Source organism: Neltuma alba, unplaced genomic scaffold, assembly GCF_004799145.2.
Source record: "Neltuma alba isolate B1F8T4 unplaced genomic scaffold, ASM479914v2 tig00010789_pilon, whole genome shotgun sequence".
Classification (NCBI taxonomy): domain Eukaryota; kingdom Viridiplantae; phylum Streptophyta; class Magnoliopsida; order Fabales; family Fabaceae; genus Neltuma; species Neltuma alba.
Window position 1 is genome coordinate 60,320 of NW_021635606.1, and position 72,089 is coordinate 132,408.

At 32.7% G+C, this 72,089-nt stretch overlaps 5 protein-coding genes, 1 long non-coding RNA gene and 1 pseudogene across 8 annotated transcripts; 5 read left to right on the plus strand and 2 right to left on the minus strand.

Annotated features, from left to right (window-relative positions):
- The first annotated feature begins 1,506 nt into the window (after window positions 1–1,506).
- Window positions 1,507–5,742, plus strand: LOC114759106 (transcription initiation factor TFIID subunit 9-like). Of its 3 annotated transcripts, none has more exons than XM_028948197.1 (4): window positions 1,507–1,634; window positions 3,341–3,624; window positions 4,867–5,146; window positions 5,322–5,742. In XM_028948197.1, exons 2-3 carry the CDS (start codon window positions 3,367–3,369, stop codon window positions 5,134–5,136), a joined length of 528 nt encoding a protein of 175 aa, XP_028804030.1. In that variant the 5' UTR covers window positions 1,507–1,634; window positions 3,341–3,366; the 3' UTR covers window positions 5,137–5,146; window positions 5,322–5,742. The 3 variants fall into 3 exon arrangements, with proteins under 3 accessions (XP_028804030.1, XP_028804032.1, XP_028804031.1); XM_028948199.1 differs by lacking the exon at window positions 1,507–1,634 and adding an exon at window positions 1,822–1,918; XM_028948198.1 differs by lacking the exon at window positions 1,507–1,634 and adding an exon at window positions 1,826–1,935.
- Window positions 5,743–10,731: 4,989 nt separating this feature from the next.
- LOC114759114 (pentatricopeptide repeat-containing protein At2g36730-like) lies at window positions 10,732–12,354 on the minus strand. The gene has a single exon (XM_028948204.1). The coding sequence runs from the start codon at window positions 12,250–12,252 to the stop codon at window positions 10,732–10,734; it is 1,521 nt and encodes a 506-aa protein (XP_028804037.1). The 5' UTR covers window positions 12,253–12,354.
- A 16,070-nt stretch (window positions 12,355–28,424) lies between these two features.
- LOC114759112 (glycosyltransferase BC10-like) lies at window positions 28,425–32,071 on the plus strand (annotated as a pseudogene).
- A 771-nt stretch (window positions 32,072–32,842) lies between these two features.
- On the minus strand, window positions 32,843–45,820 carry LOC114759115 (uncharacterized). Its single transcript, XM_028948205.1, has 15 exons — window positions 45,703–45,820; window positions 42,159–42,217; window positions 40,595–40,714; window positions 39,342–39,389; window positions 39,128–39,229; window positions 38,083–38,166; window positions 37,614–37,732; window positions 37,432–37,533; window positions 35,859–35,975; window positions 34,586–34,651; window positions 34,291–34,357; window positions 33,930–33,983; window positions 33,611–33,700; window positions 33,237–33,266; window positions 32,843–33,146 (listed from the first exon to the last, which is right to left on the minus strand). Exons 1-15 carry the CDS (start codon window positions 45,818–45,820, stop codon window positions 33,027–33,029), a joined length of 1,296 nt encoding a protein of 431 aa, XP_028804038.1. The 3' UTR covers window positions 32,843–33,026.
- An 8,785-nt stretch (window positions 45,821–54,605) lies between these two features.
- On the plus strand, window positions 54,606–56,289 carry LOC114759111 (uncharacterized). The gene is made up of 3 exons (XR_003741880.1): window positions 54,606–54,673; window positions 54,823–55,097; window positions 56,240–56,289. It is a non-coding gene; the product is annotated as an uncharacterized LOC114759111 (long non-coding RNA).
- An 85-nt stretch (window positions 56,290–56,374) lies between these two features.
- LOC114759116 (uncharacterized) lies at window positions 56,375–57,691 on the plus strand. The gene is made up of 6 exons (XM_028948206.1): window positions 56,375–56,456; window positions 56,582–56,675; window positions 56,979–57,068; window positions 57,171–57,269; window positions 57,365–57,514; window positions 57,599–57,691. The coding sequence occupies exons 3-6, from the start codon at window positions 57,060–57,062 to the stop codon at window positions 57,689–57,691; spliced, it is 351 nt and encodes a 116-aa protein (XP_028804039.1). The 5' UTR covers window positions 56,375–56,456; window positions 56,582–56,675; window positions 56,979–57,059.
- Window positions 57,692–58,570: 879 nt separating this feature from the next.
- On the plus strand, window positions 58,571–60,952 carry LOC114759117 (probable disease resistance protein At4g27220). Its single transcript, XM_028948207.1, has one exon. It carries the CDS (start codon window positions 58,571–58,573, stop codon window positions 60,950–60,952), a length of 2,382 nt encoding a protein of 793 aa, XP_028804040.1.
- The last annotated feature ends 11,137 nt before the right edge of the window (window positions 60,953–72,089 follow it).

The following is a 72,089-nucleotide window of genomic DNA, read 5'->3' on the forward strand; positions in this document are numbered from 1 at the left end:
AGATATAGACAAGGAAAAAAATCAAACTAAACTAGCCAGTTGGTCTGATTTAAGTGATGGCTCAATCTTAAACAAAATCGACATCAACCCAGTCAAATTGAGGGTGAATCGGTAAAAATTGCTATGATCACCGGCCTAGACGATTATGTTGTTATTGGTTCTATTTTTCCTCATTCAACTTTTAATATCTTAGTCATTATATATTTGAATAAATTTTAATGATAATTTTGGTATCAATAGTTATTAATTTTAGTTATTGATGAATCATAAAGATTAAAATTCTCAATGCTATTGTATTTTGTTATTGTTACAATCAAATTATTGTTATATTTTTTTGTATTTTGTTATTAGTCATTATTAATGTTGCTATATTTTGTTATTTTTAATTAAATTATATTATTCTAATATGATTGGTTTGACCCTTATCTGACCCACTAAACATTGAACCACTATTTCAACTGATTTCATGTTTGGTCCCTTTTTTTTTTCCTTATCATATAGACATTGTTGGCGTCCACCTCACCACAAACGGAGATGACAAAATCATGAGTAAGGACGTTGCAGGAGAAGAAGGTCGCTGACGAAATAGGAAGTGAGAAAGATGATGATGTTGTCGACTGACAATGGTTGCTAGTGGAGATGAAGGACAACGAAGAAGACCATAGATAGAGTATGGCATTAAGCAAATTTTAGGAAGATATTTTAGTTAGTAACTTTCTAATCCTAGGACTAAAATTACAACACCAAAGGAGAGGGCGGCATTGGTGAATCCCATGAGTATGACATTGGGCAATCCCAAGCAATGACAAATATCTCACACCACCAGGCGTTTCAAATTGAATCATTCCCTAACTCAATACCAATTTCAACCCCTCAGTGTCATGTACCAAATAGAACCTTAGAATTAGAAAGAATGTGCTATGTAAACCTTAATGCAAAAGTCATTATGTCATATGTGGGCTCACAAGGTTTGTGGAAATTGTGGTGTTGGCTTGTGGGCTCACAAGGTTTGATTATTATAGGTCTAGAGTTGAGATAATCATGATTTAGTTTCCTCTTATTCTTGTATGTCATATGTTTATGAGTTATTTTCATATTATGAATTATTGGGTTCATATTCCCAGCTCACCCATGCTCATTCTCTAAATGATGTGTTTGGAATGCATCTTCTTGTTTTTCTCTTCTTCTTCTTTTTTTTTTTTTTGAATTTTATATTTCCTATCATTATTTTATTTTATTTTTTCTTGTCTATTTGGGTTATGTTGTATTCATTATCCAATTATTTTTTAATTTCTTTTAGTAGTACTCAACATCATAAATTAATTAAATTTTTGATGCATCTAACACTTTAAATTATTTTTTCAGTATTACTTATTATCTTAAAATAATTTTTAATGCATTCAAAGTAATTTAAAATATTTTTTAAATAGTGTTTAATATCCCCAACTAATTTAACATACAAGGATTACTAGAAAGATATTTCAAGGGACCGGAACCCAAGTCCCTTTGTAGCCCCAACGAAACGCTCTCGTCTGGTCGGAGGAGATTCATTTCGTGTCCGGCATTCCGCACTTGTCCGGCTTGCCGTCAGACGCCGTCCACCGTTGTCAGCCCTTCGTCTAGTAGTGAAAAAGGTACGAACGAACCCTTGGGCTCTGTCTGCTCCCGAATTCCAGTGAGATTGATTTGTTCAATCTGGCTTTGAAGCGAGATTTGAATTTGTTCCCCACGTCATTTGTTTATTCTCAACCCTGCCTCGGACGCCGGCTCACCATTCATTGTTGCTTTGTTTTAAATTTTTTCATTTTAGTTAATTGGAAGAGCACAAATTGCAAGTATTTTCATTGTCATTCTTCAGTGGCTTGGAGGATTTGCCCGAATCGATTGGCTTACGAAGGCTTCTCCGTTAATGTATCTGGTATCAAAATTAAAAGGGTATCATATGAACTATGCATGTTTCGTAGATTTCAGTGAGTGTAATATAGGTCCGCCTATGGTTGTTCATGTGGATTTTTTCTTAAAGTCATTTGTTGCTTTAACTCCATGCTGCCGTGGCCTGCTGTGTCATTGCTATCGTTAACATAATTTTGCTTATAGCTGTTGATTGTTCTATGCAGACCTTGAGTTTGATAGGAGGAAACTTATGGCTGTCAGTTTTATCCGTGGGAATGGACTGTGGTATCCTTTGAAAGAACAGCGTTATCATATGCATGTATCTCGGAATTTGGCGTGTTCATTTGTTGTTTTGAAATAAAAAGAAAAGGAGAATTTGTCACTACTGCTATAGATCCCCCCCTTCTTCTATAGTGTCTGCCTTCTTTGCATTACTTTTACTTGCTTTATAAATTACAATTCAATGCTGAAGAGTGTGCTTTCTTGCATTAATAAAAAAAAAAAAAAGAATAGAATCATTTAGATTAGTGGATTTTTTGTGTCAGTATATTTAATATTTAATTTACATGAAATTATTATGATGCAACTTCTGTGTTATTTGGCGTATGCTTTCCATGGTCTTCAGTTTAATTTCGAGTATAAATTGTTCTGATAAAGCTTTGCTGTTGTATCGGTTTATGAAGCATGGTTTTTAGCTAATTTTGAGTATATAAATGGTAAAGCTTGCCACTGGCTCTGATGATTTTAGTATGATATATCCTTCTTATCTAGCTACCTTCAACCATAGATTCTGGTGATAAAACTCGCTGATAGCTCTGTTGTTTTTAGCGTGATCTTGCCTTGTTTTTTGAGTTTAATCGAATATAACATCTGGTCATAAAGCTTCTCTCTGTCTCTGACACCTTTACTGGGATGGTGTAACCTTTTTCCCTGCCTTAACTGAATATGAATTTGGGTGATAAAGTTCAGTGAGGCTGTTATTGCTTGAGTTTCATGATCTGGATTTATTTTTTCGACATAACTGAGTATAAATTCTGCTTGTTGGTTTTGGTTTCATCCCAGTTTGTACATCAAGTTGGGTCGAGTGAATGTCATCTCATTGTCATTTGAGTTCAAGGATTTTTTATGCTGGGTCATAAATTTTCTATTTAAAGAGGATGAAGCAATTGTGATACTCTGTTGAATCTAAAATTTGATTACAATTCAGGAAATCCTGCTTTGGTATACAGGCATTTCAGGAATTTTTTTTATTTTTTTTTCGGGGGCATTGTCATCATCTTTGTTGGAAGGCCTTGATCTTTAAGAAACTCTTGTATGTGTCAGATGCATATGTTACTTTCTATAAAATTCTTGCTATTTTTCTGATTTTATGGTTTGGCTGAGTTGTAAGATTGGACTTGGTAAGTCATCCTGTTATATGTATTGATTTGGATTTGCTCTGTTTCAGGAACAATCAAATTACTTGTTGAGATTATGGCGGATAAAGATGAGGATTTGCCCAGGGATGCGAAAATTGTGAAGTCCCTCTTGAAATCAATGGGAGTGGAGGACTATGAACCTCGTGTCATACACAAGTTTCTGGAGTTGTGGTATCGCTACGTTGTTGAAGTATTGACGGATGCCCAAGTATATTCTGAGCATGCTAGCAAATCTGCAATTGATTGTGATGATGTTAAGCTTGCTATTCAGTCAAAGGTTAACTTTAGCTTCTCTCAGCCACCACCTAGAGAGGTAATTCTGCATTTATAAATGTTGTGCTTTTTTAAGTTATCATCAAAAGTAAAATTGTGTCTATGCTCTTACTTAGTGCCTGTTTGGGAAGCTAGTTTATAATACTTTTGCTCTTTATGAGACAAAACTTTTTTTTTTTAACATATTTACGTTGTATAGTGCAAAATTACTTAAAATAAGCTAAACCAAACACCCCGGTTCATTTGGATAAGGAACAACAGAAAAGAAGAGGATTTTTCTGGAAATCTTCCCCTTGTTTTGGAAATTGGAATTTCATTGTGTCCTTCCTTCCCCATGGAAGTACAAGATGAGATGCATTCCTTTGTTGTCGTTCAATGCTAGTTTTTGAAGTTTGCAGTGCAGGTGCTAAGCAAGTGTGCGCTATTGACGAACGTAGTTGGTGGTTTTTTTGTTTTTCCCAGCTTTTTTTTTGGGGGGGGGGGTGAGGTGATGACTGCTATAAGCAAGTAACGTGGAAGCTGTGTCTTCCTCTTTTTGAAATAGTCACATTGGTAACTGATTGCTAGATTAATTTGCTGATTCACTTTCTAGTCAATAAAATAAAACAAAATATTTTTGTACAGTCTGCTGATGTTGGACTCAGAATCATACCGCTCCACAGATAAAGCATTTTTGCTTCTTCACTGAGCTTGAAAAGGAATTTTTTTAATAGAAGAATTTACCCGGTTTTAGAAAATCTTGCCTATGAATATGATATTTGGTCTTTTCCCTCTTTCCTTGATCGGCAACCTTTCAGATTGGATTGTACCTAGCTAGCTGAAACATCTACTGACCAAACTTTCTGTTATTAATTGCCTGGGCATGGCTGATTTGCTGTTGGTCGGAACCCTGTCCATGGGGCATGAAGCTAGAGTTGTTGCAGAAGCTCGTGTAATAATTTTATTAGAGTACTTGATAGTAACCGCCAATTCAGGTTGATATGAGTGGCAGAGGCTCGCATCCATTTAACAAATCGTTAGGGATTTGATTACCAATTCGTGTTTGAAGCATATTTAGTTGGGAAGAGTCTACTTTCTGCCTTGGTGCCTAAAGTGAGATTAGTCTCTACTGTTAAAGAGATTAGTCTCTACTGTTAAAAGAGTATTTCTGGTCTCACCAAAAAAATATTTGATAGTAAATATGTCATGAACTTCCACTTGTTCTATCATGCATTATATTCAAGCGGCAATTTTTTCCCCTTGCCAAAAGGATAAAATATTTGATGAGGTTACTTCTTAATAGGTGCTTCTGGAGTTGGCACGTAGCCGCAACAAGATACCGTTACCGAAATCAATAGCGGGTCCTGGCATTTCTCTCCCTCCTGATAAGGATACACTAATCAGTCCTAACTACCAACTGGCAATTCCAAACAAAAGGCCTCCCCAACCAATGGAGGAAACCGAGGATGAAGAAGCTGCTGATCCCAACCCCTCTCAGGAAGACAAGACAGATATGCAGCAAAATCCTCAACAAAGGGTGTCCTTTCCCATCGGCAAACGCCCTAAAACCTAACTCTTTCATGGTGAGTCCGATTCAGACACTTGCAAGTAACTCCATCCTTTGCAATCCAATTAACCATATCATCGTTTTGACCTGTAAAGAGGATTGTGGCTTCTTCGGTACTAAATATGTATAATTATTGTAGTTACGAAATGCTATGACTTGTGGTTTTGTAATATTAATTTTCATATATGTAGTGCGGACGGAGACTAGAAGATGGGAAGATTGAAAAATGTACGTGTTTGCACAAATTGTCAAGTAGGTCCTGACATCCCGGTGGCAAATGAGTTGAAGCTCAGATATGAATTTTGCGCTCATCTTAGTGTAACTTCAGATGAGAGTGAAAAAATTATGCTTCTTTTATGTTATGTACTTATTAGAACAAAAATATTTAAAATGTTAACTTAAAAAAGTGCGCAATGGATGGAGTGAAGAATTGCAACAAATTCCATGGAATTGAAGTTTGACCCATGTTTACCTTTTACGTTGTGAGGCTCATAATGCCATTGGGGAAGACAACCATGGACAAGCCAAGATAAAGATTTCTAGATTCTCATTTGTGTTTTGGAGCTTTGTATCAAACCACTCAATAAAAACTTCCATATTTTCTTGATCTTAATTATAAGTTAAAACAAGCTAAATTTAAAGTGCAAGTAATGCGTATTTTTCAATCGTGCCCTTCAACTAAAATTTGATGAGTAGTTGGAACTGTTGCAAGAAAACGACGATCACTGCCAGTTAGGGCATTTTAAGAAAAACAATTCAATTCCACACATAATGAAGAGGAATAGCAAACTTTCTTAGATATTGTGAAGCATTTGTTTTTTAAAATATAATTGAGACTGGAAGGAGTATTTTCAGAGTAAGAATTCTGTATTTTGCCAAAATGATATTGCTAGTGCTACTAAACGAGTTGGAGGAAACCCAATATGAATCAATGATACTGGTTTTAAATATAAGAATCATTTTGTAGTATAAATTTACACGACAAAATGAGTCTTATATTTAGGACCAGGGGGAATATTATACAAATCAGACTGGCTTAGAAAATGGACAGTATCAGTCAATTCACTATTCAATGAACAGTAATTTGCTTGGACAAATAGTGTCAGCGTTTTGAGCTGCATGTAATTTAATTCTTTGCTGTATTTAATCAAAGCTGACATCCAAAGATTTGATTATTGACAAAGCACAATAGTGTCATACGATTTATGTAGTCAACATGACTTTGTAAAATAAGGCTTATTGTTATTATATTGATTGTTTTTGGCCCATCAACTTATTGATATATTGATATTTTTAACACTCATAAAAATCATGTTTTGAAATACAATGATTACATGTCTGTCTTGATGCAATCGTGCCCATCACCCAGTGTGGAAATTGTGCGGCAGAAAATACAATTTCAGTTTGAAGCATCTTCCAAAGATTTTGACCCTCTAATTGAGATTACTAGAATAAAAATTGAACAATTTATATAGAATCAAATATTAGAAACAGCAATGGTCATTTCGGTCAAAGACACGACTGAATACCTGGTAATGAAAATACAAGATTTTTTTATTGGGTTAAACAGCAGTTTTGCCTCAGAAGTTTTCAAAAAGAAGCTGTGGGTACCGAAATTTTTTTTTGGTGCACCTTTGCTGCGTAAGTATTAAAAACATAGAAATTGTGCCTGTGTCCTGACAGACTCAAATGGTCAACGTTAATTAACTGAGTTGAAAAAGCATTTTTGCCTTGTAATAGGGTGTGTTTGGGTGACACCCCAAACCATGGTTTGGGGAATAATCTACCCAAACACCCCCTCCAAAAACCAAAACCATGGTTTTAGATCAAAACCATGGTTTTGAAAAAAGCAAAATTTTTTTGCTTTTGGAGAAAAAAGAGAGAGTGTGAGGGCCTATATGATATGTATCTTGTTATTTTTTTTATAAACATATTTTTTTATAAATATATTTAATCTTATATTTTATAAATATATATACACATTAATTATTTATTAATTATATTATCTTATGTATTATTAATTATATTGGTAAAAAACATATTATTAACAATTTTATTCATTCAAATTAAAATATATCATAAAATCTATTTTTTCTATAATTATCATATTAACTTATATCTTTTTTTTAGTAATTTGTATATATAAAAAGTGTTTCTGATAACAACTATCCAAACACTCTCACTTCTCAGAATTATTTTTTTACAAAATCTATTTTTCACAAAATCTATTTTCCCCAGAATCTATTCTCCAGAATCACTTTACGGTTTAGTTTCATCCAAATACACCCTAAGTTTTCAAAAAAGAGCCGTGAGTATCCAGAATTTATTTGGGTATAATTTTATCCCGAAAGTAGTAAAAAACATAGCAATTTCACCCTATCCTAAATTGTCACTTGACTCTGATATAATATATCAATCCATAGGTTATCTAAATTAGTTTGAGAAAAAAATGATAAATATAAGAAGCAAAATAGACTAAAATATTATATTTAGGACCAAAGCTAATTCTCAATTAGCTCTTATATTACAAATAAAAAGTATTCATGTATATTTTCATTTATTTTTTATCATAGATATAACATATTTTGTGTTGATATATTCTCTTACCAGTTTTTAGTACCTTTTATCAACCGAAGGGTTAAAGATATTTCTAGTTAGATTTGATTTGTTCTTTTTTTCTAGTTGAATGTTCATGGATGTTGATAATGAAGGGGAAAGCTTTATTTTTTCCAGACTAATTTTTTCACCTTCTAATGGTTTTCGGGCATACCTGAAATTTGGTCACAATCAGGAACTTGGATATTCAGTCTTACACAGCAAATACACAGTGGGAGAAAGAGACAGAGGAAGCAAGCGAAGTAGAGGCCAAAACCCGGTTCCCAAAAAATTTTCTTCGTGGTTTTTAACTCCCACCCACGATCAGGGAAAACTACCTTCACTCACATACAGTTATTGCAACCGTTCCCGCTCCCTTTTGTGCAATTTAAATGTAAAAAGTGAAAACTACAATTCCCGACCTGGATGTATTGTAATTTACACTAGAACTCCAAAAAATAAATGGGTTTGGGTCCAATCCACCAAAAGTGGACTGGCCCATTTTCCCACACCTTCATATTCGATAATTGTTAATATGGCTTTATCATTATTTTTGTGATTGTTCATGTTTTCATGAACACCAATGATGACGATGATAAAAGGGAAAGAGATTTCTTTTGTTTTTTTTTCTTTTTCCAGTGTGATGATGATGTGGCGTCTTAGGATAAGATAATATATCAACATAAAATATAAAAAAAATTATAAGCAATAATTTTTTAATAAATTATTTACTTGAGTGATCATTTCAAAAGCTCCATGCAACATGTAAAATAAACATATGTCTAGTTTTTATATAAAAAAATAAAATTGATCCATGATAATTGATAAAAAGTTAATAAAAATATAGATTAATACTTTTTATTCTTAATATAATAGTTAGTTGAGAGGCAGATTTAATCCTAAATATAAGATTTTAATTCACTTTGCTTCTCGTGTTTATCATTTTCTCTTGAACTAATTCAGGTAACTTACAAATTGATATATTATATAAGAGTCAAGTGAGAATTTAGGGTAGAGTGAAATTGCTACTTTTTTATTACTTCCGGGGCAAAATTGTAAGAAAAAAACTTCTAAATACCTACAGCTCCTTTTTAAAAACTTCCATGCAAAAATGTTATTTTAACTCGATCAACGATCTATTAAGATAAGGCAAAAATTGCTACATTTTTAGTACTTTCGGGACAAAATTGCACCCAAAAAGATTTTGGGATACCCACAACTATTTGTTGAAAACTTTCAAGGCAAAAATGTTGTTTAACCTTTTTTTATTTTTAGAAGAGATCTCACAGTTACACTTACATATTGCTTAAAGGAAGAGATAGCATGTTTTAGATTTACAACAATTATGGAAAATAATAAAAATAAACAAATTGATATATTATATAAGAGTCAAGTGAGAATTTAGGGTAGAGTGAAATTGTTACTTTTTTATTACTTCCAGGACAAATTTGTAAGAAAAAAACTTCCAAATACCCCAACTCCTTGTTAAAAACTTCCGTGCAAACATGTTGTTTTAACTCGGTCAACGGTCTATTAAGATAAGGCAAAATTGTTACGTTTTTAGTACTTTCGGGGACAAAATTGCACCCAAAAAGATTTTGGGATACCCACAGCTATTTTTTGAAAACTTTCAGGGCAAAAATGTTGTTTAACCCTTTTTTATTTTTAGAAGAGATCTCACAGTTACACTTACATATTGCTTAGAGGAAGAGATAGCATGTTTTAGATTTACAACAATTATGGAAAACAATAAAAATAAACAACATAAGGTGTTTTTATACCTACACAGAAGCAGTTGCAAACAATATCTGATCAAATCTATGGCATGCAGAACATAGTAAGTAATATATCGGTCCTGTAATAATCACACTTTGCAAATGGAAACAGCTTTGATTCATGGAAGTGCAAATATTGACCTGCCCATATACCATTCAAATGAACATGAACTTTTACTCTACACAGAAGTGTTATGTCTTTCTCTACCCATGTGAAACCAGCAGGCACTTTCTATTCTTTTTCTAACATACAAGGGCAAGCCGAGCCTTGAGAAATAAAACAGACTAGATCTAGTATATAGTCAACTAACAAAAATTGCCCAGTTCGCTTTCTAGTTGCAAGCCATACGCTCGTCATCCAAAAACAAAGGCAAGCACCTAGACGGCACACTGTGCACTAACTGTGTTACAAAAGAAGTATGGCCCTCTGTTGCCATGAAATGTGCACATTTGATGTGTTCTCTTCCTGGATAAAAGAAAAGAACTTCCCAATCTGCATATATGAGTTCCCTTGTATCAATTAGGACTTGTCTCAATGGGTGATCTATTGCATTGTCTCGCATCAACAGGTTAAACCCCTCAAGAGAGTCAGTGTAGATGTGAACTCGCACTTCCTATTCTGTTTAGCAGACTCGTATATATAAAACAAATGATTCAAAAAAAACAACTGACCTCATTAAAGCATTGTAAATATGGACAAATAAGGACTATAATTCACCAACTCGCCTTTGCGCATGCTTTAACTTGGTTGCTAACAGGATATGAAACCTTCTTATGCATCAGTGAAGGGAGACATGAGATCTGAGTAGATTTTGAATTTCAAATTTGAGCGGTTATAGGTATGAAGCATTATGTAACTCCTTCCATTCCGTTGCAACACCACAGTTCACCTCTGCATTTATTTTGTCTGGCATGTGAGGGATGACACGAGAAAAGGAACATCTTTGACAGCCTTCGTGGATGAGATGTCTCACTACAAAGCCATATGCCAGAGCCGAGTGACACGAAGTCCAATAATTGTTTCTCCAACAGTGAAATGTGACAGCCAAATATGAGCCATTTTTGAGCTGGCTAAAGTGGAAGACTAATTTCACAACAGAAACAGATCAGGGGTTTCAAAGCAAACTAGCCAAGGGATCCCCCGGGAAGGGGGGGGGGGGGGAGTTAGCCATTTCCAATGAAAAGTATAATAGATAAACATCAATGTTGTATTAATCAAAAGTTATTGCTACTACAAATAATTAATCATCTTTAAATGCAGATTCAATCCATCTAATAAGAGATACACAATCATCAATTCAGGTTGAGAATCATATCCTGAGAAGAAAGTATACATGGACCCACCTAACTCAACACAACTCTCTCCGGCCATCTTCTTTAGTCCCCTATCTTTCATAGCCTTCCTAGCATTTGCTGCATTCTCCCACATCCCTATTTCAGCATACATGTTTGCAACAATAACAAAATTCCCTCCCCTTCTAGGCTCCAACTGAAGCAACCTCTTCCTCACCTTATGCCCTATACCAGTATGGTCATTAACGTCATGAACGGTGCATGCACTAAGCAAAGTTCGCCATACAATTGCATCTGGCACAATAGGCATGCCCTTTATGAAGTCGTAAGCTTCTTTGAGATAGCCAGCACGACACAAGATATCAACCATAGCTCCATAATGGATCATCATGGGTTTGATCCCATGAACTTGTTCCATATCCCGGAAGTATTGGTACCCTTCATTTACCATCCCAGCATGACTACAAGCACATAGAACCCCAAGATAAGTTACATAATTTGGAGTTATGGTAGGATAGTCATTTATTTTGGGGAAAAGTGCAAGGGCTTCCTTGGCAAACCCATGTAGGGCTAGTCCAAGAATCATTGCACTCCATGTCCACACATTTCTCTCTTCCATTCTATGAAATACAAATTTGGCATAACCTACAGCTCCAGACTTTGCGTACATGTCAACGAGAGCAGTACCTAACTGACAATTGAGCACCATCCCTCTCACTATTACTTGGGAATGCACCCATCGCCCAAGGCTCAAGTTTCCTAACTCAGCACACGCAGAAAGCATGACAACCATGGTGGTTTCGTCCGATTCAAACCCACAATCTCTCATTGTCACAAAATACCCAACTCCATCTTTGAACCAAAGGTTCTCAACACAAGCATCTATAACCGAATTCCATGAAACAACAGTTCTCTCAGACATTTCATCAAATACTTGTTTAGCGTCCAATATTTTCTTACAAGAAGCATAGAAATTGATTAAAGTATTTTGAACGTAAACATCAGAATCCAAACCACACTTGACAACTTCTGCCTGCACTTGCCTTCCTTCTCCAAGTGCTACTACCATAGCGCAAGACTTGAAAAGGAAGGGGAATGTAAGCTTAGTGCGTGAAACTCCTCGATTCCGCATTTCATGGAATACCCAAATGGACTCAATAGGGGAATGGCTCGAGGCATAGCCCCTAAGGAGCATATTCCAGGCAACGGGTGGTGGGTTGGGAGAGTAGCAGACAAGTGTTCGTGCATAGTTCAAGTTTTTGAAGGAAGACAACGCATAAAAATAAACGAGCTTTCTAAGCAGAAAAGGATCTTGGGAAAGACCAAAAACTTGTAATTGAGCTTGGATTTGAGAGAGTTGTTTAGTGGAAGCACATAGGTTCAGTAGAGAGAGACATTGGTGCTTCTTAGAGAGGAAGTTTGAGTTGGGGTTCGGGAGCTTTGGAGAGAGTCGAATCATGCATAGGCTTTCTAAAAGCAACTTTCAGAAAATATTTATCATTGGTCTAAGGAACTGGCAATCTGATTCAGAAGAAATAATCGCCCCTGTACAAATCCAAAAACTAAACGCACAATGACCCAAAGGGCATTCTCATCAGGCGAGACGTACATAAGTTATACATAGAGGCAGCTGCGATTGACGAAGGGATGTGCACAAACCCATCCAAGAGTTAGCAGAAAGAAAGCTGCTTCTACCCTAAACGACGTCATTTCAAATAATCAATCTTATCCGTCCATTTTCTCACTCAATCTCGATCGTCCATTTGATAACAGTGGTAAAATGAATCAATTTATGTTGAATCCAGTAATTAGCCATGATTTTTTTTTTGTTTCTGTGTATATAGACGCAACACACAATTCCAACACGGGTTGTCCAAATGCATTGTTAATTTCATTCTAGCTATTTGTAAGAAAATTCATTTGTTATTAAAATGAAATAAAGAAAATAGTTGTGTGGATGGAAGTTTAGATAATATTTTAGAAGAAATCATTTCTGCCCACCCATGTATGTTGCTTGTTGAAGCTTTTTTAATGTATTGTTTTATCTAGATTTTAATAAAATTGTTTTTTATCCAAAAATAATAATAAAAGATCAGGAAATAATCAATCATTTTATAATCAATTTATACTGGTTATATACATTCCAATTTTGCAAGAGGTCTTTACCATGACTACAAATTTGCCTTCAACATGAATCAAACTAGTTTCTTTATCTAAAACATGTATACATTGAGACATTCTTTTTATTTTTTAATTGTAGGCATCACTTGATTGTGACATCCTTTGCTTGAAGCATTAGATTTTAGCCAAACATATAATGATAGTAACTGTAAAGAATAATGATAATCATTAATCAGAGAAAAAAAAATCAGTCACTTTTATTTTTTTTTTTTTTTAACACAGTTGTCTTATATCAAAATAGACGATGACAATTTTAAGACTCTTGCCACATTCTGTTGGCACTATGTGACAAATACAGGTTCAAGGATATTTTTAGATCCTCTTTCATGAAGATCCTCTTGCATAAATTCTCCATTTCAGCTTATGTTATCTAGCTCATTTCTGCAGCATATAGCTTATGATGGGCTGCTCTCTTTTTGGTCATGCAAACTTATCATTTTGTTCTTCTGGGACTCTCATGTCTTCTCAACTTATGTGCTCCAAGTAGGCTCTATTTTTTATGAAGATTGCTCATCATTCTGTCATAAAACAAAGTTAAAAACAGTCACCTAACAAGTCATGTCATTTGGTATGTACCAATTTTTCTTATAGCATTTTTATACTAACAAGTAGGGGTGTTTAATTTGTCCCATTTCAGTCGTCTCGTCTCAGTCCCAGTGAATTTGAGATGGGATGGGACAAAAAAAATTTTTAGGATGGGACAAGTACGAGACGGGAGGGACGGGATGAGACGCAAGACGAGGTTGTCCTGTTCCGTCCCATCTTGGGGTTTTTTTTTTAAAAATTATTTATTAATAATTATTATTAGATTATTCAATTTACTTATTGATAATAATTATTATTTTTATAGTGTTTTTTATTTCTTAAATTGTAGTATTATCTTAACAAAATTTCTTTCCTCAATAAAATAATTCATAAAGCCATTATATAGTGTTTCTTTTACGGTATTTTTTTTTTACAGTATTGTTTTTTACACTTTTTTTATACTATATAATTGAGTTTTATACATAATATTTTTTTATAATGTTTTTATCTTTATAAGCCCAATAAAAAAATAAGCATTATAACATAAAAAAATTGTATGCAAAAAATTATAGTTTTTTTTAAAAAAAAAAAGAGTGAAAGACGGGACAGGACATAGACGAAAATCCTTTCCTGTCCCTGTTCACCGAGATAGGACTAGGACAAGCCTGTTTTGATTCCGTCCCATCTCACAAACCCCTACTAACAAAAAATATAGCATATCCTCTCTCTTTTTATTTTAATAGCATTATTTAATTCTCAGTAAATAGCAGATCCTTAAGACACTGGAATCTCGTGACTAAGAAAAGATAAATAAGAAGGATAAAGAAATTTATTCATTTATTCACATTGAAATCAGCTCTTGCGTAGAAAGATATGGTACAAGAAGATTAATACAAAAGGTCGATTAAATAAATAAGAATTTTTTGCTGTAATGACAGTGAGTCGAGGTAGATTTACTTTACAGCATGCATCCTCATCACGCTCCCACCATACTTGATTGCTTCTTCATTTGCCTCACAAAATTCAACCCCAGAAAAATCATCAGATTTATCAGCAATCTGTTGGAGATTTAAGGGGAAAACAAAAGCATATATGAAATAAACAGCATTTTTTTTAATAACAACAGATTCCTATAAACTAGTTCAAATAGTTCAGAATAGATGGCAATCACTCGCGGTGCCCATTTTACCATCTGAAACACCAAATTACAAAATTTACATTTCAGTCCCAAACCAACTGCAACGAGGTGGCTTAATCAAGCTTCTGACGTATTAGGGAGAGTAGAAGAACAAGAGGGAGAACAGAGGAAAACAGAGAGAAGACTGAATAGTGCACTTCCTTATGAGGTAATCAATAACATACAATAGGATATCCTTGTAGTCTATTTATAATACCATAGGCCTACCTATTATTCTATTCTAACTAACTTGACAGAAATACAGCGGAATCTCCATCCTAAATGACTAACGGCTAGTAACCGTTTCTTTTAAATCTAATACTACCTCCAGTCCTTAATATAAGACCCTATTTGACTTTTATTTTGGTCCTAAATATAAGACCCCAATCCATTTTGTCTCTCATATTTATACGTTTTTTTTTCCATAATAACCCTTCTAACAATGATACTTCTAGTCAATACACTTGATTAGTAAGGATATTTTAGGAAAGACAACACTTATTTAAAACAAATAACTAACTCAACTTACTTCTTTAATCTCCTCAAATTAGTCAACTGGCTCTTATAATTAGGACCGGAGGTAGTATTTTAACTTTATTGCAACTACACATCGGAGTCCAAAAAAAAAAATTGCAATTACACATCAGCTTCTTTGCCCTGTTAGATATGTTTATGACGGAAGGATTGCCTATGCACACAAAATCTCGGCCTTCGACACTGGATTCAACAGATTCCAATGGGGAGCGGCGGGAATTTGCGGTCATAGAAGCCTAAACCTTGGAAATTTGGTGTGGTTGAGAAATGTGATTAGTGGGCTCATAGGATACATAAAAAATTAGTTTAGAATATTGAATAGTGCTGAAAAACAATTTAAGATGGTAGAGGAAGAAAAATTAAGTAATTTAGGATATTGATTACTATTTAAAAAAATAATTATTAGACCAACTCAAGTCAAATAAAAATTAATAAAAAAGAAAAAAAATATTTAAAAAAAAAGTTCCATGGCCCATCCCCCAAATGTTGCCGTTTGGGAATGAGCATTCCCTACTTATCGGATTTGACATAATTAATAATATGAAATTGATGATGGATTACATATATTAAGTTGTTTCTATTTATTATGTCAAATTCTCCAATCACATATGATTATGTGTTTTATTTTTAAAATGTTAACATTTAATATTATTTAATTATAAATCTACATGAAATAAAAAAAGACCTTTTTTAAATAAAAAGATGATTTATTAAAACTAAGTAAACGGACACACAAACTTGTGGACCCCTTTATATAGCAAAGTCTGATAATAAAAAAATTGGGAGCCCACCTCAAAACTAAAAAGGAGGAAAATAAAAATACTAGAAAGAGACAGAGAAGAGCTTGGGACAGCATATAACTCGGACCATAATACGCCAAGGTAGGAGGCAAACACGAGCAGAGGATGCACGAAGGTCACTGGCAAACCATCTCAAACGATCATATAGGCCCTGAGAACCCCGAAGAATGATGATCCAATCCAGCAACAAGAGCGAGACTCCGGAGTTGGAAAGATGGTATCATGACCATAGAAAACCAGTGATGCGACCACCTTTGCAGAAGCACGATCCGAGAGCAATCCAAGAACTAAAAGCTAAAGGAGTCAGTTATGGGCGAATCAAACATTGAGGGATCAAGTTACTGAGTTATAGTTAAAAATTTAAATTATAATGGTGTTAGGGTGTTTGGCAATATAGAAAAAAGTGATTCTAAGTCTCAAACCATGGTTTGGGCCAACTGACATCCAAACACTTTTTTCCCCCTCCAAAACCTTAGTTTGAGTCAAAACCAAGGTTTTGCCTACTGAAACCTTGGCTTGAGAAGCCAGAATTTTTTGCTTTTAAAAGTGAACTAGTAGTTGTTGCAGTAATAATTATTCTTGTCAGAAGTTACCAACAGTGTATTTGACAAAAACATTCATGACAATTGTCACAAGCTTCGCTTGTTCTCCCATTCCTTCGTAGTCGCTCTTTTTGAAAATCTTTTTTCTAAAAATATATTTTATTATTTTATAAATACATATACACATTAATTATTTATTATTTATATTATTTATATATTATTTATTATGTTGGAAAAATATATAGTATTAACAAATTTATTACTTCAAATAAACATATATTATAAAATATATCTTTTATATAATTATCATATAAACTTATATCTTTTTTAGTAATTTCTATATATAAAAAGTGCTTCTGACAATAACTATTCAAATACTTTCACTTTATCAGAATTACTTTTTCACAAAATTTATTCTAAAAAATAACCTTTTTTCTCAAAATTTATTCTCCAAACCATAGTTTGGTTTTATCCAAACACTCCATTAATAGTTGAAGAACTAAGAGATTAATTTGTCCATAAACTTATTTAGAACATATCGTGTGTGTATATATATATATATAGCAAATATTTCTTATTTTAAAAGATATCCTGATTGGTATAATCATGAACTTGCATTTAAAAGTGTGTATATATATATATATAGCAAATATTTCTTATTTTAAAAGATATCCTGATTGGTATAATCATGAACTTGCATTTAAAAGTATTTAGGAATTGTTTTTACTAAAAGGTGTGTTTGGATGAAACCAAACCATGGTTTGAAAAAGTGATTCTGAAGAATAGATTCTAGAAAGAATAGATTCTGAAAAGAATAGATTTTATGAAAAGTGATTTTGAGAAGTGAAAATGTTTGGGTTTGGATAGTTGTTATCAGAAACATTTTTTTATATATACAAATTACTAAAAAAAAGACATAAGTTAATATGATAATTACAGAAAAAATAGATTTTATGATATATTTTAATTTGAAGGAATAAAATTGTTAATAATATATTTTTTATTAACATAATTAATAATACATAAGATAATATAATTAATAATTAATTAATATGTATATATATTTATAAAATATAAGATTAAATATGTTTATAAAAAAATAACAAGATACATATCCTATAGGCTCTCATATTCACCCTTTTTCTCCAAAAGCAAAAATTTTTTGCTTTTTCCAAACCATAGTTTTGGTTTTTGAGTGGGTGTTTGGGTGATTTATTCCCCAAACCATGATTTGGGTCCCCAAAGTGAGAAGATGAACATATCTCCTTTTTTTTTTAATGTCTACTATTAACACATGTGATATTCACTTTGTTTAATAAATTGTATTAATTATGTGTTGACTTGTTGATATTTTTATTTTAATATTTATGTATGAAATCAATAAAGAATTTATTTAAAACATATTATTTTTTTTCCAACTATTCAGAACATATCATAAATATATATAGAAAATATTTTTTATTTTATTTTTAAATTCTTATCTTCGGTCTGGGCTTTCTACATATTTTTCTTGTTTTCTCTGTAAAGAAAATCCCATCATTCAGATGTTTTGCCTCTGTTTGCTAACCTAATCTTGTATGTCACCTTATTTCTCACATATATTCCAAAGTATTTGTAAATGAAAATAAATGCTATTCTTCAGCGAGATTTTAAAACTTATAAAGGCCAAATCACCTTCATTTTAAAAGTTTGGGAATTATTTTCTTATCATATCAATAACGGAGTCACCGCGCCCTGCAAAGCTGAAGGGAAAGCTGACGCCAAGTTGGGGAGCATCAGAAGAGGAGGTGAACTGGCATAGGATTTTTAGGAGAGAGGAGAGAGCAATGTCATGTAAGTTGGACACAAATCTTTACCTCATAAGATGATTTATAGATAATAACATAAAAAAATTAAAAGTTGAGGCACCGAGTAATAACCGATTCAAAACTTGTGAAACTAAATTATAAATTCGTTAAAAATTATAGGATTAAAATATTAATTTTCTTTAAATTTATATAATAATAAGTAAAATATTCATACCTAACAATAGCATCTATAACAAATAATCGCGAGAGTTTGTTGATAAATTGAAGGTTTTTTTTTAATTTTAAATTCTTTACTTTTACCAGTTTTCAAATTTTAGATTTCAAGTTTTTTCCTCAAATTTTAAATCCATCCGGAAAAAAATAACCCCACAGACAAAACTTTAATTTCTAAAATATATTTATAAAATTAATTCATAAAAATACAGTTATAAAAATAAGGAACAAAAAACTGAACCGAATACTAAACTGGTTGAGGTAGTGATTCAAAGATTAATAAGTCAAATCAAAGTCAAATCAGAATCAAACCGGTTACATTAAAATAGTAAAATTTAATTAAAAATAACAAAATATGACAACATTAATAATCAATAGTAACAAAATATCAAAAATACAACAATAATTTAATTGTAACATTAACAAAATATAATAACAGTGAAAATTTTAATCTTTATGATTTCTCGATAACTAAAATTAATAATCATTAATATCAAAATCGTTATTAAAATTTATTCAAATATATAGTAACTGAAATATTAGAAGTTGCATGAGAAAAAATAGGATCAATAGCAAAATAATCATCTAAACTGGTTCATCATTGGTTTGTACCAATTTTTGCCGATTTACACCGGTTTGACCAGGTTTATGCCGGTTCAGTTTTTACCCCGTTCATTACTTAACCCTGAACTGGCACATTGGCCGGTTCACTAGTTTTCCCATTAAACCGACCGGTTTGGTCCCTTTTTTTCACTGTGTAAAAGTAGAAATATATTATTTAATAAATTGTGAATAGGTATTTACGTAATTTTAAAAACAATAAAAAATGGCTTCATTGAATCCACTCGAGAAAACTAACCACCCAAACAAAACTTTAATTTTTAAAATATATTCTCCAAATAAATCAGTAAAGATATTTCCAAATTTAGCTAATGCATTATTTATTAAATTGTGAATGAAGTTTCACATAATTTCAAAAACAATTAAAAAATGGCCACATAAATATTTGAATTATGTGATTACTAATATTTTCATAATCCCACCATCATCCCCGTAAATATTTTCATGTTTATTTATTTCTTACTCAAATTATAGAAAATCATTTTAATTACTTATTAGGCTATTAGATTGTTAAATATAAAAATTTTATTACATTTAGGTGATTATTAAATTTAGGTGAGAGCTATCCAAAGTTGAAATTCAATCTACTAAAATTGAATGTTAAAATGAATAATTTGAAAATTTGAAAATATTAAATTTTGATGATAGTTAGTGGGATTAACAATATATTATATGTACTAAAAATTTATGGATAGTTAATCGAATAATTAAATATTATTTATTCAAAAAAATTCAAAATTAGTCATATCTCCTTAGTTATTAACTCATTTTTCATCCTTAAAAAAAATTTAAAATGGCCCCGTTCATCTCAATTTAATTTAAAATTTTATTATATCAATTTTTGAAATTTTTATTCTCAATTTAAAATGTGAAATAAATAATAAATACCAACCATTTGGAAATTTAAATAAATATAAAATATAAAATATGTTGATTATCCTGATGATAATTAAAAATTTTAGTATAAAATATCTGAATCAAAATCATTTCAAATTCCAAATGTAAAGTAACTTAAAATAAATTCATTGGGAAAAGTCTCATTTTCTCAATCTGTCTTTTATTTTATATTCCCCACAAAAATCTCAAATAGCCAACTAAATAAAGAGATTTCATAAAATGATACTCTTCTGGTCCTATTTATAGGGTAGAAAAAGAACAAATTTTTTGTTCTATTTATAAGACAGAGAGAAAATTTTTTTATATAAGTGTACAATTTTACCCTTCAATATTTATTATTGTGTTAATTTTGTTTTCATGGGGTATAATATATATTGAATAGGAATAAAATTGGAAAATTGTTAATGAAATTTAAGGTTTTTCTTGGTCTATGTGAAACATGTTGAAAATGACTTATAAATAGAACCAAAAGAGTATAAGTTAACTATCACAATTTTGACTGATATTTTATGAGCAGTTAACAAACTAACATTATATTAATTATTCGAGTGGGGAAAAAGTTTTACATTATTTAAGAAACCAGTAAAAAATTATCCTAATTCATCTCATTCCTCATTATGCCATGACACCTACTTTATTAAATGGATAGATTTCACAACAAAAACAAATCAGGAGTTTCAAATAAAACTAGCCAAGAGATGAAAGGGGAAAAAACAAATAAAGTTATAGCTACTACAAATAACTAACCATCTTCTAATGCACGTTCAATCCATCTAGTAAGAGATATACAATCATCAGTTCTGGTCAAGAATCATATCCCAGTATCCCACAAAGAAAGTACACATAGACCCACCTAACTCAACACGGCTCTCTCCAGCCATCTTCTTTAGCCCCCAGTTTTTCATAGCCTTCCTAGCATTTGCTGCATTGTCCCACATCCCTACTTCAGCATACATGTTAGCAACAATAACAAAATTCTCTTCGCTCCTAGGCTCTAGCTGAAGCAATGTCTTCCTCACCTTTATGCCCTATACTCGAATGGTCATTAACATCATGGATAGTGCCTGTATTACGCAAAGTTCGCCATACAATTGAGCAAGGGAGCACCATCCCTCTCACTATCACTTGGGAATGTATCCATCGCCCAAGGCTCAAGTTTCCTAACTTAGCACATCCAGAGAGCATTGCATGACAACCGTGTTGGTCGTTTCATTCGATTCAAACCCACAATCTCTCATTGTCACAAAATACCCTACTCCATCTTTGAACCAAAGGTTCTCAACACAAGCATCCATAACCTAATTCCATGAAACAACATTCTTTCAGACATTTCATCCAACACTCGTTTTTGTTTGTTTGTTTGTTTGTTTTTTGGTATGATTAAGAATATCTTCAAGTCACTTTAGGCTTGAAACTAATCTCTGTTGAGTTGGAATTATTGAGGTTAAAGCCATTCCAGTAGTGCGCTTATCATAATTTGAATTTATGTTCTCCTTCTTATAGGGTAGGACCGCTTATCATCTCAACCAATATAACTTGTTTAGCGTACAATATATTCTTACAAGAATCATAGAATTGATCAAAGAAGTTTGAACGTAAACATACATCATGATACAAACCACAGTTGACAACTTCTGCCTGCACTTGCCTACCTTCTCCAAGCACTACTACTATAGCGCAGGACTTGAAAAGGGAGGGGAACGCATGCCTAGTGCGTATAACTTCTCGATTCCGCACTTCATGGAATACCCGCATGGACTGAATAGGGGAATGGCTGGAGGCATAGCCCTTAATAAGCATCTTCCAGGCAACGGGTGGTGGGTTGAGAAAGTGGTAAACAAGTGTTTGTGCATAGTTCAAGTTCTTGAAGGAAGACAAACCATAAAAACAAATGAGCTTTGTAATCAAAAAAGAGTATTGGGAAAGACCACAAACTTGAAGGAAGACAAAGCATGGAAAACAAAAACAAAAACAAAAAGTTACTGGTCGTTAAAGCCGTCAGCCGATCACTGGAACTCTAGCTTTGGCCGCCCATTAAAGCTCCAGCCCTGGCTGCTGGTGGCCAGTGATAAGAAATAACATTATAAATCCATTTACATTTTAGAATCCTAATTTAGTCGTTATGACTAATTTGAAATTTGTCAAATTTAAGTGACCTTTTTTAGTTTTCAAAATTTAATTATTATTTTTCTGGAATTTTTTCAAAATATTATCTCTAATAATATTCTTCTTTTGATAAACCAGCCAATATTTCGGAAAATATGATTTTGTTAGCACACCTACAATTAAATTGGTGCTCACACATGGTTAGTTAAGAGAAACTTGGTGCCTACGGCAGCAGGCAGGAATTTGATGCCTTAATTTTTACATTTTTTGGATAACAATTAGAACAACATATTAACTCAAGAACAGGAAATTACATAATTTTTGCAATTTGGAATGAGATTCTTTTTTGGCCTATTATTAAAAAGAGGTGGAATTGTTAGAGAAAAGGGGGAGTTTTATGATATATCATGCTAAAAAAAATGCTATCTCTAGTTTTTAATATAAGAGCTAATTGACTAATTTAAATCTATTAAAGAAATTAATTAAGTTGGTTATTTAAAATAGTAGATGTTATCTTTTCTAAAATACTCTTACTAATCATTTGTATTAACTAAAGTTATTATTTGATGAAACATTTAATATATATAACTACTACAGAAACTATCTTAAAAAATAAATAAATGTGAGAGACAAAATGAATTAAATTTTTATATTTAGAACCAAATTAAATATCAAATTAACTCTTATATTAAATACCAAAGATAGAAAAAACTAATATGCAAGAATATAATGGCAAATTAATTATTACCTGTTTTTTCCTCATCCTTTTCCTTCCAACAAAAGTACGAAGGCAACATTAAACCCCCCCGGGTCTTCACTGAACCAAACATAACTGAAAGAAATGATTTTTGGAAAATTACACATAGGTCTCACAAAAGAAATTTTATTTCTCTAAAATCCCACGAAATGTCAAAATTACTGACAGGTCCCAAGGGACCTTAGAGTAATATATTTATTTGTAAAATGACATTACTGCCCCTCACATTCCAAATTCACATTTGCTCTGTTATTACGATTTACAACCTCAGCAGCGACTATTAACAACCTAGTGAGAACATATTAACAACCTAAGCAGTGTCTGTTAACAACTTACTTTATAAGATCATATAACCTTCACATAAGAGTAAATTATAACCAAATAGTATAATACAACAACTTTAACACTAAAATGGGAAGATTTTTGAAGCCATTAAGAACTTTAACTAAATCGACTAGGATTAAAGCAAAATTTTAATGCGGAGATCCATTGACAACCTCAACGGTGAGTATTAATAACCTAAAGAGAACTGTTAACAACCTTAGCAGTGTCTGTTAACAACTAACTTTATAGGATAATATAACCTCTAACAACTATATAAGATTAACTTTAGCACTATTTAGTTATAATTTAGTTTAATCTTATATAGTTGTTAGAGGTTATATTATCCTATAGAGTCAGTTGTTAACAGACACTGCTAAGGTTGTTAACAGTTCTCCTTAGGTTATTAATACTCACCGTTGAGGTTGAATGGATCTCTGCATTAAAATTTTGTTATAATCCTATTGGGTTTAGTTAAAATTCTTAATGATTTCAAAAAGCTTCCCATTTTAGTGTTAAAGTTATATTATGCTATTTGGTTATAATTTACTCTTATGTAGAGGTTATATGATCCTATAAAGTAAGTTGTTAACGGATACTGTTTAGGTTGTTAACACCTTCTCATTGGGTTGTTAATAGTCACTATTGAGGTTGTAAATCGCAATAATAGAGCAAATATGAATTTGGAATGTGAGGGGCAGTAACGTCATTTTACAAATAGAATATATTACTCTAAGGTCCCTTGGGACTTGTCAGTAATTTTGACATTTCGTGGGATTTTAGATGAATAAAATCTCTTCTGAGATCTGTACGTAATTTTCCCATGATTTTTCACTTTAAGGGTTCTATATTTCTTATTCCATCTATCCTTCTCTCTATTTTTTTTTGAGTTAATATATAATCTTTACTTCTTTAAATTTGTCCACATTTCAGTTTTACTTTTCAAATTTCAAATCATATGTTATGGTCCTTCAAGGGACAAAATGATCCTAGTGTTTTTTGAACTATAGAGACAAATATTTTAAACGAAAAGAAACACAAGGAATTAAAACCTATGATTTAAAATTTTCGAAACCAAAACCAAAATAATAAACAAATTTAAGAGACAAAAAAATTATTAACTCTTTTTTTAAAAAAAATTCAAACACCTTCCTCTATAAGGAAGGGTAAGGCTAGTAATATGGGTCAACGCATGAGTTGCGGGTTGGCTCATAGAGGGCTACAGTTACTCAGTGCGACTTTAGAATGCCTGTTTGTTGGCGGGTTAGCTTTTAACAAACCTTAACCCACCAACTTGCTAGAATGTTTTTTTTTAATTTTTTTTTAAATGTTAGCAGTTATACATAATCAAAAATAAAAACACTAGAAATGATATAAAATATTACAAACATCCAAATAAAAATTGCAACACAATTAAATACAAATAGTATATGATTGTCTAATTTTCCAATATGACAATACACAAGTTCACACATTTTTTTCCAATGAAACCAATGAGCAACATTGAATAACCCTCTTTATCTAATTATTTCTAATGGCAATGAAGTTTGAAGTGGAAGTCTACTTTACTTTTACCTTCATTATTTTTTTTTTTAAAAAAGTGGGTTGGCCCGTTGCCAACCCACCATGGGTTGAGCTTATGGCGATGCGGTTATATTTTTTGACGTAGTGGTGGGTTGGCTTTCAGCTAACCCTAACCCGTCATTTTTAGAGGGTTGAACCTATAGATTCAATCCATATTACCGGCTCTAGAAGAGGGGAACATACACCAACCCACCTTTTTTTTTTGGGTTATTGTGGCAAAAGCCCACAACCTCCTAAAATCAATTTTGGACCATCGTTTTTATCATTGTAATGAAATCTACACTTATTAGATATAATTTCAATGGTTTAAATATAAAATTTTCCACTAATGAGTTTAAAAGGATAAAAATTATTTTTTAAAATGTTAGTGGCAGTCTCACCCAAGAGGGAGTGAATTGGATGAGCTATAAAAATGTTGCGAATAAAAACAGTAAGCTAAACAGAAACAAAGAGCATAAGTTAGAGCGATTTCACTGTAGAGAGTATACATAGAATTTATACTGGTTCAGTCTCAACCACTTGACCTACGTCCAGTTCTCAGAACACCTCTGAGTATTTCACTAAGTTCCAAGATTAATTGGGCTCTTGGTGTGTAGTACAACAATTGATTTGCTCAATCACTCCCCCTTACTACCCATAAGGTTATAAACCCACTCAAGAGTCCACACTCTTGAGTTTCACTCAGAAAGTTATTAAAGATGATATGTAAAACTCTCTCACAGAGTAAATGGATGAAAAAAAACTGAAGCCCAGTACAAACAAGAACAGAGTATTGAATGCAATAGTAAGTTATTTGCAGAAGGTAACTCGCATATTCAATTATATGCATTCAATGCTTCTTCGCGCATTTTATAGTTGAGGAAGTTTAATAACCATCAGACGGAAGAGCTTCTAGCCGTTGAGAGTTTGGTTGCGTGTTTTCTAGTTGCAACGATATTTGCCATTTAATGCTTCTGACATGGTAGGCTACAGGCTACAGGTACTGAATAACTGTTGGATAACCGTTAAACTTTCTTTGTAATCTGTAACAATACTTCAATCTAATAAGTTTTTTCTCCAGAATGATATTCAGGAATATAACTGATAAAATGATAGTAATATTCTTATGATAGTATAGAAGCAAATCAATCAAACATCAGATCCAATATAATTATAAACTAATCAACCTTGATCGAAGACATGTTCAATAACTGGTTTATCGATTACGTTATCGATTAATTAAGATGAAGGATTTTGAAATATATAGCTATATTTATCCATCAAGTTATGGATTAACTTATGATCAAACAAGTGATCGATAAATGAAAAGAATGACCTCACAAAGATTATGTAGTAAAAAGACTCAAGGTCAACTATGATTTTGAAACATTTAAAATAGAGTATTAAGTTAATTAGCAAGGCTGAGAAAAACTCGAAGAGAAATATTTAGAAGATTCTTAGATCTCACCGTAGCTTATGGTATTGAAAGAGTTGGATCATTGATCGAATAATTGACCGATAAGTGTTAGATCGATCAATTTATCAATAAACCTAAGTAAGAGAGAATTTGATTTTCAAGGAATATTGATCGAATAATTTATCAATAAATAGATGGCAGGAAAGTTGCTTGAATCAATGAATATTTCACGATACACCGTAAAAAAAAAAAGATTGATCGATAAAACAATTTGACAAAGATTTTCATAAAGAGCATAAATCTTATAATGATTGAGTAAGTGATCGATCAGAGACTTATTGATCAAGTGATTGATAATAATGTAGTAGAGAAGTTTAGTTCAAAATCCCAAGGGCAAGTTGATCGATCATGTTATGTGAAAATAGAAACTTCGGTGAATAGGATGATCGATCATTTTATCGATAAATTGATGATCAATCAAGTGATTCAATAAAGACTTAGATAATTTCAATCAGTGAAAAAGGGGCTGATTGATTATTTGATCGATAAATCATTGATTGATCGATCAATTTATAGATAAATAATTTAAACTTAGAAAAAATATCAATAAGCAAGTGAAATATTATGCAATGACAGAATAAGTTATCAATAACGTTGTGATCAATAACGTGATCGATAAATGGTGTTTAAACAAAATACAATGAGAGCAAGAAATTTTACCATTTATCTGTCTTCTCATTGATAACTTATTTATCGATCAGGTGATCGATAAATACTTACCAAAACTTGTGTCCATTATCTGTTAGTTGTTTGATCATTAGATTATCGATTAATTAATCGATACTTTTTTGCAAACTTCTATACAAAATAGTGTTAATGATGATCGATCAATTGATTGATCAACACGTACAAATTGATTTATCTATCAAGTTATCGATTAATATTTCTGCAAAGTTATTAGTTTACATAGGAACTTTATCTATCAAGTGATTGATTGATCACGTAATCGATCAATTTACTAAAACATAGATTCCTTAATTTGTTATCATCAAAACCTTAAATCTAACATTAAAAAACTTACTATTAAGAGATTATATTCCTTTTGGATTACGTAATCCAAAATAGAACCCACAGCCTCCTCCAACCAATTTCGGTGTTCATTGTAATGATAAGCACTACAATTCTTATCGTTGTGATAAAATCGACACTATTTAGATATAATTTCAATGGTCTAAATTTAAAATTTTTAAACAAAAAATTATTTTTTTAAAAAACCTACCATTAAGATATTATATTTATTTTGGATTGTAAGTATTAAAGAAAACAGTTTTTAAAAAATTTGTAAAAAATTAAATCTCAACCGTCTATACGGTTTACATTTGATGAGGATCAATGAGTACCGAACCTCCTCAATCCTTCTAGTTGATATACAAGAGGTTATTATATAAAGGTCATAATAAATTATTATAATAACAGTGCATAACTCATAAACAATAGAAAAATTTGGAACTCATTACAATAATGAGCATCATGTTACTTGTCAAATTTCACCAAAATTTAAATTTAAATTTTTATTTTTTGAAAAATGTTTTCCTTCAATAGCTATATAATTCAAATAAATATAATTTTTTAACTATAATTTTTTAAAAAATAATTTTTTATTAAAAGATATAAGTTGAAAATTTTAAAGCTAGATCATTAATTAATGGTGTAAATTTTACCAATGAGTATCATGATGCTTAGAGCATCTAATTCCGGAAAAATGTACGGGCTAGGTTCAATTTAAAAACAGAAGACAAATTTTTTAAGGGTTAAACACGAAGAAACAAAGTGGGAAAAAACAATCCAACCTGCTGTCCCAAGGTTTGAAAGGGCAAAAAAAAAAAATAAAAGAAAAGCCTTGCCACCTATTGAAAAGTCCACGTAACGCGTCCAAGAAAACAGTGGACGGAAGCGAAACGATAGGGCAAAAATGTGTTTGCGCCTTGTTTTTTAATCCCCAAAACCCATAAACGACAAAATAAGACCATTCCATCTAAATTCCATCGTCGCCGCCGAGGACGCCGGCTAGTTTTCAAAGAAACATTCTTGTTTTCCTGATTTGTCTGTTGTTTAATTATTATTACTATTATTTTATTATTGTTATTCGGATTCTATCCTCATTCTCTTTCTTTTTCAGTCACAATCATCAACTACCCCACTTCGAATCTCTCTCGCGTTGGCGGTCTGATTTTCTCATTTTTAATTACTTCATGCAATACCATTGAACCCATGGTGCCTTTTTGATAAATGCAACATTACCCCCTTATTCTGATCCTCTTCAGTTCATTGAATCGGCTATTTTTCATCGCCGTTCAGATCCATTTTAGTCGTGGCAACTCGAAAAGTGGATTCCTTGTTCCAAGATAATTTCGTCGGAGGGTTTCGATTGCTTCGGCATTTAACGGCGGAACATTGACGGGATTTTGTTCCTGGGTGAGTTCTTCCTGAATTTCGTGAACGCATCGAAATCGAAAGTACTAGACGCCGATGAATGAATATCTGTGGTAAAAAGAGAAGGTTTTTTTGGTTTTTGTCTTTCATTGTCGGTGTGATTTGATTAAGTCGCTTCAGAAGAGAAGTAGATAGAGAATCTCTTTTCTTTTGTGGGGTTGGAGCCAAAGGGATGCGTAGGCATAATAGAGCAGATAGAGATGAAGCAGAGAGGCACGTGGGTTTGCTTAGATGGGCGCAAATTCTTTCATTCTTGCTTGTTTTTGTAGCAGGTATTGTTATTGGTATAGCTACAAGTTCTCATATTAATAGGCTTTATTTTAGTCCACAATCTGAGCTATACTCGTTCGTCAACCATGCATCAAGCGCACCTGTCCCCGTGCCAGAAGAAGTTAAGGAACATGATAACTGTGGAAGAACCATACAAGAGTGCGAAGTAATTAATTGTTTGAATTTAGAGACATTTCTACATCCCCCTAACCTGACCCATAATTTGATCGATGACGAGCTTTTTTGGAGAGCTTCCTTGGTGCCCAAGAAAGAAGGGTATCCCTCTAGCTATAGGAGAGTGCCTAAATTGGCTTTTATGTTTTTGACAAGGGGGCCTCTACCCTTGCTGCCTCTCTGGGAAAGGTTCTTCAAAGGGCATGAGGATTTGTTCAATATATATGTCCATGCACCTCCAGTATACAATATGAATGTGTCTAATTCTTCTGTTTTTCATGGACGGCAGATTCCAAGTCAGGTTTGGAAACAGAATTCTAACTATGGTTTTTCCGCGTTTAATTTGTTAACATCAGTATATGCATAATGCATTTACTTTCATATCTTTAATGCCGTAGACATTGTATGATGGGTCAATGAGTTCTTTGTTGCTTTATGAAGTGTGAACTAGAGGCTTCAGAAAGTTGAAATATTTTCTTTTGCAAAGCTTCTGTATGATAAGATGGCGTATTATAGAAGCTTGGCTGATTTGTGCTGCGTCATTGATGACCCTGTTCTGTGATTTAGATGGATCAGCTATTAGCTATATGCAAAAGATAAATTATGGAGTTATAGGGGCACATTATAGAATTGGGGCATGTAATTGTTATATGAGAAAGAACTAAAATAAGGAGTTACGTTTTAGAATCACAGTGAGAATGAGATATAATGTCTCCTAGCTGTTGTGCATTTGCTCGTAGTCCTATTCAAGTTTCCTTTGAAAAAACCAGCATTGTTGCAAGATGTGTAGTATCTATCAGATTGAAGAGAATCTTCTAAAATTAAAATTTTGCATTACGTACATTTGCGAAAAATATTAAAGGTAAGTACATATTAATATGCAATACAGGGATCAACAGACTTACTTGTAGGGTACAAAATCTTCCAGCTATGTGGCTGCAATAAAAGCAAATAGGATTGAAAAATGGCATGGAATATCTATCTGCAGGGAGTAAGTTTGGAAGATAGGACGTTCTTATAAAAGATTACAATACGTTAATCTGATGTGTTTAGACTGTTTTGAGACTGAGAGCAGTGTTGAACCGTTTGTGAAGAATATTACATGCATTCGTGTTCAAGAGACTTGGGAAATTGAATTTACTGGGCACACTGTTGAAAGTGGCTAGGAATTGTGACTTTGACTTTGGAAAACTATGTGTAATCCTTGAACTTCAACCTAATGATAACTTTAATATGTGAATTTTCTAATGTTATCCTATACCCCCTAAACTATCGCAAGAAGTGAATATGTTGCGTATTAATCAAAATAACATTTAAGAAACATGTGATTATCCCATGAATAGGGCTACTTGCAAATATATTATTTTGGGCTTTAGTTTCAATTAGTATATATTATTTTCAGTCTCTGTGATTTTTTTATTTTTTATTTTTATTTTTGTGGGGCCCCGGGTGGGTGGGAGTGTTCCGTTTTAAATTGGAATTAATATTTGGTTTCTTCCTAGGCTCACCATAGATAATGTGTTTCCCTTGGTGGTTGAAATTTAGATAATCTATATGTCATCTTTTGCACCCACAAATATCTTTTGTTGTTCTTTTTGTATTTCAAGAGTAGGTAACGACTTGTTTTGTCATCATTTTTTATTTCATTACTGGAAATGATATGCTATATTGATTTTATTTTTTTCGGTTTTGATTGAGGTCCAATGATGAACCATGGTACCCATTTGAGCGGAGGTTTACTATTCATAAAATAGACATCTGATGTTGCTTGTCAAGGACTTACTGGTACTAATTAAGGAGAAAAGACTTTTCTACCTTATGCATATTCTCTGTCTATCACAATAGTGTTTGTTTCTCAAAAGATAGGGAAAAGAATTCTGATGCTATAATTACAATTCTGTTTGTTATAGGATTCTTCTGTCGATTCTTTTAAGTTATTTTTCCATAACTTCTTCAGGATGTTTCATGGGGATCAGCAACTCTGACTGATGCTGAGAGGCGTCTTTTAGCCAATGCCTTGCTTGACTTTTCAAATGAGCGTTTTATTCTTATCTCTGAAAGCTGCATTCCTGTCTATGACTTCCCTACTGTCTACAAATACCTTACTAGCTCTGTTCTCAGTTTGTTGATTCATATGATGACCCTTCCCGTTATGGCCGTGGCCGATATAGCCGGCACATGCTTCCTCATATCCATCTTAGACACTGGCGGAAAGGCTCTCAGTGGTTTGAACTTAACCGTGAACTTGCAGTTCATATAATCTCTGACACCAATTACTACAAACTCTTCCGAAAATTCTGTAAGCCTGCTTGCTACCCTGATGAACACTATATTCCAACATACTTGAACATGTTCCATGGTTCCCTAAACTCAAATAGAACTGTGACTTGGGTTGACTGGTCACAAGGAGGTCCTCATCCAGCAACATTTGGAGCATCGAACATAACGGTGGGATTTATACAGTCTATAAGAAACAACGGAACCCTGTGCCAACATAATTCAGAAATTACATCGGTATGCTACCTTTTCGCTCGCAAGTTTGATCCAAGCACGCTGGAGCCCTTGCTCAACATCTCTATGGCCGTGATGGGCTTCTGAATAACTTTGGTTCCAGAGATAAGATATTCATCTACTTTGAATTTGGATTTTCTAGAGTTTGAAAAGAAATTTACTATGTAAGTCTTGGAGAGAGGACACAAACAAGTGAAGTAGAGGATGCTTCTTTTTCTCGCATTCTCTCTCCAGCTGTATCCCATAAGGTATTTTAGAGAATTCAAATCCAATTACTAGGACTTTGGTAGAGAATTTAACAATTTCACAGTATCAGAATGATTTTTGTATCATTCTGTACACTTTGTATAGGTAGTGTTAGAGAATTTTGTGTTCTCTACCAGGGAATATCTTATTTTGCAGAAACAACACTTAAACGTCCGTTAGAGGACGAAATTCACTAATACAGACATTTTTATGCTATCATTGATCCTATGTTAGCAAAAGATCCAAACTCCTACAGAATCTTTGATCCAATAATGAAATGCTTAAATTTTCTTGTCCAATCTTGTGATAGTTCTGTCGTTTATTGAATTTTGGATTCGAGAATAACTGCATCACCAGCTAACAGTGAAACCAACGTGTAGTATTGATATTAGAATCGAGTTCACTGCTAATGAAAGGAATTATATTTCATGTTGAGAAGAATCGTGAAAGGAATCTGTCTAGGTCAGATGTTCTGCGGTTTCTTTTTCCAAAACAACTCTGAATTATATAGAATTTGAAAAACATGTCGAATCATTCATGATTTGTCAATAATACAACTTAGATGATTGATAATGGTGATGGTATTGTTTTTCATATCAACTGGTATGAGGTAAGCTTCCTTCTTCTAACAATCGAAATATGGAACCATGAATCTTTATGCCCTAGAGCTACAAATTCAAGTTAAAGTAGGCTGATAAGGTAACAGATCTTTTGGGTAAGAAAATTAATTGAATTATTTCTGTAAATCTTTTACTGACATTGTCATTCACTATGTAAGCTGAAAAAGTAACATACATCTCTTACATTTCTCTGCTATCAAATGAGCACTTGTTCTTTTGGGTAAGAAATTCAGGTGAGGTAGATTTCAAAGGCTAACTAAGATCAGGACAGGCTATCTCAAAGAATGCTTAAGAGATATTTACAGATTATCCACTGAGGTTCTCACATCAGCAACATGGTTTAAATGCACAACATTGTGAGGTATGAGTTGTATATTTATGTAGTGAATCAACCTTCGTTGGACACTTATTTTTCCTTGCTTTCCTATTTACACCATTTTATAAAGTAATGAATAGCTTATGTACTATTCTGATTTGTCGTTTGTGCATATTGATCTGCCCAACATTTGTCCTTCTTCATAGCATTATTCCATCTTTTCTGAAAAGTCTCCATTTCCCTGTATGATTCCATCCTAACCTGCACACTCAATACAGTTCTACTTATACAACACTAGTAGACATGGCTGTTTATGAGGATTTAAATAAAAGGGAATATCCAGGAGCTTACTTTGGTTCTAGTATGATCGGTACGAGAGCCCTGCAACCCCAATAAAGGATGAATTATCATATCATTATTAAGAAAAGATAATTAGATCAAACCAATGATAAACAGACAAACAAACACGAGCCTGTCAGTATATTATTCAATAAGAGTCATATCTTTGACACGCTTAGATGCTCATTTCACAATTGATCCTTTTCTATGTTCTATCAGAAGGGTTTAATCCTGGACATTACTTAGATTGAACATTGGAGAACTGTGCTTAAACCTGATATCCTCCTAAATTGAACATTGTACGAGGCATTTGAGTGAGTTACTGTCTCATATCGTATGATTGTTGTCCTCGTTTGATGCTTAGTGCAGAAAGTGAAATCACTTACCTGATTGCTTTTTGAGCCACCAAGAGTTGGCAGGCCAAAATGAACTATGTATTCGGCGTCAACTATTCCAAGATTTCTTAAATGATCACCCTGAAACATTGTTGAGATGTGTCAAAGGGAATATTTCTATTTCAATCCAAGAGGTTAAAGTGCAAATCGAAGAACCCGTTTCTTCACACATCAGAGACACAAGGGCATGTCTCCTTTGAGTTTGAAAGGTAAGAAAGCTAATTTTTGGCTTGAAAGGTTTATTTGAAAGTAATCCAAAACAGAGACAAAAAGTAGTGTAAAATGAAAACTTCTCTGCAAGTGAGGTTACCTGTGCACAATAGCCAAGTTTCCTATCCAAGCCCCAAGCATGAATTAGGTCATTCTGTGGACAGAGATAATTCAATTAGTTTTTGTTTGTTTTTTCATTTGGCATCAAGAGGACTACCGGAGCTTGCAGTTTAAAAATAAAGAAAACGGTTTATACAGTAATAGAACAGAACCAAGTAGGTGGCCCAGGCCTTAAATAACATACAAATTAGGCTCTAATTTGCTCGTTCTTTTTCATTTTCTGCTCGTCCTCTTGTTCAGCCTTTGAAAATTGGCAATCTTATAGATTTATTCCTTTATTTCTTTTAATATTTTAATGTATTAATTAAAATATTAATTTTAGGTTCTCTCTTTAATAATACCTGGATCATTTGCCATACACAGGGCCAAGAGTTCCTGGAGAACACCGGGGCCATCATCTCTACCCACCTGCAAATTAATTATTGCTTTAAATACTATTATATATATATTTATGGCTTGCAAATACTGTACTATTCTATAAATTTTATAAATATATAGTAAAGAATACTATTCATAAATTATAAATATTATTAGTACTTTGAATTCTGTGTACTTTGAATTCTGTGTAAATTATAAATTGACGTGAATGGCTTACTATGAAGAAGTGGTAAAAAAAAAAAAAGTGCAAGTACTTACCCAATGCAAGGAGAAGCAATGCTAGGGTCGTCGCACCTTCTATTGCCTCTTAATTTATGGTACATTCTGCGGAATAATAAGATCAAATCAAGAACTATGGTCTATGGTGTTAAGATTCAACACTTAAAATGAAAGGAAAAAACTTAGGTAAAGTTTTGTTTATCAATTATGTCAAATTCTCTAATTATACATGGTCATGATATTAAAACCTAGAACAAACCGTCCTGTTTAGCCTAGAAACCGACAAACCGGTCTGGTTGAGCATACAAACTAAGGATAAATTAACTCGGTATGACTTGAATCAACTCGGGGTAACTTGTGAATAACCCAGGTAACCCAAAAAGTTTGGTGAGTTTATCAGTTGCTTTTTTAGGGGAAAAAAACTATTTTGATGAATTTTTTTTAAAGATGTTAATAATTACTATCTAGTGATTGAATGGCTGGAGGGAGCAATATTTTGTTATCATATATTTGTTTTAATATTTTCCTAATATGAATATTTAGTGATTTTGATAGCATGATATTATAATTTTAATTTGTCAAAGGGACTGCAAAAAGGTTGGAAGAAATTGTAAATATATTATTATTTTATTAGTGATTCAAAGTACTAAATTGATATTAATTTCTTGATGAAAATTTAAATTATTTTTTTATTAGTTTAACCCCCGAGTTGACTGTGATTTGATCCACTAATCCTTGATCTACTGTCTTGACTGATTCAATGACCAATACGATTTTCAGTACCTTGTATATGGTCATATGTTCTTTCTTGTTTTGTGTGGTTTTATAATTAAATGTTATTAAATGCTAATATTTTAAAAATAAGACATAATTATATATAATTGAAAAACTTTGATATAGTGATATAAAACACTTAACCATAGTATTCTCCCAAATGAAATGCTCATGCTTGGAAGGGCCTTAGGCCATGAAATTTTGGTTTCATCATGGCCCAATGGGTCAGGTCTGGGCCTCTGTTTTTGTCCCACATTTGCATAGGAGAGGCACTCACAATTAATGTTTGATCATATATTTAACAGGATTGCTTTATATAAAAAGACATTATTAAAAGCGAAAAAAAAAAAAAGAAACGCTGTGGTTCTTTTTTAACGATGTAATGCTTATGCATGATATTATATCATCAAAGAAGCACGTAAACCTCCTTGACATGCTTAAGTATTCATAATGATTGGCTTGTTCATATATTTGAATCTCTTTGAAAGTGAGAGGGGGAAAAAAAAACAGAGAAAAGAAAATATTGCAGGAGAATTACCTGTGGACTCTTGAGCCGGTTCTACGAGCAGTGAGTTGATGATTCACAGTGGATTGCTGGCGATCAAGCGCAGGTTGCGAGATCTCAAGTCCCTCTTCTTCAACAATAGATAAATACCTACCATATGGTTAACATATTAAATTATGATATAAACAAAACACAAAATCATAGTAGGTATTCCCTGTTAGTTATTTTACTAGCTTTATTATATAATACTACATCCGGTCCTTAATATAAGACCCTGTTTGACTTTTATTTTGGTCATAAATATAAGATCTCAATCCACTTTGTTTCTCATATTTATACATTTTTTTTTCAAAGTAGCCCTTCTAATAATAAGAGTTCTAGTCAATACCTTTGATTAGCAAGGATATTTTAGGAAAGACAACACCTATTTAGGACAAATAACTAACTCAACTTACTTCCTTAATCTCTTCAAATTAATCAATTGGCTCTTATAATTAGGACCAAAGGTAGTACTACCTCATGTTTTTAATATAAGATCTTGTTTGACTTTTATTTTGATCTTAAATATAAGACCCCAATTCACTTTATCTCTCATATTTATACTTTTTTTTTTCCAAAGTAACCCTTCTAACAATGATAGTTCTAGTCAATACATGTGATTAGCAATGATATTTTAAAAAAAACAACACCTATTTAGGACAAATAACTAACTCACCTTACTTTCTTAATCTCTTCAAATTAGTCAATTGGCTTTTATAATTAGGACCGGAAGTAGTAGTCAAGAAAAGACCCCGCAAAAAAATACGACTTGAATTACAAAATTCTATATCAAGAAAAATATGTTGTAAACTTGTAATTTGCTTTTCAAGTGTAGTCAATTCCTATTAAAGTGTATGAAATACGGGTAATTTAAAATTTTGAAATTCAAGTGATTTTTTTAAAGAATTTTCCCAGTAGTCAAGCACTAGCACATAAAAAGTATTATCAGGGCTTTTATACTAATTGTTGTCAAGACAGTGTAGAAAATATGACTAGTGCATAAAAAATCGAGAAGAATGAAGATTTTTCATGAGTAGTGCAAATAATAAGAGTATAATATTTATTACTCCTCCGGTCCTTATTATAAGACCCCATTTGACTTTTTATTTGGTCCTAATTATAAGACCCCAATCCATTTTGTCTCTTATATTTATGCATTTTTTTCTAAGATAATCCTTCTAATAATGATAGTTTTAGCCAATATACTTAATTAGTAAGGATATTTTAGGAATGACAACACTTATTTATTATAAATAACCAACTTAACTTACTTCCTTAATCTCCTCAAATAAATCAATTGGGTCTTATAATTAGGACCGGAGGAGTATTACTATAAAGTATTAAGAAAATAGTAGAATAGAAATATATAATTATTATTGAGTAATAATAATAGAAGCAAAAATGAATAATGCACACATGTCAATATACATGTCATTGAAAAGGAATCATTTTGCTTAATGCGAACCAAGAATTGCCTTGAATGGATTATTAAGAATTTATTACTAGCATCTAAGATTATTCTGCCAAAAAAAATAATAATGATAATATTAAAAGTTTTTTAAATTACCTTTCTGGGTCAAAATTTTCAACGCCAAGGTCTTCATCCCAAAGAAATATATAATTGTAATCAGCAACTATATCCGGATGCAAGAATCTTTTTGCAAACCACCTGTGCCCCCAGATAAAATATTTTAGAAGAATAATTGATTAATTGATTAATTATCAATTGATTTTAAAATAATTGTATACCATTTTGTCTGATTAATTGCAGAAACATGGATGACATTATCACTCCAAGAAAAATCCCTCCATCCATCCACAATACCATCATAGTGAAACAGCATTACAACAAACTCACCGAAAAGGAACTGCAATTATTAATAATAAATAAATATTAGTATGAAGAAACAATTTGTGGTTCCAAACAACATTCATTTCTGATAAAATTAATGTCAATATTTTTTTTGTTAATGTTATTAAAACTAAAACACTGAAAATACACTTTATAAATTTAAATTATCAAACTAAAATCTTATTGGAGGTTAAATAATTAAACGTGTAAAAATATTGTAAAAAATTCACAAAACTCCGAATAAGATAGAAGAGATTAACAAAATTTATATAGAACAAGTAATTTATTGCAAACATAAAATAATCCTAATTTGATAATTAGTGCAGATTAGAGTTAAATGAAGTAATTAAGTGGAAGTAAAATCACCTTCTCTATTATTTTATTGACAATTTCTTTCTGCTTAATTCCTACTGCCATAGCCAACAAGTTCAATGGAGGCTTGGAATGTCTCTGAAACAACAAGAATTTTATTATCAAGTGTGAAGTGTCACAAAGAACTAAAAAGAAAAGAAAAAAAAAATATTCAAGAAGACTAAATTACACACAGAAGAATTATCAATTAATAACTACATGTCATTAACATATGATAAGATTAAAAAGAATATTTGATTTGACGACAAATATTGAGCAAGAAAGTTGCTTCAAAGGTGTCACATTTCGCACACCAGACTTTTAAGGATAAACATATATGTGTGAGTATTACCATATATCAATGAATTCTATATTTTATGTTGATCTCTTATTTTCTTTTATCTGATCAAGGGTTTCTTTTTTTTGAGACTCAGAATGTAAAGGATTTTCGCTTCTCTCAACAAGTGTCTTTTTCTAAATTCAAACTTATCTTCTGCTCCTTATAGAAGGTGAGACTGCTTACCATCTCAACCAACAGCTTGTTTATTGATGTCTTATTTTAATAATTCATATTTGACCAACTTTAATCTAATTAAAATTTAAATATAATTCGGACATATCAGACATGTACAAAAAGAAAGCAGCTAGAGACATTAGTAAAAATGGTAGATAAATCAATATAGAAGAGTCCTTTGAAAAGAACTGAAAAAAGACCCAAAAAAATGCTTAATAAAATTATTAAATAAGACCTTTTAGTTAATAATTCATGTAAAGATTTTATTGTTGATAGAATATAACGAGGCCATAAGATCCATATAACTAATCTCACGTCATAGAATAAGACTTATTCTTGTTTTTGCTGCTGGGACAAATCATGTGTGCATTTGATATACGCGCACACACACATATTCCTCCGGTCCTAAATGTAAGACTCTTATACAAGTGTGTATAAGGGTCTTATATTTAGGACCGGAGAAGTATATATATATTGCCATCCATTTTCATGTGCTCATATATATACACACACACTTTTGGATCCAAATAAATCAATTAGAAGTACCTTATTTTCCTTAAGGTTCCACAACGATTGCATTTCCAAGTTAGATTGTTTGACAATTATTCCTTCGGGCAATGCTTTGCTTCCGTACAGCCTGCTTTGACCCTTATTAAGAGGGAGAAAACGAAAAAACAAACAAACAAACAAATACAAATTAAGCTGAAAATATAATCTATTTAATTAGGATTAATTAACTATTTCCCTCCAATTGACAAACCTTGCACGTAGTGGATTTTATATTCTTCTTTGTGCCGATCACTAATCTCTGCAAAGGGCAATGCCCAAATAGTTTATTTACCACAAAGTCAGTAATTAATAATCAAGAATTTGAACTTATTTCTCTTCTGAAAATTGCATAATCTAAAATAAATTTATTTTTATTTTAAACATCCAATTCAATTTGTGATATTAGACTCCGAATTAGAGAAAGTTCTCTTAACATGGTTTTTTTTTTTGGACTTTTAATCTGCGAGGCTCAAACTTAAAATTTCTCCTAAGTATAATAATAAATAATTCATGTAATGTTGTTTTACAATATATAGGAGATACCTAGAAATAAAATCAAAAACAAAAAACAATGTGTTGAATGAATAAATAAATAAATATTTTTTTGGTATCCTTCCTAAATTTCAGTGGGAAACGCAAAAATACAGAAAAAGAAAAATATTTCAGTCGAAAAAATTTAATATAAATATATTATTTTACCTTTTATTTAACATCGTATTGTAAAGTGGATATAATAAGAATAAAGTTAAAAAATTATTAAATTTTAGAAAAAATGACAAATAAAGACCTCTGAATTACTAAAATTATCAGAGGCCACCTGAATAAGCAAAATTATCATGAAGGACCCAGTCTCAAATTACAAATATGAAATCTTAGAGAAATGTCTAAAATGCCCCTCAGTCAAATTATGATTTGGTTTATTGAAATTGTCATTCGCTAAAGTAAACTTGTTATTTCTTATAATTTGTCATCCGGCATACTTTCAACCAAGTTATGATTTGATCTACTAAAATTGTCATTCGCTAAAGTGAATTTATCATTTCCTATAGTCAACTCGTCATTTTGATGAGGGGCATTTCAGATATTTCATCAAGATTTTATATTTGCATTATGAGACTGGGTCCCTCAAGGTATATTTACCTACTTAAGTGACTTTTGCATAATTTTGATAATTTGGAGGTCTTTATTTGTGATTTTCCCTAAATTTTAAGACATTGTTAATAAAATTTAAGGGTTTTTTTTTTTTTGGATATAACTTGGTGAAAATAGCTTATAAATAATACCAAAAGAGTACTAGTAAAGAAATTATCTGCATAAATATCAGAGTTTAAGGGATTTATGATAAAATTTCAAAGCCTAAGGAGGTTATTTATTATGGATATAACATAAACTTCAGAAGAATTACGTATAAGTATAAGTCACCGAAAGCTATAAAAAAAAAAAAAGGTCAGAGGAAATACTTACTGCCTTGTATTCTGTTGCAATTAAGGCGTTTCCAACAAAATAAGCCCCACAAATCAGAGAAAATATAATGAAGAAACTGCGAAAGCACGATTTATTCTTTGGTTCTGGTAACATAATTGCCTGAAAAAAATATAAATAAAAAATTATACTAACTTCAATATTTTTGAATGCAAATTACTAAATTATTGTCATACCATTTATTTTTCTGAATTTAACTTGGAAGACACGGCAAATATTTTGAAAAATGCAATGTGAAATTAGTTGTAATTTGATTAAAATATTTTAATTTTAAATTTCTAAAATATTTTATAAAATAAATAAAAATTATTACTACAAATAAATATCATAACTCAAGATTATATATAGGAAAAAATATTCTAAGAATTATGTTACTACCTCTGGTCCTAATAATAAGAACTAGTTGACTAATTTGAAAAAATTAAAGAAACAAGTTAAGTTAGTTATTTGTAAAAAAAATCCTTACTAATCAAGTGTATTGGTTAGAACTATCATTGTTAGAAGGACTACTTTAAAAATATATATATAAATATGAGAAACAAAGTGGATTAAGATCTTATATTTAGGATCAAAATAAAAATCAAACAAAGTTTTATATTAAGGACAAGAGGTAGTATTTGCTAGCAACAACCAAAAGAAATTTAAAAAAAAAAAAAGATAAAAGAGTTTGAACCGGTCGTAGATTTTATGATTTTCCACGTTTTTGACGAATTTGATCAGTTTTTGACCAATTCAATTAAACCACAAACTGTTTATAATATCATATCATCAATTTTCCAGAGAAATCAGTTGGTTCAATCTGAGTTTTTAGAATAGTGGATAGTGAATGAAAAGAAAAAGTACTATGATTAAACCAATAATTAATTTTCATATCACATTCTGATTGATTTGATTATTTAACTTATTCTAGAAAGTCAATCTGTACGATCTACATCATCCTGGTCAAATAAAATAAAATGAAAATAAAAAATCCACATCATACAATTTTACAATTAAGGAAAGCTTAGTTGGGAATTCAATTAAACATGAATTAAACAAGAAAATGGTATGACATTTAAGGATAGAGAACAGATTATATTTGCTCCAAAAATTGCACTCTGAAGCTTTTAACATTGAATAATATAAAACCCGAAAATCTTACGAATTCATGAAGGAAAGTGAGAGACAGAATCAAGTCACAACAAAACTTTCCAGGAAAGACTGAATTATCAAATAAAATCAAATAATGATTGATCAATTGATACGGGTACGAAATTAGAGACACAACACAAGAACTAGAAGAAAAGCCAGACTGGATTGAAATTATTAGTCAAATCAAACTCACATAGAACTTTGAATTTCTTTCTAATTTCCTCACCTGATAAACAGGGGAAGCAGAGTGAAACGTAAAGCAAAGAAAACGCGAGAAAATTCTCAGTTTCTTCTGCTAGCTAGATTGAAGGAAAAGTCAAAATTCAAAATGAAGAAACAAAGTTGTAATCTTTATACAGAGTTATGAAATAAAATAAGAAGAAGAGCCAGAGAATGAATTATTAGTTAATCAAACTTCACACAGAACATTGAACTTCCTTCTAGCCAGTTTTCTCACCAGTTGAACAGGGGAAACTGAGAGAAACGTAAAGAAAACCAAAGAAAATTCAGTTTCCTAAGCTAGCCAGATTGAACTCAAATCCAAAATTCCAAAAGGATAGCTTCAAAATAAAAACGCAAGAAAAGCCAGAAATATCAATGATTCATCAATCAAACTTCACCGAGAACTTTGAATTTCATTGGAGTTTTGCTCAAAAGAAAAACAGGGGAAGCAGAGAGAAATCGGAAAACCCAAGAAAATTCAGTTTCATTAGCCAGCAAGATTGAACACGCATCGAAAATTCATTAAAACATACAGAGAATTATGAAATATGATCAAATGAAGAGCCAGAGAGTAAGAATGAGAGAGCTTACAGGATTTATAGCTTTCATTTTTCTCTGTTTCCTTCGTCTGGGTGATAACCGCCACAGGGAAGAAGAAGACTAAACAGAAAGACTTGTTTTTCTTTTGTTTTTGTTTTCCTTCTAATTTTCTCAGCAGCCAAACGCCAGAGAGAAAGAGAAGAATCAGAATGAGAAGAAAGATAACCCCAGAAAGTTTCGAAAAAAGGTTGAATTCGTTTCGATTCTCCGTAACGACGGGCTTGGTCCCTCTGATTTTGATCTTCAAGTGGAAGAGAGAGAAGGGGGGAGAGAGAGGTTTTTGTTTTTTTCTTTTTCTTTTGGTCAACGAGGGAGAGATGGAAGGGAAGAACAAAAGGTCACTAATAAATAAAAATAAATAATTCCCTCTAAAAAAAATAATATAATGTAATCATTGATATTCACAGTGGATATTACAATTTTGAATATTAATATCAAATATAGGAATTTGAAGCATATTATAGTAGCACTATGTAATCACTTGTCTCTTAAAACTTCATGCCAGGGCAACCAAGTTTATTTTAAATGGTATTATTGGTGAATGATGCAAACATAGTCATTAGGTATTGTGCGGTATACAATATCCATTTAGTTATATTTAAAACAGTTCTAGCGAGAAGATATATCCAAAATTGTAATGTTAATTTGTGTAATGCAGAAGCCCAAAATTTAATCATTATTAAATTATTTGAAATTATAATTTTTTAATAATATTTAAAATTTATGTAGTCTCTAAAATATAATTGAATATCTTTATAAAACTCCAAAGACATGCATATTTATTGTGGAAGTTTTTGCTATAGAGTGTTGAGTATTTAGAAACTTTTTTGGATGCAAATTTATCTCAAGAATTTAAAATTATAATAATATTATTTTTTATCATTAAAAATATTGATGGTTAGTGTTACTATTTTAATAACTAATGTTAGTTTTTTAACGGCAGAAAGTAAAATTGTTATGAATTTAAACTTATGGGGCAAATTTGCATTTTAATAGAGATTCAATTGATAAAAATTAAATTTCAAGGATCAAATTAATAATTAAGACAACTTAAGGAGATAAAAATTTTACCATCCCTAAATGAAATTTGATTAACTTATATTTAACACCCTCAACTTTTCCCTAATACTCAATATCTTAAAATAATTTTTAGTGTAATATAATACTCAATGTTCTAAAGTAATTTTCGATAACTTCAATAGTCTAAAGTATTTTTTGAGTATCCAAAAGTTTAGGATGCTCATTATGATTGAAAAAATATTTTATGAAAAAAATATTGTGCACTACTAGAAAATACTTTAATACGAGGAATACCCAAAAAGTCACTTTATGAAATTTAACATAATTTTTAAATTTTTATTAATATTATCAAATTTGAATATTTTGATGAAATTAATTTCTATACAACTATATATTTCATATATCATGCCTGATAATAAAATATTGGAATAAAACTAAAGAAACCATCCTAATATTTAAAAAAAAGATGAAGGGAATGATTAAAAAGAAAAAGAAAAGAGATCCAATTAGTAAGGAGTTTGCTCATAACCCACAATATCGTACGATGTAAGAATCTTGTTAGTAAGCAATCTGTAAGTACTTTTGTAGGTGATATCTAAACATAAAAGTATATTCTGATCCTCATAAATCTCTTAACCTGGATCCAACTTATTAAACTTTCTGCATATAAAAACATGAAAAGGGACGACCGACCGCCTAATGAAGAAGTCATTTTGATTATTGACACTAACGTCTCAGACGGGATGAAACAAGCGGGAAGAAAGTGCTTTCTGCGGAAAACGGCGTGCCGTGTGAGATAGTGCATTGTTATTCAACGGAAAATTATCAGGTTGATAATGATAATAATTCAGAAAGATTAAAAACAGCTCTTCATTCCAAAACAGAAAGCGAAAAGAGCACAAGGGAAGAAAAACTAATTTAATACTCCCTCAAGTAAGAAAAATATAAGCTTGGAAGTTTATTTAATCCAAATATGATATCAATTTATTTTGTCTTTTAAATTTATTATTATTTTACCGATCGTACATATCGAAACAAATTTTCATTAATAAGAGTAATTTCAATATAAATTATTAAAGGACATATTTTTTGAAAAACCGACATACATTTTTTTTCCTTTACAAACAATTAAACTAGCTAACCCGTTGCCTTAGTCTTTGCAAGAAATGAATCATAACTCATAAGGGAAATGAAGAGATTCCACGTCAGCACACTAGTTCTTTAACTCCTATATTTTGAAGCCAAGGAAGTATGACTTGTTTGGTTTTTGTTTTGGAAACAAATTTTTATTTTTAAAAATGAAAAAATTTGTTTGATAATTTGTTTTTATTTGATTATTTTAAAAAGTAAAAAACAGTAATATGTTTTTAAAAACTATAAAACCAAAAAACGTTTGCATGTTTTTTTTTATTTTTGTTTATTTTTTTATTTTTTATTTTGAAAAATTAAAAAATATTTCTTTTTTTTTCTCATTTGCTATCTGCTATCTATTACTACCAGTTACAACTACCACATGTCAAAGTGTAATTTTTTATATTTTTTTAAATGTGATTTTTTAAAATTTATTTTCTGAACAATTTGTTTTTTTTTTTCCGAAGCTTGTTCTAAAAAACAATTTAATAAAATTGCCCTTAACCTCCACCTGTTTGCCATCGAAGTATTAATTTCTACCTATTACTTCCTCGAGTGTTATATATAACGTAAGGTTTTCGGGTAGGCATGTTATTTCACTGCCTGATCAAACATTTTTATCTATGTTATTTGATTATTTATATCTTATATACTACATCTGATCTTTAATATAAAAGCTATTAACTAATTTAAATATATTAAAATTTTTTGTTAAATTAGTTATTTATAATAAACATATATTTTCCTAAAATACGCTTACTAATAATGTATAATAGTTAGAATTACAATCTGATGAAACTTTTAACATATACAACTACTATAACAATTATTTTGAAAAAAAATAAATAAATATGAGTTTTATATTTAATACCAAATTGAATGTTAAACTAATTTTTATATTAAGAACCGGAGGTAGTATAAGATTGGAAAGCTATTGTTACAGAATCCTATTACCATTCCAAACAAGCCCGGGAATCAATAGTCACCTGTCTTTGCTTCTGATTCAGGATCACGAGAAACACACACACACACACCAGTCACCACATTCGCTGTCACTGGCAATGTTGCTGCCATTAGGATAAGTTTCTCGTGCTTGGCTATCATTTTCCCAATTTCATTTTTTTGACTTTTTGGTTTGGCAAATTTTGAAAAAAGATTCCCGAAAACAACTTCTTGTTCCCATTTCCAAAACTCAAGTTTAGGTTAACCATTTCGTATTCAAACAAACATATTTTTTTTTAATTTTAAATATAAGAGCTACGTAGAGGGTTTCCTCAATTATATTGTTGTCTATAATGACGTGAGTGGGGAGATTGCATGTTTTATCCCCTTTATAACATCAAGTCTTTAGTGTGTATCCCTTTAATTTCAAAACAAAAAGAGGAATTTTAATTTGATTTTAAATATAAGGCATCACTCCACTTTCTCTTTGAACTTTATAATTTTTTCTCAAATTTTTTTATTAATTGCACATGTTAGGGAGGTTTTTCATCTAGAAAATATTTATATAGTTAAAAAGAGTGTTCTAAGGGTGCATTTGGTATGAGGGATTTAAAGGGGAGGAGAGGAGAGAGGAGGGGAGGGGAGGATTTTAATCATTTTCTTTTGTTTGGCAACACACAAATTTTAAGAGGAGAGGAAAAAATTTTCCTCCCTTCCTCTCCTCAACCTCGCCTCCAAAATTGGAAGGATTTGGAGGAAAAATATAATATTTTGCCATGCTATGGCTATTATGTCCATATTTTGTCATGTTGTGACCATTATACCCACGTCTTAAATAAAATAAGGGCAAAATTGTCTATCTCAAAATATTTTTTCCTCCCTTACACTCATAAACCAAACAAGATAATATTAAAACTCCTACCTTCCCCTCTTTTTTTATAAATCCAAACAAAGTAATGTTAAAATCCTTTCACTGTCTTCTCCTTTTCCTTCCATTAAAATCCCTCCCCTCCCCTTCTTCTCATTGAGCCAAACAGATCCTGAGAAAACCAACTCATATTTTTACAAATAACTAATTGAACTAATTTTTTTTATATATTTGTAAATTAACTATCTACTTCTTCCATTTAAAATAAAAATAATATTACAACTGGGTTTGTGGAGATAATTAGCACAAGCAAGTACATCTACCAATTCAAAAAAATACTGTTCTTAATATAAAATTAAGTTTGCAGTTTAATTAGGTAGAATGTTGCCCAAGTAAATTGATCTTAGACAATGTGAAGCTATTCAATATTAAAAATTTTAACATGAAATGCAGGGAGGACATGTGAGAAAGACATTTAATTTTTTCAAAGAACAACAAAAGAACTGAAAAATAAAAACCCTCACTTTTGTAAAAGTATTAAAATACAATTTAATTAAATTTAGAATGTTTTGTTTAAAAAATTTAAAATTAGACTAAAATGTATGATAAATTTTATTTTGAGAGAAGTGTGTAAATCTCATATTTTGCTCGGTATTGTGTATTAGTCACATTTCTAAAATTTTGAATACCACTTTTGGTAAAGAAAGACTTAAAATTTATGCCATTTCTTACTTGTTCTTTTTTTTGTTTTTGTTTCAAATTAGTTACTCAAAATTGCATTTCATTAATTTTATAATTGAATTCCTTGAATGAACTATCTTGCCTTTTTGGTCTTTCTTCGTTTCGTAATCTTTCTTAAATTCCTTCACATTGATTTTAGTATATATTTGTTGTCTAATTAATGGTGGATTGAATGTGCTACTAACATTGTTACGTAATTGGAAAAATCAGGTTGTTAAAGATAAAATAAAATTATGAATTCTAAGCATATTCTGGTAAACGCTGGGTAAAGATGTGAAATATCTATTTACTGAAAACCACGGACCAACCTCACAACCGGTCGAGGCAGTGGGTTAATGTCATGTTAGCTCAATAATACACAATCACTATGAATGCAACTTTGAATATATATATTTATAACTGATGAAATCACTGTTATGGTAATTCAGAGTATGAACACCGTCGCTACACAGACACAATAGACAATGCAGAATGAGAGTTATAGTGGGGACGAAGGGGGAAAGAGAGAGACACAGAGAATCTGTCAGAAAAGAAAATAACCGAATACATGCACACCCCCACTTCTAACAACCCAGGCTATTATATAATATCTTCCTCATCGTCCAATTCCCTAAGCTTCCAGGTCTTTCTTCGGGCTCTTTGGCTCTTTCTCAATATAATGGGCTGCCCACTTGTATTTGGATCACCCCCATCTGAGCCCATATCAACGGCATTCATTACTATACCTCCCCCATTAAATGAGACCTTGTCCTCAAGGTCCATGTTGGGGTATAGTGATCGGAGAGTTTCATCGTCTTCCCACGTTGTGTCAAGAGACCCATCCCATTGCACCAGAAATTGACATACAACGTTATGACCTCGTCGGATTATTCGATTGTCCAGAATCGTGAGAGGTCAGCAAATGGGACCTTCTGGAGTAGTACATAGTGGAAGAGGTAAGTATGACGTCGGATCGCCCTCCCCGTGGAACTTCTTGAGAACAGAGACATGAAAGACAGGGTAAATCTTGGCATGGTCTAGTAATGCCAAACGGTAAGCAACACTGCCAACCCTTTCAACGACTCGAAACGGGCCAAAATACACCAACACTAACTTTTGAAATTGACGAAGAGCAACCGAATGTTGACGATATGGTTGGAGCTTCACCAATACCCAGTTATCAACCTGGAATTCCACTTCCTGTCATTTAGCATCTGCATAACGCTTCATTTGTTCTTGAGCTTGAAGGATGCTGATCTTTAGCTGAGCTAGCAATTCATCTCGTTGCTCTAGTGCACGGTGAACATCAAAGGGTGTATCTTCGAGAGAAGAGTGTCGGATTAGGGGTGGTGGCTCCCTACCGTATACAATCTCAAAAAGAGTCATGTGGGTTGAGTGATGGAATGAGGTGTTGTACCACAGCTCTGCCCATGGAAGATATGCAAGCAATTTTCTCAGGTAGTCATAGACCAAGCACCGTAGATACATTTCCACACACTTGTTGAGGGCCTCAGATTGACCGTCCGGAGGATGATATGCCAAAATGAAATTTAACTGGGTCCCCTGTAATCTCATAAGATGCCGCCAAAAAGCGCTCATGAAGACTTTATCCCTGTTTGAAACTATCGTCCTTGGGATGCCATGCACTTTGACTACATGCTGCACGAAGGCCTCTGCAACATGGGTGCTGGAGAAATTACCGGGAAGGCCTATGAAATGTCCATATTTTAGATAGATGATCCATGACTACCAGAATAACAGTACAATTCTTAATCTTTGGCAACCTGACAATAAAATCCATAGCAATATCTTCCCAGATGCGGTTCGGAATTGGCAATGGACTGAGTAGTCCTGCTGGATGGAGGTTCGAGATTTTAGCTTCTTGACATACTGAACATCGCTGAATAAAATCTCGAATATCCGCACGCATATTCCTCCAAAAAAAACAGTCAAGCAACTCTGTAAAAAGTCCTCATAAACCCCGCATGACGACCTATAACAGATGAATACAGCTTAGTAAGTATTAAAGGGATCAAGTTCGATTTATCCATGGGAATGACTAATCGCTGATTCCAAAAGAGATCACCCTGTTTGACCATGTATTGTGGTTTGGTAATCAACCCCTGTTCCACTTTTTCCTTTAGTGTCGTAATTTCTGCAGACGAAGGAACTTCGGTATAGAACCTATTGATGAAGGGGTCGGTCATAGTTGACAGTGCCATATAGCAGCTGCAGGACAAGGCATCTGCAGCTTGGTTATGCTTCCCGGCTTTATACTCAATAGTAAACTGATATCCCAAAAGCTTTGGGAGGCAGGTCTCTTGCTCTGGCGTCTGAATTATTTGATTATTAAGATGCCGCAAGCTAGCATGATCAGTGCAGAAGACAAAAGGATGACCTAATAAATAATGGTGAAACTTAGTAATGGCTTCCGTGATAGCATAAAGTTCACGAACATAAACGGACTGAGCTTGCATCTTGGGAGAGAGCTTCTTGGAGAAAAATGCAATCAGGTGGTCTTGCTGACTTAATACAGCACCCACTCCAGTGCCCGATGCATCTGTTTCTAACACAAAGGGCTTGGAGAAATCAGGGAAGGCTAACACCGAAGCTTGAGTCAAGGCTGCCTTGAGTCCATCAAATGCAGTTTGGGCCTATGAAGACCACCTAAACCCATCCTTACATAATAGACGTGTTAGTGGGCCAGCTCGCTGAGCAAAACGCTGAATGAATCTACGGTAGTACCCACTGAGGCCCAAAAACCCCTTAAGTTGATTGAAGTTCTCGAGTACCAGCCAATCCTGGATCGCCTTCAACTTAGCCGAATCCATCTCCACTCCCTTCTCGGTTACAATGTGCCCGAGATACTCAACATGCCATTGACCAAAGGTACACTTTGTTTTTAGCAAACAACTGATGCTGCAATAGAGTCTCAAGCACCTTTTCTAGATGAAGTAAGTGTAATTCCCATGTAGGACTATACACCAATATGTCATCAAAAAAAATCAACACAAAGTGATGAAGGAAAGGTCGGAAGATTGTATTCATCAGAGCATGGAATGTTGCCAGTGAGTTCGTGAGTGTAAATGGCATTACAAGCCATTCATACAATCCGAGATGTGTCCGGAAAGCTGTCTTTTCTCGATCAGCCTCCCTCATTAATATTTGATGATATCCTGATCGGAGATCGAGCTTGGAGTAAAAAACAGAGCCATAAAGCTCATCAAGTAATTCATCCACAGTTGGCATTGGAAACGCGTCTTTGATAGTAATAGTGTTCAGGGCCCTGTTATCGACACAAAAGCGCCATGTACCATCTTTCTTTTTCACCAGAATCATAGGGGCCGAGAAAGGACTTGAGCTTGCTTGTATCAAACCTTCACTAAGTAATTTAGAAACCATATTTTTTTATTTCTGTTTTCTGACTGACTGGATACTGGTATGGTCGAACCCAAACTGGCCCTATGCCTGCTATTAATTCAATTTGATGCTCGTGGTGTCACCAAGGAGGTAAACCCCATGGGACCTCGAAAACCTTCTCAAATCGTTGCAGTAATGAAGTTAAATCATTTGGCACATCCTCCCTTGTTTTATCGGTTGTCGTATCCTTAGATAAGCTTTCGAGCACAAAGCATGCCGCCATAGCATCCATCTGATAAATACAAGTCAAGTGGTGTAATTGAGCATGAAGTACTGCCGGTCCCTTGAACTCAGTTAATGAAATATATTGCCCATCTTGAAGGAACTTTACGATGGATGTACTATAGTCAGCTATATGAGGTCATAACGTTTCAAGCCAATCCGCCCCGATTACCACGTCAGCTCCCGTGATAGGTAACACATATAATGTCATTGAGATCGTATGACCATTAATCTATATTTCCACATTCCATACTTCTTCGGCGCTTTTCAGAATTTTTCCTCCAGTACCTCCCAGGACTCTGATTTTAGCCGTTTCCTCCACAGGTAGTTTGAGGTGTGTCACATGAGGATGAATGAAATTGTCAGAGCTGCCCCCATCTAATAAAACTTGCACCCTTTTACCTTGAATAGTTCCATGGAAGCGAATAGTCGTCGGAGCTCTTATCCCTCTTAGTGCGTAAAGTGACAGATGGTGCAACGTAGCATCAGCCTCTATAGTGTCAGGGACCTCTTCATTTTGTTCTTCCTGTTCATCCTCGCTCTGCAATAGCATAAGCTGTTTGTTTGGGCATTTGTGTGTGGGAGTGAATTTGGCGTCACAAGTATATAGCACAAACCCTTCTCACGCCGAATCTGCATCTCTACCGGTGACATTTTCTTAATCAGAGGCTTTTAGCTATCGGCTACAATGGTGGAAGATTCGTCTTGCCACCTCCTGACGATGTTATGGAGACATTATGACTGCCGATCATGTATGGTGTCGTTGTCTTTAACGTACTGTTATGTATAACTGAAAGCTTGGGCACTGAAAATCCCGTCGAAGTCAGTTCTGTAAAGAGCATAGCCAAAGCCATAGCACTGAGAACTGAGGTAGGCTGTTGAACCAACCCATCACGTTTCAAGCCTCCCAGGTAACAATCCAATAGTGCAGATTCTGGTATCTCCTCAATACAATTTGCCAAGGCCACAAACTGGTGATTATAATCTTCCAACTTGCCTCCCATGTTGTGTTACGTTAGCTTAAAGAGTTGAGACGAGGGGCAATCAAATTGAGTAGGTCTATACTAAATCTCTACCTCTTTTGCAAGCGTCTCCCAGTTCGGTATACGGCCCGTCTTCTCTAGCATCTGGTACCACAGTAAAGTCTCTCCATTAAAATGGACAGAAGCAATCATCAGTCGCTGTGAATCAGCTATGTTGTAATACTTAAAAATATTGCTCAGCCTTGAAAATCCAGTTAAGAGCATCGGTGCTAATGAACTGTGGGAACTCCACTTTTATAGTTTTCTACAGGTTTGGAATGTAGCCTCCGGAAGTACCATGTGACGCCTCCTTCTCCTTGAACCACGAGGATGAGGATTCGGATTTCATACTTTCCATCGACTGCATCATGGCTTTCATCATTGTTTCCAACGCATCAAATCATTGGTCCATACGGTCGAAACGTTCCTTTGCATCTTCCACAAACTCATGTGTCTTTTTCACGTCGGCTTGCAATTTCTTCAACCGTGTACTCTCTACCATGGAGACTCAATAAAAGCACCAAATGTCACGTTAGCTCAATAATACACAATCAATATGAATGCAATTCTGAATATATATATTTATAACCGATGAAATCACCGTTCTGGTAATTCAGAGTATGAACACAGTCGCTACACAGACATAATAGAAAATGCAGAATGAGAGTTACAGTGGGGATGAAGGGGGAGAGAGAGAGACACAGAGAATCTGTCAGAGAAGAAAATAACCGAATACATGCACACCCCCACTTCTAACAACCCAGGCTATTATATAATATCTTCCGCATTATCCAATTCCCTTAGCTTCCAGGTCTTTCTTCGGGCTCTTTGGCTCTTCCTCAATATAATGGGCTGCCCACTTGTATTTGGATCACCCCCATCTGAGCCCATATCAACGGCATCCGATACAGTTAAACCAAAATCAATTCGAGAGTCAAACCAATAAGGACTAAAAAAAATAAAAATTAATTTAAATTCCCATTATACTGTTTAAAAGACTAAATATCAATTTAATACCTATTTATAAGGTATTTTTAACATATTTCATATAAACCAAGAAGGACATTAAACTACATTAACTCTCTATGATAATATAACAAATTTCAACTCTTTATATACATCTTGGAAAAAAAAACAATCATCTATACTATAATAAATTAAGAAAAAAATAGTACATTCATGCTAAAATTTAATGAAACGACTTGTAAACCGAATTAAGAAAAACATTCTCTTTCTGCTTTATAAATAGGATTAGAGGAGTAATGAATAACAGTAACATTGCATATAGTTTATATTTATGTATAAGAACTTTAAGAGTTACTTGTTTTTTTCCCCCAAAGTTACATGTTATATTCCTCAACTTACTGATAATTACAATAGAATAAATCTGATCCAAAACTTGTAAAGTGTAAGGGATCATAAACATAAATACTTATTAGGATTAAGGTGTATATTTATCCCTAGAAGTTTTTACTTAGGAACTCTGGGTATCTAGAAGCCTTTTTGTGAGCAAATTTGCTATGAAAATTTAAAATCGTAACAATATTACCTCCTACCAGCAAAATACTAACATTGACCATTAAAATAGTGATACTAACTATTAATATTTTTAACAATATAGGGACATATTGCTATAATTCTAAAATTTTAGAGCCAATTTGCTCCCAAAATTTTTTTGGATACCCAGTGTTCCTGAGCGAAATTTTTCAGAATGAATTTGCATTTTAACCCATATTTATTGGTAGAATTACTCTAAAACCATTGATCTAATTTCCAAAACTACTCCAAAGACTTGCCACTTAGCTTCTAAAAATTAATTTCTAGTCTTAGTTTCAAATATTAATTACTGTATATTAATATATTTTATATTTAATTTTTCCAGCATTTTATAGTAAAATTAAAGATTAGTTTATCTTAAAAATTGGAAAATTTTTCAAAAAAAATGATAGTTGAATTTTCAAAACTCCAAAAAGCCACTTGAACTTAGAAAATTCTAAGTAATAGTCGTAATGATTAAATTAGAATTTTAAAATATTAGAAAATTTACTATGTTGTATTTTTATTTATATTTTAAAGCCTCGCTCAAGTCACCCTGTACGACTAAAATAACAGCTCATTATCTACAAAATTAGTTACAAAAAATCATCTAAATTTAGTGACAAATTAGCCACGAAATTTTATTTCCTTGCTAAATTCTGTCGTTGATCGGTTAGAAATTCTGTTGGTAAATTTCCAGTGACGGAATTTTTCTCTAAAAAATTTAAAAAACTAACTCCATCACTAACTTTTTATATGAAATTTTTTTTGGTTACTTTTATATAAAATTTTTAATTATAGAATTAGCCACAAAATTTGTTCGTTGTAATTTTCGTCCCGGTGAGTTCTTTGTCCAACTCCCCTAGGCCTGTTCGGAATGAAGTGTGGGGGCTCAGAGCCCCACCAAAAAAAAAACGGAAGTTTCCAACTTGCGACGCGTTTTCAAACTTTCCCCACACAAGTTGTTAATTTCCAATTTTGGATTATTGTACTTCGTGCAAACTTTTCCCCAGGTGAGGACAATCTAGTAAAGTTAAAAGAATCTTCTCTAGTCAGAGAGTTTGACTACAATAATGGCTTCATATACAGTTTCATAGTTTAGGAACAAGGAAGACACTGCTTTTATATATTATTGTATACCTCATCTTCTTCCTTATTTTCTGCTGGTTTCAAGTCATCGCTATCTTCTACCCCTGCTCATCGATCCCCTCCAGATACCTGATGCAAGTAACTTCACTTTCTCTCTTAGTTTTGCTTTGATTAGGCTATCCATATTCAATATATATATATATATATATACAAGTTAAAACGAACCAGTCAGATTCCTTAATTCGCTTTCTTTTTATATCGATCCGAATGTTTATTTGCTGGAAAAGGCAGATTTCTTGGGAAAAAGGAATAATAATGGGGAAAGAAGGATCAGCTGGTGGAAGGCCTAAGGATGTTGAAGCGTGGAAACACGTCACTGTATTGGAAGGGAAGAAGAAGAAAGTAAGGTGCAATCGCTGTGGATTTGAATTTGCAGCAAGTACCAATCGAATCAAGTCTCATATTAATCAAATTAGGGGCAAGGGTATTCGAATTTGTACTTCTCCTCTTTCCAACAAACACACCAGCAGCTGCCAGAAACAGGATCTCTTTCATTCACAAGGTACGAGATAATATTATAGTATATTTCAATTTTAAGGAAGAATAAAATGATATATATATGTGTGTGTGTTGGTATACCTCGAAAGGGTAAGTGTAATAAGCTCCTTCAGAGAGATTGTTATTCTTTCTAACGTGAATATAAATGAAATTAAGCATTAATTCCTAGTGTGTGAAGTTAATTTATCAGATAAGGAGTGTCAACATATTTTTTTCACCTCATACGTGTTTTCCGATTATATTAATTGTGGATGGTGATGACTACTATATGTTAATTCTAAATCATATATATTCCTCAGTTTTTAATCATATAATGGAGACAAGGTAAAAAAAAATCATATAATGCAGTGAGGAATGATTTGTTCGGTGCTCATCACATTACCATAATGTAATCTAAACTATCCAACATCAGAAATGAAAATTTTTTTTCATTGATAATTTTTTTTTAAAAGATGTTATTTATTAAAACAAAAAATTATTTAAAATATATAAAAAATTTAAATTCAATCTGGATCATTTAAAATCAATCTAGATAGTTCAAATTGCGATGAGCACTCCATGCTCATCGATGGGCATGGAATGTAATAAGTGAGAGTTAGGAACCAGTTTTGATACTCATAACTTTGATGAGCACTCTAAACTCATTAGATCTGGAACATCTATATCTCATTTTAGTGGTTCAGATTTGATTTCCTTTTTATTTTTATTTATTTAAAATAATTATTTTAATACGTATAGAATCTAAAATAGAGATAATCTCTTAAGTATCATTCTTTCAAAAAAAAAAATAGTTTTTTCTATTTAAAAATAATTAATTAAATATTTTAAATTTGGACTATTCAAATCAAATATAAATGATCCAGATTTGATGAGTTTAGAGTGATCGTCAAGATGATGAGTATTGAAAATGGTTCCAATTAATTAGTAGCCTACTATTAATTCATAGTTTTTAAACTCTGTATTCGTTAAAACAAAAAATTATTTAAAATATATAACAAACTTAAATTCAATCTGAATCATTCAAAATGTTTAAATTGCGATGAGCATGAAACGTACTAAGTCATAGTTAATTTAATTAGTAGCCTATTATTAATTTGTAGTTTACAGATTTTAAATTTGTGTTGTGACTTTCGCAACTAATTATAGGACAAAGAGATCATAACAAACTCATCAACGAAAGAATGCTCGATTGTTACATTTCCCCCCAAACAATGTGGGAAGGGATGAATGCTCCCCAACAAGTGCAAATCGACTTAGAAGCTTTGCATCAAGAGAGGATTAGGGTCGGCCCTTTTTGTGTTCCCAATAATGTTGCGGACGAACCTGACTTACAGTTGATACAATATGTTTTTGAGCGTTTAAGGTTAGATACATATGCTTACAACTATATACATATATATAATTGGTGCTTTTATGTGTGAGTATTAGTAATGTTTAGTTTTTCTAATGTGAAGCCTAATTAAATCATTCACCTTACATGTTCTTTAGTGATAGATGTATAATTTTTTCGTCGCATGGAGGTACACATCTGTGTCAATCGGAATTGACCACACTTGGACCACGGGCTCATTTGGATTCATGGGTGAGTATTTACTTATACTTTCATGGGTTAAGATATAAATTTGTTCCAAAGTTTTTACCCAGAAGCATTAGGTACTTAAAAGTTTTTTTGGGTTTTAAAATCGTAACAATATTGTCTCCTACTGCTAAAAAACTGACGTTACAGTAATGTTGGCTATTAATATTTTTAATGATACGAGGCAATATTGCTATAATTTTAAACTTTCGGGATAAATTTGTACCTTAACCCTACTTTTATTCTATTTTGTTACTATTGAGCAAGGGGTTCACTATATGGTAGTGTTTAATTTTCCTATTTTCTTAGGTAATAAATATTTTTGCTGATATCCTCACTGACAATGAAAGGAGAAACAAAAGCAAAGTTTTGAATTGGTATCTTCCGGTGATGTCTTCGGTGATTTCCTATTCTCTTTTCAATTGGATGATATTTGTTAGTTATTGAATCAAAGACAATTTAATTGACAAGGATATTTAATTAAGGATTCTTTTGTTATAGAAAACACTCAATAGTGGTGATGTAAGTTTCTTCCTTGACTTTGTTCACCGGAATAATATGAGAGACAACTACATGTCTGAATCGGTGGATTGTGAGAAGGTATTATCTTTCTATCTAGTTTGATGTTTCACTTCTCATAATGATTACTCTTTTTGGTTGTATATCAATTTGATTTGTTTGACCACATGACACAGATATTTATTCCTGTTCATGTTGAGAAAAATTCATGTGGACATTATTATCTATATATCATTCATACGAAGAATCAGGAAGTTGAAATATGGGATTCTCTATGTGATCGATTTATGGATGAAACTGAACGCGACCAAACAACGAAGAAACTGGTAAGTATTACAAAGATGCACGTGATATACATGCAAGTAATAGATTGATCTTTTAATTCTTTAGAATGTATCTCTTTTGTGTAGCTGCTTGCCATGGATAATCTCTTTGGAAATGTTATGTTCACAAAATTCGATAGGAGAATGGCGAGCAATATCTTGTTACAGCCTAACAGGTGAGTTTATGATTTGTTTTTAACTTATAGTCTTTATTAAAACAAGTATGAATATTGACCATATCATTTTTTTTTCAATATGTAGACATGATTGTGGTATATTTGTTATTAATTATATGCAACAATCAGATCATTATGTGACGCAAAATCCCTTATTTCAGGTATGGTCACTTGCAAATTAGTTTTGCTAAATGCTCTTATACACACACATGCACATGAATCTATGAACACTCTATCATATATTAAATAATACATATGGACAAATTTCAGTTTGACAGTGATAAAGAAAGGTTGGATTTGGCTTTAAAGTTACTCAAGAGTAACCTAAATAATGAAAAAGAAAGACTATATGATGAAGCAGCAAGAAGTTATGCAAAAGCCCATAGTGAAGAAGATTTAGATTTACGTGGAACTAAAAGAAAGTGGGTTGAAGATGTTGGAAGAGGAGGGGCATACATGGAATTGGATGATTCTGATAATACAGTGAAGAGAAAAAATGTTCGTCTGAAAACAGGTATATGCTTCAACTTAAATATATATACCCTTTCCCTTTTTGAGAAGTGATTTGTAAAAAATTATTTGTACATTCTTTGTAATTTCATGCTAGATGAGTATTACTTTGTTTTGAAGACATGGTAAAGGATATCTAAATGCAATATATTGAATTTATTTCTATTTTATTCTTCTTACTCCCGGCATTTGAATTCTATAATTCCTTTTGTGAACTCATGTTAATAGATTATTCTTATTCTTTTTGCTAGAATGCTCTAGAGGTTATTTGTTGCCGCCAGTTGATTTAGTGGGAGAAGAGTTTCAAAGGTATACCCAACAAATATGGAAATGGATAACAGAAGGTGAGGTGTCAGCCATTGGGATATGGGGAATGGGCGGAGCAGGGAAAACAGCTTTAGTAACTCACGTGCATAACAAACTTTTAGAAGAAGCTGGTGATGACTTCGAGCATATTATTTGGGTTACCGTGTCACAGTCTAATGACAGCATTTCTAAGTTGCAAAAGGCCATTGCAAGATCAATTAATTTAGACATATATGATGAGTGTGATGTCAAAAGGATATCAGGAAAATTATTACATGCATTCAAACACATAATTAGATGTGTCCTTATTTTAGATGATGTTTGGAATCCAATATATTTAGAAGAGGTTGGATTTCCAGTTTCAAATAATGGGATTAAATTGATTTTGACAACTCGATCATGGGAAGTGTGCCAAAGTATGAGTTGCATGAAGAACATAATAGAAGTAGAACCTCTAGGTAAAGAAGATGGTTTTGATTTGTTTAAAAAGACTCTTGGAGTCCATCAAATACGACCGACTGGGGTGGAGCTTAAAGCAAGGGCGGTGGCAGAACAATGTGAGGGTTTGCCCCTTGCAATTGTTATGATAGCAAGAAGCATGAAGGGAAAAGAGCACATAAGAGAATGGGATCATTTGTTGGAATGCCTTCAAAACATGGGTGACGGGCAATATCATATGGATGAGAGGGTATTTCAGGTATTGAAATCTAGTTATTCTTTCTTAAACGATAAATTGCAAAGGTTTTTTTTGTACTTTGCATTGAGTGCTAAGGGGACTGTATTGGATAGTTTTATTAAGCCTTTTATGAAAAGATTTTTCTATGGGGAATGGATAGATGGGGCAAAGAGCTTTGAGATGCGATATAATGAATGTTACACCATGTGCCATAAATTAAAAAATAGCAGCTTGTTGGTGAAAAAGTATGGGACATGGAGAGTGCACACTTTGCTTCAGGTCATGGCTATTAATCTTGCAAAGAAGACTGAACAAATCATGACAAAACATGGCATGAATTTAATAGGATTGTCAGAGAATGGAAAATGGAATGAAAATTTGCGTTCTGTTTTTCTAAGTAAAAGTGATGTACCAGATATTTTAGATGACACATCTCCCAAGTGCTCTAAACTTTCTGCATTGATTTTAAATTCTAATTCTTATCTCAAATGGATTCCAGATGATTTTTTCATTAACATGCCTGCTCTTAAAATACTTGATTTGTCTCGGACTAGCATTGAGCATTTGCCCAAATCTATATCTAACTTGGAATGTCTCATTGCATTATTACTCTCACGATGTAGAAAATTGAATTACATCCCTTCATTAGCAAAACTGCAGCGTTTAATAGAGTTGGACCTTTCATATACTGCCATCATTGAAGCACCTTGTGACCTGGAGTTGTTGGTCAATCTTAGATTGTTGAATCTACAAGGTACAAATCAATTGAAAATGTCATCATCAGTAATATCCAAAATGAGCAATCTACAAATTCTGTTGATGAACTGCATCCCAGCATTGATGGATGTGGGCAGACAAGATCTACAAGGTTTGAGAAAGTTGGAAGTTATATCAGTCAATTTTTGTGATATTGAAGAGTTTAATACCTTTGTTAAAAGCTTCCTAGACGAAGATCATGGACTCAAAGGTTATTATCTAAGTTTAGCCTCATTACATTATGCCGCTTTCTCAATTGAAAGAGTCTACCACTTAAAAGGGGTTGTTTTATCTGGTATTGATTGGGCAAATAGAGTAGCGGTACTTCCAGGAGACGTCAAAAGGTTGATTATAAGCAAGTGTAATGATTTGACAAGGAGAACTACTTGCCTATGCCATGCTCTGTCAATTCATAATAATAATAATTTACCAAAAATTGAATGGATGGAAATAAGGGAATGCGATCGGCTGGAGTACTTGTTCTGTGTGTCTCCCAATTGCTCATTTTGCACCTCTGTCATATTAAGTCAATCGCTGCACCTTACTGCGCTGAAAGACTTGAAACAAATAGTGGCACAACCTCCTCTATCATTGGATAGCCCGTTCCTCTATCTCAGAGAACTCGATATTTTTGGATGTAGCAGCATGAAGATTCTGATGACACCAGAATTATTAGCACAGCTCCAAAACCTAGAGACTGTTTCTGTTGTAAGTTGTGGGTCGATGGAAGAAATAGTTGGAGAGAATTATTGTAGCGGTAACACTTCTAACCCTACGATCACTCTTTCCAATGTGAGATCTTTGAAACTGAATTTTCTATCACAATTGACTTTTGTATTCAGAGGAATCATGCTCTGTCCTTCTCTCCATTATTTTGAGGCCTCCTATTGTGAGAAACTAAGTCCTCCTCATATAGAGATCAAAGAAGGATGTAAGCTTCAAATGCAGAAGGCATGGATGGGACAGGAAATCTATTGGAAATACAATAGTCAGGTGCAAATCTCCTCCAAAATTTGACTCTCTTTTTTATTATATATGGATGCCATCTTATTATTTATGTTCATAGTATACGCATGTATGGACGTTGCAATTGTCTTCGTTTGTTTTATTTTTCTTTATTTTCATTCTTAAAAATCTGCCATGAATTTATATGAAATTAAATTTGACTTTTCAATTCCTTTCACTCTGTTGGAAGTCTAACAGGTCATTTTTGCAACGATGAAAGCTGACGAATCCTTGATTAAATTTATGTCCTAAGCATTCATTGACGTATTGGGGAAATGAGAGATTTAGTACTTTTGCTAGTTATTTTTTGGTAGTGTTAATACTTTTGCTCTTTATATGTATGCTTCCATGGTTTTCATCGTAGTAGTGCTAATGATTTCTTATGAATGGTGGCGTTGGGTCTTTTTTTTTTTTTCGGGTTTTGGTCTTAGCATTGAAAATCCACTTGGATCTGGTCCAAAATTATGAGACAAAAGCTCTTGGGGGTCTTTTTTTCTTCCTTGTTCCTCCTTTTTAATGGTGAAATCATCATAATTATGTAATGGATCGAAATTAAACTAATTAAATGGTACTAATCAACTCACACTGATTCCATTGAACACAAATCAATAGGGAGAAACTCCTTAGAATCGAATTTGAAGCATTCATGAACCTTGATTTCAAACATCTTAAACTCCCGAAACTCCAAGATAGACGGGAGAAAAATCGAGTTAGAATACCTAAGCGTTTATCAAGCCCTATAAGAGGAAAACCGCTTCTCTCCAAAATATCTTTTCTTTCCTTTCCTTTGTATCGATCATTTTCACCAATTCAAAGCACTCAGCCTGAGTCATTTTTTCACAATCCTGTGTGCTTCCATGCAGCAATGAACACAACTAAGCTACTCTAAATCTTAGATGACTATCCTGAATTAAAATTAGCATGTCGCACAGACTATTTGTTGAATAAGTTTTTCATGTTTTTAAATAATTTCGTTAGATTTAGGCCGAGTCCTAATTAGCTCCGTGTGTGTGTGTGGCGTGTAGGCCATTTTGTCACTGGAATTGTTGATCTCTTTTTTTTGCTTGATATATGTTGTGAATAACGCATACATAAAATTGATCTGATGTTCAGGAACAAGAACATGAACAGGAAGAGAAATACATAGATGAAAATTTTTGGCATGGGATATGAGAGAGGCTTCTTCGTTTTATAGCTCTTGCTCTATATATAGGAGGATCCCTTGCCTCACAATATTGTATCATTTTGGTTATATCGTGCACTGTAATTTAGGGTCTTCTGGAACCCAAAATGATTGTGTTACAAAGTCAAATTGGATATGTAAGGTCTAGACGGTAAATGTCTATGTTCTCTCTACTCCTTCTGTAATGGTTTACCCAAAATGATGTCCCTGCTTTTTCAATGCTCGGTTATTAGCATCATAAATCCTGATGATTTTATTAGAGAAAGCAAATAATTAACTTACTCGTTCTGTAATGGACACGGGTATGATGGAGCTAGCTACTTTTGCCCCTTGGGAAGTAACAATTATTTGGGTTTAGCTTTCCCTGCTTTTACATTTTATCCTGTGATTTTTAACACCATTTGTTCTAAATCTAACTTTTGACATGTACACCTAATTGTCTTTTCTTAAATTAGGCATGCTACGAGAGAAATGATAGATCATTCTGATTGTGTTCATATGAAATCATGTTTTGTCTCTCTTTCATTTTACTCAGTAAAGGGTTGAGTTATTGGCTTATTACGAAAGTTATCATTGGCTTATTTCGAAAGTTATTTTGTATTAGTTTTGCAGTCAATCTATCTTATATAGTGCAAACTCCATTTTGCTTGTGTCAGTTTTACAAGCTCTCCCACTTTTACCTGCGATGGGATATTTAAAATATCCTTACTCTGTGATCAAAGCATTGCTCCCATCTCCTGTTCTTAGAGGTGGGAATACGGCCCGACCTGACTTTATAGGGCCAAAATTTCAAAAATACTTTAATTTGTTAGGTCTGACCCTTAAGCTAACAGGCTCAGGGCTAGCCCATGGGCTTTTGGCCTGTTTAAAACAAAAACTATTTTTCATATTTCTTATATTTCTAATAAAAAAATAAAAATAAACGATAAAATTATTAATAAAAGACATAATTATGAATAAAATTAAGTCACAAATATAAAATATCATCATATATAAATATCTATCAACATCTAAGAATATCTAAAACATTCATTAACAAGATAACAACATTCAAAAGTTTCATCTATAGTGTAAATGTGCAAGAAACAAATACTATCATTAATCTTTTAAAACTTCATCATTATTATAATCAATTACTCTTTTGAATAAGTAGGCTTTTCTTTGGTAACAAAAATATCAAGTTTTTTTTTTCTTTATAAGAATTTCACTTTTAAATTTTGCAGTCTAATTATTATTTTACTTAGAGGTGTTCATGATGTCCAATAGCCCGGTAAACCCACTCATGCCCACCAAAAAAATGCCCTGCCCAACCCAAAAAGAAGTGGCCCAAAGAAAAAATGGGTATTTTTAGGCAGGGCTAATCACAGGCAGGGCCTGGCCACGGGCATGGCATGCGGCCCTGCCTGGAAAAAAATATATGTGTTTGTGATTATTTATATTGTAATATATATTTTTTGCTAGAATTATTATAAATATAGTGTAATATTAAGATATTATATTTCAATACAAAGGAAATTGCTCCATAAGACTCTACATTTTTAAAGTTTTAGTTATTTTAGAAATACCACTTTTTTTCTAACTTTTCTAAATTACTTTGTTGTGTACTATAATTGTCTTTTAACTTTTTCATGTTGATATTACTTCATATATCATGAAATTATACTAATTTGAATGTGACATATAAAACACTATAGAATATATTGAATCATAAGTTAATAATATAATTGAATATGTTAATGTAGCTTGTATTGTGGAGATTGATGCAAATCATTTGAACTTTAAGGCTTGAATTATAATTCTTTTTATTGTCTTGTTTTTTAAAAAATATAAGGATATTATTTAATTCCTGGAGTATAGATATTTGTTAAAACATACGATAGTATTTTAAATTTCAAGACTTAAATTGTAACCTTGGGCAAGAAAAGCCCGCCCTACCCAACCCGCATTAGCCTTGCCCAAAATGTCTAGGGCTTCTACTGGGCAAGGCCGAGCAGCGGGCTGCATTTTATAACCCGCATATCTTTCAGGTTGGGCATCGGGCAGGGATCCTGCCCTGCCTAACCCTGCCCACGCACACCCCTAATTTTACTTTAATTTGAGAAACACTGTGGTTGAAATTCATAAATTTCTAATTTAAATTATAGAATCTCAAATTATATAAGTATAAGAATACTCTCTTATCAAATATATATAGTTTAAAAATATCGATACATATAATATAAATCAAATTATTATTAAAGTCCAAATTAACCCATTTTATAACAATTTAATTAGACAAATTATTGTCTAGAACTAAATCAATCAAACCATTCAGTAAAATTTAATTTTAAAATAAAAATAATAACTAAATATATAAAATGCCATTAACAATGTAAAAAATTAATAATATTAAAATTACATAAAAAATTTTTAAAAAATAAAAAAATTATAAGATCTAAACAGTCGGCCCATTTAACCTCTCCATTAGTAGGACTCATTTTCCATTTGAGGGGAAAAAATTTCAAACCCGACCCTCATAATTTTTGGGTCTAAATGGACTAGTCTGACGAGTTCGGTCTGTTTTTTTGCTCTATTTTTCCTGTGCCTCCACACACGTGATCGGCTCCTTTGACGCATAGATCTGGCGCCGCCGCCATCTCGCCGTAATATTGATGCCAATCCCGACATCCGATCAACGCACGGGCGCAGTTTCTCTCCACTGAGGTTCCCGTCCGCTGCGCCTCCACTTCGACTCTACGACAATCGTTTGGAGCATATGGTAAAACGCAACTGAAATGGATTGTCGTGCGTGGTTATAAGATTGAATTCCAAAATTAAAGAGAAGCAGGACCCAGCACTTATTGTTACATTTGCAGGGCCCACAAAATATTACCAGCAAAATTGTATTTTCATCCAAAACAAGATTTATTATAAATAATTAAATATTACTCTTTTACATAATAAAATTATCCTTTTTTTAGTAATAAAATTATACCTTTTAAATACAACTCTTATTCTATTTATAAAGCAAAGTAGCAAAATTTTTTGTCCTGATTATGTATTACTACGTCTGATACTAAATATAAAAGCTAGTTAAATATTCAATTTAGTCTTCTACATTTATTTTTTATTCTCAAGATAATTTTATTATGTAAAATAGTAACATTTAATTATTTATCTCAATTTTGTTTTGGATGAAAATACAATTTTGCTGGTAATATTTTGTGGGCCCTGCAAATGTATCAATATGCCTGCTTCTCTTTAATTTTGGAATTCAATCTTATAACCACGCACGACAATCCATTTCAGTTGCGTTTTACCATATGCCCCAAACGATTGTCGCAGAGTCGAAGTGGAGGCGCAGCGGACGGGAACCTCAGTGGAGAGAAACCGTGCCTATCAAGGCACAGCCATTTCTGTTGTGTGCGGCTTGAAGAAAGCAGCTCGAACCGGAATTTTCAAGGCCAACGATCACCGCATGTGTCGGTAGAAGCCACTACGCGTAAACCCACGGGCCTTCGTCTTTGTTGACGTCATAACTGATATTTTGCAGAAATTGCACTTGACCCAATTGTCTAAGAAAACTACACTTTAAACCCAGTTTGGAGAAAAATTGCACTTTTACCCAGTTTCCACCATTTCTTCAAATGTGGACATTCTAGAAGCCACTGAAAGATTTGGGTATTTTTCTTTTTATTTATTTATTTACTATATTTAGTTTTTCTGTCATTTTAGGCCAAAAAATAAAAAACAGAAATCCCTGTAGAGAAGATTTGTCGCTACTTAGTTTTAAGTATGAGTTATATCCTTATGAAAAAGCATCACTATGTACATGACACCCCATATGAGGAGCTATTGATCAAAGGGCTTGGTTTAGTTGAATGTTCTCATTCCTTTTTTTTTTTTTTTGCCCCCTCAAGAGGACTCTTTTGACGACTTGATTCATTAGCTAATCTGTGAATTCCCTGAGAAGTCAACTTTGTGGCTGATTTCTCTAACTCTTTTCACTTATTTTTCTCGTTGTTTTTGGGTTTTTATTATGTTTTCAGGCTGTGGTTTCTTTTTAATCAAAGTCACTTTCAGTTGGCAAGAAAAATAAAAAGGTTAGGCTGCATGGGGCCGACAGCATCACGGTTGACGAGAATGCATATAAAGAAGTTGCCACTATTGAATGGGTGGCGTTAAATACACATGTTTCAAATTTTAAAGTATAATTATTTTCGTGTTTCTGATAATATCCCTGCTTAGAAGGAGAATATTGAATGGAGGCATTTAAAATGTAAAATACTGTCACGCGCTGGCAATAAATGGAAAAAAAAAAATCTTACATACTCCGTCCATAAAAGAAATACCATTAATATGCAGTACTTTCTACAATTTTTAAGAGGCTCGGGGTGGAATGATTGGAAAAAATATGATTAAGATCCCTTATATTTTGGGATGAAGAGATGTTCTACAAAAAATCTTATAAGAAGGGATGGGGCAAATAAATATTACATAAATTTTGTTTTTTCCTTTGGTTTATATATACATACACACATATATAATATGATGACAAGTGATAAGCATTGAGAAAATATGTATAACATTTTCGACCAAAAAAAAAACCCAGAGGGTAGCTTCAAAGGTGTTTTGGAAAATCAATGTTACTACCTCCGGTTCTACTTATAAGAGCTAGTTAACTAATTTGAGAAAATTAAGGAAGTAAGTTGAGTTAGTTATTTGTCCTAAATAGGTATTGTCTTTCCTAAAATATCCTTACTAATCAAATGTATTGGTTAGGACTACCATTGTTAGAAGGATTACTTTGGAAAAAAAATGTATAAATATAAGAGACAAAGTGAAGTGGGTTCTTATATTTAGGATCAAGATAAAATTCAAACAAAATCTTATATTAAGGACCAAAGATAGTATATTCTAAGAGTTGATTTATTCTGTGGCATGTAATTGGATGTTCTATTGGAGGGGGAGAGAGCATATGGGTTTTATTGCTGATGGGACTCAGAATACCAATAATACACTACAAAAAATTTGACTTTCAGCAGCGAAATTGAAAGTCCAAAAGTCGCCGCTGAAAAGCTTCAGCGGCGACATTTTGTTGTTACCAGGTCGTTGCCATAGCAGCCGTGGCTGAAAGTTATTAGCGGCGACATAAAAAGTCGCCACTAAAACTAGACATTCAGCAGTGACAAAAAGTCGCCGCTGAAACTCCTTTCAGCGGCGGCATTTAAAGCTGATGAGTTTGCCAATGCGTCGCCACTGAAACATGAGAATCGGCAGCGACTAATGTCGTTGCTAAAGCCTGGTTCAGCGGCGACAAAAATGTCACTGCTGATTATATTTTCAACGACGACCATAATGTCGCCGCTGATTATCATTTTAATTATTTTTATAATATATTAATTATGCAAAAAATTTTATTTATATTCCTGATAAATATTATCAAAAGGTTTAATAAAAATAAAGTAATTAACACACAAATATAGTATATTAAATAATAAGATTTATAACCATCAAAGTGTTTTTTATATCTTTAACTAAAAAAAAATTGTTCAATTAAAAGATACATTACATAATACAAAAGAAAAATTACGTAGAGAGATCAATACTAGGGACGCTAGAAGTAGGGGTATCTGCAGGAGCATTTAACTGCATCTTTTGCATGAAAGCAATGAACTGAGCTTGTATTCTCTGTTCCATCAATTGCTCCATCCTTTGTTCAAGTTGTGTACGCTCTGCTTCCATTTTTGCTCGCTCTGCAGCATGTTCTGCTTCCATCTTTTCTCGCTCTGCTGCACGTTTTGCTTCCATCCTCTCTTGCTCTGTAGCAAGATTTGCTTCCATCTTTTCTCGCTCCTCGTGAAATCTTCTTTCAAACTCTTTATACAATTGGGTGCGTACGTTCTTAAGTGAATCACTAGATTGAGTGTGAAGTCTCTTCCTCTGAGGCTCTACTCCATAACCTTTTCCTCTAACATATCCTGACCTCTCACCAAGAACAGCTGTCAATATCTCATCAGAGGTCATTCGAGCATTACTCTCTAAGGATTGCTGCTGAACAAGCTCATGCATGCGATCCTATAGTTACAAATTACAAATTACATTAATGAAAAAATATAATTATTTAATTAAATATAAAGGACAAATATTATGCATACATGAATCTCTTCAGATCGCGGATCCACCCACTCTAACTGGCCATCTGCAGTCTTCCTAGTATGTGTTATCTCCTAAACCTAATCTGGGGGGCAGGCTGTCCAGTAGTGGGGTCTCTCTATAAAGCATAATATACAAAAATAACAAATCTTGAAATATAAAAAAATGGATAAAAAAATAAAGTGCAATGAAGAGGCAACTTACTACAGAGAACTCAACCTTCGCAAATGATCGGGGACCACATGTATGCTTTGTTACTTGTTTTGCTCGGTTTTGTGTGTTTCTAGCACTTTTGTTCTACATCAAATTTGAGTAACTACTAAGTATGTTGAATGATATAATTATATTATTCATTTAAATAGTTAGTATTTAGTAAGATACTTTAAATGAATCTGACTAAAAATATGTCAATAACCACTCCCAATCTTCAAAACTTACAATTTGAGGTGGATTTGCCAACCTTTCTTCATCAGTGTCAAATTTCTTATACTGGGTATGCAAGTTGGTCTTCCAATTTCTGAAAGCATTTTGCAATGTAGTCACTATCATTTTTTGGAACTTCTCTTCATCTGTTGCAACAGCAAGTTGAAATTTTTCCTAAAGTAAAAATCAATATCAACATAAGTACTTGTTTTGAAAGCATAAATAAAGTAGGATATATATTTACTAAACATAAATTGTACCTTCACTTTTAAAATCATAACATCAATATAATTTGTGTAAACATTCTTCCATTTAGCACAATCCTTCAAAGATATTGTGGTTTTAATAACATAACCACAATAATTAGCTAGCTCTCTTGCTCCTCCCCCTACTACTCTTGTCATGTCATCTGTGAAAGTATGCTCAATCTTTCCTCCAAATTTAGTCATTAAGTCCACATTGAGCGACATATAAACTCCTCTACCTTTCTTAATTATATTAGAAGAGCCTATCATTCAAGTGAACAAATAATATAGTCAAAAGTATGTGATGCTAATTAGTTGTATTATATAAAAGTAAAGAAAATTTACCTGCACTACTGTTTTGAGTAGGGGGAGAGTCGGCAGGCAATTCCTCAAATTGTACTTGGAGTGGTCGAGGTGAAATGGTATGTTAATTGTAGGGGTAGAGCTAATACCTCCACTACTTGTGCTGCCATGTCGTGTGAAGGAAGAGCTTCTCCCACCCCATCCTCTCTTTAGCCCTGACATATCCTGCAATAATGTACAAAATTTAGATTGTTTTTTATGTTAATAAAACTACTCTTTATGAAGATAGTATATATTAAAAAAAATTACAAAATCTAACTTGTAAAGAATATATTAGTAAAAACTACCATTTATAAGGATTGTAGTTTCATTTTGTTGAGTCCTCTGTGGTACTATCACTTGTATCATCATCTTCTATTTTACCTTCAATGTCACTTTCTTCTTCAGTATCACTATCATTACCATCAAGCACATCTTCTTCATCACTATCGTCATGAACTAGTGAATTAGATTCACTATCATCAATAAATCTGGTCTCCATATTACTTCTTTGTGATGGTTCTCCTACTTGAATGAAAGTTTGGGGTTGTACATCATCTCCACACAAGTCAATAAAGATATCATGCTGTATAAGACTTGCATTTAAATCAACCACCAATTGTTGATAAGGCTCTTCATCAACCATTGCAATATTAATATCACTACCAACATTAACATTCTCAATCGGCATATTGAACAAGTCACGTGGATTCGTTTTGACAACAACAATCCAACCCGGTTCAACAATATCATCCACATAAAAAACTTGCTCTGCTTGAGATGCTAAAATAAATGGTTCATTAGTTTGTAATGAACATTGAGTGTTGATACTTGTGAACCCATACTTATCCACCTTATATCCTTTGCCATAGTTAGCGACATCCCACCAGTGACACTTAAACAAGTATAATTTTTTATTCTCTATGTAAGATAACTCATAAATATGCTCTAACACACCATAATGTTCTTTATTAGCATCAGTGTCATCACCCTTGGCCATGACTCCATCATTTTGAGTTCTTTTTCCTATTGCCCGATCTTTTGCATGAAAACGAAATCCATTGCCTATAAACATAGAGTAACAATTGACCACTCTCGATGGACCAATTGATAAACTTTTGAGTTCAGGACTTACAAAGCCTTGTGTGGACAATGCTATCACCTATTAAAGAAGATTGTCCACGGAGAAAGCACCCCAAATATGCATTAATATTATTAATATAAACTTCAAAGCTCAAAGTCTAGAACTTACTCGTGAACGGAACCAATCAGGAAACTCTTTATATTGCTTTTGCTCACTCATTAATCCCCGAGCTTCAAGTTCTCTCCTATGTTCCCTACATGTTTTTACACAAGTGAGAAAAATATAAATTATAACAAATTCATTCTTGTTAAATTAAGTTGACGTACTCTATGAATGGCCAAGTTTCTTCACAATTTTGGAGCACATACATTCTTGCCTGACAATACTCTTCATAAGAAAGAGAGACTGACTCAAAATGTCCTTTAGCTTCACCACTTTTCTTGAACACCGAAAGCTCATTACTGATATTATTATCACTGATGTCATCATTCCGATGCTGCACATTAAATTTAGTAGGAATGTCTTTCAAGTATCATGAACAAAAAGTTAGACTTTCATCTGCCAAATATCCTTCTGCAATTGATCCTTCAGGTTGGGCCTTATTGCCAACATATGACTTTAGAGTTCGCAAATACCTACAACAAAAAGTCGAGCCTTATTGAATGGTTTTAAATGATAGATTATAAATATAATTGTAAAGTAACCTTGTTAAAGTGAATTACCTTTCTATGGGGTACATCCAACGATATTGAACTGGCCCACCAACTTTTGTCCTCTCCTGCCAAGGTATAGGCAAGTGAACCATTACGTCAAAAAAGGCAGGTGGGAATATGGTCTCTAACTTGCACAAAGTTATTTCTATTTGACTTTGAAGTTTGTCAAGTTCTTCACATGTTAAACACTTTGAACAAAGATTTTTAAAAAATCTTCCCAATTGTATTATTGGTTCACATACTTGGGGAGGCAGTAACCACGTATTGCAATTGGAAATATTTCCTACAATAGCACATGGTGATCATGACACTTCAAACCAAATATTTTTCGCTCGTGAATGTTGACACACCTTGAGATATTAGATGCAAAAGCATCAGGTACTTTTAAGTTAGCCAAGAATTTGCAAAGGGATTGTTTCTTTTCAGAAGATAATGTGTAAGGAGCAGGAGGCTTATAAACATCATTACCATTCTTAATCGGTGCAAATTACTCCTAATGCCCAAATCCACCAGATCATACCTACTTTTTAATGTGTCCTTTGTCTTTCCAAGTAAATCCATCACTGTCGATACAAGATTATCAAAAACATTTCTTTCTATATGCATCACATCAAGATTATCGTATCAACAAATTTTTCCAATAAGGCAATTGGAAAAAAATGCTTCTTTTCCTCCAATTATAAGCCTTACTATCTGTAGGGCGCTTTCGTTTTTGGCCTTTTCCAAATGATATATTACCCAATTGTTCTAATTGCATAAGTGCATCATCTCCAGTTAATGGAATTGGTGGAGCTCTGAGTTCTTCTTTTCCATCAAATGATTTTGCATCTTTGCGCCATGGTTGATTTTGTGGAAGAAAACGCCTATGACCCATATAAGATAACTTGCTCCTTAATGAAATGCAATGCGTGTCTTTGTGACAACAAGGGCATGCAAACTTGCCTTTAGTTGACCATCCTGAAAGATTTCCATATGCGGGAAAATCATTTATCGTCCACAACACTGCTGCATACATAATAAAATT

Coding starts and splice junctions, on each gene's coding strand:
- LOC114759106 (XM_028948197.1), top strand. CDS start 3,367: ATGGCGGATAAAGATGAGGATTTGCCCAGGGATGCGAAAATTGTGAAG. Junction 3,625..4,866: donor CTCAGCCACCACCTAGAGAG/GTAATTCTGCAT, acceptor ACTTCTTAATAG/GTGCTTCTGGAGTTGGCACG.
- LOC114759116 (XM_028948206.1), top strand. Junction 57,270..57,364: donor AATCGGTGGATTGTGAGAAG/GTATTATCTTTC, acceptor CACATGACACAG/ATATTTATTCCTGTTCATGT. Junction 57,515..57,598: donor ACCAAACAACGAAGAAACTG/GTAAGTATTACA, acceptor TCTTTTGTGTAG/CTGCTTGCCATGGATAATCT.
- LOC114759114 (XM_028948204.1), bottom strand. CDS start 12,252: ATGATTCGACTCTCTCCAAAGCTCCCGAACCCCAACTCAAACTTCCTC.
- LOC114759117 (XM_028948207.1), top strand. CDS start 58,571: ATGGGCGGAGCAGGGAAAACAGCTTTAGTAACTCACGTGCATAACAAA.
- LOC114759115 (XM_028948205.1), bottom strand. CDS start 45,820: ATGATAGCCAAGCACGAGAAACTTATCCTAATGGCAGCAACATTGCCA. Junction 39,390..40,594: donor TTGCAACAGAATACAAGGCA/GTAAGTATTTCC, acceptor TGCCCTTTGCAG/AGATTAGTGATCGGCACAAA. Junction 33,701..33,929: donor AACTTGGCTATTGTGCACAG/GTAACCTCACTT, acceptor ACAATGTTTCAG/GGTGATCATTTAAGAAATCT.